The sequence below is a fragment of the Amborella trichopoda genome, chromosome 3 (assembly GCF_054954075.1).
Source record: "Amborella trichopoda isolate Santa Cruz 75 chromosome 3, AtrichopodaSantaCruz75HAP2 v2.0, whole genome shotgun sequence".
NCBI classification, from domain to species: Eukaryota; Viridiplantae; Streptophyta; class Magnoliopsida; order Amborellales; family Amborellaceae; genus Amborella; species Amborella trichopoda.
Window position 1 is genome coordinate 58,672,221 of NC_142338.1, and position 61,354 is coordinate 58,733,574.

At 34.3% G+C, this 61,354-nt stretch overlaps 4 protein-coding genes across 6 annotated transcripts; all 4 read left to right on the forward strand.

Moving 5' to 3' along the window:
- The first annotated feature begins 20,221 nt into the window (after positions 1–20,221).
- On the forward strand, positions 20,222–22,173 carry LOC18429641 (leucine-rich repeat extensin-like protein 7). Its single transcript, XM_006838924.4, has one exon. It carries the CDS (start codon positions 20,462–20,464, stop codon positions 21,953–21,955), a length of 1,494 nt encoding a protein of 497 aa, XP_006838987.3. The 5' UTR covers positions 20,222–20,461; the 3' UTR covers positions 21,956–22,173.
- A 4,934-nt stretch (positions 22,174–27,107) lies between these two features.
- Positions 27,108–40,238, forward strand: LOC18429642 (Pseudouridine synthase family protein). 3 transcript variants are annotated; one of them, XM_088861743.1, is made up of 21 exons: positions 27,108–27,301; positions 28,341–28,419; positions 28,545–28,775; positions 28,945–29,213; positions 29,709–29,781; positions 30,108–30,164; positions 30,321–30,400; positions 30,493–30,555; positions 30,681–30,768; positions 30,895–30,997; positions 31,134–31,237; positions 31,992–32,065; positions 33,735–33,799; positions 34,432–34,601; positions 34,773–34,840; positions 35,064–35,124; positions 38,354–38,391; positions 38,560–38,628; positions 38,717–39,225; positions 39,365–39,469; positions 39,891–40,238. In XM_088861743.1, coding segments are annotated over exons 1-19 (1,767 nt in total). In that variant the 5' UTR covers positions 27,108–27,227; the 3' UTR covers positions 38,718–39,225; positions 39,365–39,469; positions 39,891–40,238. The 3 variants fall into 3 exon arrangements, with proteins under 3 accessions (XP_088717869.1, XP_011621650.1, XP_020519874.1); XM_011623348.3 differs by having other exon boundaries at positions 38,910–39,225; XM_020664215.2 differs by lacking the exon at positions 27,108–27,301 and adding an exon at positions 27,327–28,125 and having other exon boundaries at positions 38,910–39,225.
- Positions 40,239–42,682: 2,444 nt separating this feature from the next.
- Positions 42,683–48,135, forward strand: LOC18429643 (Protein prenylyltransferase superfamily protein). The gene is made up of 9 exons (XM_006838926.4): positions 42,683–43,050; positions 44,627–44,691; positions 45,393–45,441; positions 45,683–45,777; positions 45,944–46,029; positions 46,138–46,197; positions 46,330–46,411; positions 47,146–47,259; positions 47,524–48,135. The coding sequence occupies exons 1-9, from the start codon at positions 42,864–42,866 to the stop codon at positions 47,692–47,694; spliced, it is 909 nt and encodes a 302-aa protein (XP_006838989.2). The 5' UTR covers positions 42,683–42,863; the 3' UTR covers positions 47,695–48,135.
- Positions 48,136–54,376: 6,241 nt separating this feature from the next.
- Positions 54,377–59,261, forward strand: LOC18429644 (Ribosomal protein S3Ae). Its single transcript, XM_088861751.1, has 7 exons — positions 54,377–54,451; positions 54,616–54,663; positions 54,763–54,868; positions 57,556–57,693; positions 57,861–58,046; positions 58,485–58,685; positions 58,847–59,261. Exons 1-7 carry the CDS (start codon positions 54,441–54,443, stop codon positions 58,937–58,939), a joined length of 783 nt encoding a protein of 260 aa, XP_088717877.1. The 5' UTR covers positions 54,377–54,440; the 3' UTR covers positions 58,940–59,261.
- Positions 59,262–61,354: the final 2,093 nt, after the last annotated feature.

Consider the following 61,354-nt stretch of genomic DNA (forward strand, 5'->3'; position numbering starts at 1 on the left):
GTAGCAAATATCACACCCACTTAAGTACATATAAAAAAAAAGACACAATTTTTTTTATCATCAAATGCTTTAACTATGATATAACAACTTTGGTTAATTATTAGGATTTATACTTTATATACATGCTTGCATTTGGGTTTGGGTCCTCTGTTTCTGCTTTCTAAAGAGAGAAGGCGTAGATGAGAGAATGAAAGAATGGGGGAACTGCTACAAAATTCGTGGAAGGAGTTGAATTTTTGTGAATGGAATGCCGTAATTCATCTTCTCATGTTGTGAGTCTCAGAGCAGATGCATATGCATTCAATATCGATGCGCAACCGTACTTTGTATTTTCAATATTATAGAAGGAACTGCTACAAAACTAGATTTACGAGCACTAACAGCATCAAGGTTTCAGAGAGAAACCACCACCTTAAGAACAAGATTTTGGCAAACAAGGTTCGTTCTACTCCGCATTAAGGTTCCTATTTGTTTTTGTTCGTTGTAATTTTTTAATGGAGTTTTTCTCTATAATTTGTAAGTTTCAAAGCTTGAGGTTCTAGCGAGAGAAACATGGCTCTTTTCATTTTTTTGGGTTATTCTCTATAAAATCAGCAAAAAAAAAACTGTGCTTCAATGGGGTTTTTCTCTGTGATCGGCAGGTTTCAAAGCTTGTGGTTGTAAAGAGAGAGAAACGGGGCTCTTTTTTTTTCTTGGGTTTTTCTCTGTAAAATCAACAAGAAAAGGAATGTTTTTATTGTCCCGGTTTATTCGTTTTTCTAAAAAACGCATTTTTTATGGTATTATGAAAAATACGTGTTTTTTTGACAATTTTTTCAAAAAAGCGTCGTTTTAAACTTTTTTAAAAAAGCTCCTTTTTAAAAAAACATCGGCGATTAATCAACGATTTGTTATGCCATGTAATCTTTATCAATGCCATACAATCTTATCCGTTCATAACCACTACGTGTAAGCCCCATCTATTGTACCATACAATTTCATCTATTGCAGGAGAACCCTAGGGTCCAAAGAAGGGAAGCTAAAACTTCCTCTATTATGGCATCACAACACTAAATAGAGTCACGTGGTTGTCTTTTTGCGATTCTCTTTCCATCAAAGACTTAATATTCTTGTTTATCTTGTTAAATTTTAGATTTTATAGCACTAAATATTAAATAGACTCATGCCGTTTTTTCTTCCAGATTCTCCATTCAACACAGCTAATATTTTTATATTTTAAGATTCTAGATTTTGGCTGGACGGTAAGTATGGTAATCAGGATTCTTTTAATCAAAAGAAATTATCAAAAATACCCATTAAAGATAATTATTTAAGGGAAAAGTTTTATAAAGTTGCAACCTTAAAATGTAGAATTGCAATGTAGAATTGCATATGCACCTCAAAAATCTATCGTAAATGTTGTTTTAATTTTGAAAAATTCCTCTAATTGATCATTTCGACATCGAGATGTATGAATATGAAAAAAAAAAAAAGTTTTTGAATCCAAAAAATAGTGTATCTTGCGACACATTATCTAGACCGTCCATTTTCAAGATTTTCATATATTTATAGATCTACTTGATTTTAACCACATTTGAAATTTAAAATATCTAATTAAATATGAAAAGATAATCCTAATAATATTTTACAATAAAATTATATGTTATGATAAAATTTGGAAGTGCACCTTAATTGGATTGTTTGAGGTTACAACCTTATAGAAACCGCACCCATTATTTAACATATTACCTCTTTCAGGTATTCAAACTCGGTAACATGTGTTCTTACATGGGGTATTCGAAATTAAATCAAAAGATATGGCAAAGTGCTAAATAGTTCGTCTCATATGCAATTTAGTAAATTTCTCCTAAATCAATAACTTATCCATGTTATTGGTGTTATTATTGCATACTGTTTTCATGAATTTGTTGGAATTTGATTTGGTGAAAGGGGGGCAAAAAATGGTATGATTTTGAAAATTAGATCTCAAACCTTTTTTGTTTTCAAGCATGCATAAGCTCTATCCAAAGGTGATATTTGCCCCCCTTCAATATAGTATTTGATGTGCATAAAAAAAGCAATTCATCATCAAGATACAAGAAACAAAGAGGTGTTTTACTACGTTCCTAAGCTCTATGCACTCGAAACCCACACAATAGTCACCAGAGTCTTGTTGTATTAGGGAGAGAAAGAGATAAAATCAAGTAGGGAGAGTTAGCCCACTGGTTTGCTTGCTAGAATTGCAGAGAATGATGTGTTGTCGAGAGGCTCACAAATTGTTCTAAGTATTTATCTCGTATGGGATAGAGACCCAAACTATAAAGCGGCTACTCATTAACTTTAATAGTGGTTATATGCACCACGAACAATTACAAGTTACATGCAACCACTCAACTCACTTGTAGTGATGGTTACATGCGCCATCAATGGCTACAAGTTACATGTACTTTAACTTTATTGATGGCTACTGTTATAGTCTCATTTAGCCTCCATCTCATCAATGGCTAGATGACCGTTGGATGTCCCACACGCAGTAATGGCTAGATGACCGTTGGATGTCCCACACGCAGTAACGGCTAGATGACTGTTGGATGTCTCATATGTATCAACGGCTAAATGACCATTGGATCCCCATCCGAGCTAGGCTCAAAATAAGATAACGGCTAAAAAAGAGATAACAAGCTGTGAGCCCGACCTGCAGCCTTTAAGAACCCTTGTGCCTCGCACACGTGCTCTACACATACATATTCTCTCTCCATTGTATTTAAAATAGGAAACATATCTTTACATTCCCCTTTTTTTTATTTCATTTCATAAGAGGCCTAAGGTTTCAAAACCTATCTTTAAGCATAAAAATCCTAATTCATATGTCTTCCGACTATTAAATTAATTTTACCCATTTTAAATTTACTCTATTAGCTTAAATAAATATGAGAAAGACATATCCTTTCTAAACCCGATGTACTCTCATATTCTCATATTATAAGTGATACTCTTAACTTCCCTCTCCCTTTTTACTCTCCCCAAACCCCTTCTCTATCTCTCTCTCCGTATTTTCCCATTTTCTTTCTCCATGTCTCCACGTAATCTAGATTTGAAACACTTGTCAGAAAACTCGTCGGAATCTGTACATTTTGGTCAAAGAACTTTTGTAAAAATAGGATAATGGCGGCATCTTTAGGAGCAGATAGAGGCCTCTCATGAGCTATTGCTAACCCTAGCTATCTCTTGCCTCTTCCAAGCTTCCTCTCTCATAACCCCCTGTTCCCCTCTCTTCTCTATAGTCTACAAAAACAATTGGTGTTTCTCTGTCTAACTTGCTTCATTTATCTCTCTCCACCACATTTTCTACTTAAAAAGTCGTCGTTTCTCTCTCTAAACAGCCCCCATAACTACCTTCTTTCTTTCCATATTCTGATTTCATCTCCCATGAAACAATGTCTATTGGTAAGGATTCAATCTGGTTACCATGTGCTATGCCTTACACAGCTAGCTCACCATTGCTCCAATGACAAACCCTAACCCTAAGTTTTCTCTCACTATCAATCCTTGCCTTCTCTCACTGGTTAACACCAGGTGGGTTTGCTTGGTCTCCGGTGAAAACTACCCAAACCCACATCAATGGACCGTTTGGGCTCTCGTTTCTGGGCCAATTCTCATGTTCTTGTGCCCATTAGCCCACAGCAAGCTCGCTTCCATGGTGAAATGTCTGAATTAAACTGGTTTAATGGCTTTCAGCTTGGGTTTTACAAGAGTCATCATATCGAGTAGCCCCCTTACTGCAAAAGAGATTTTGAATAGCCCATCGCCGGCCCAATGAAGAGAGTGCTTACGCTCTGTTGTTTCATAGAGAAATGGGTTTTGCTCCCTATGGTGATTACTGGAGAAATTTGAGAAGGATTTCTGCAACTTATTTGTTTAGTCCGAGAAGGATCGAAAGTTTTGGTTTTCACAGGAGGTTCTGTTGTGGTGTTATTTATATTGGTATTAGTATTAGGGTTAGGAATAAGATTGCTATTGTTATTGTTGAGAGCTTCTAATTGGGTAGAGAACATCTAAGTCTTGCCATTTTACCTTCTCTTCCTTCTTTGATTCTCTTGGAATTTCTTTGAACGTTTTAGAGCTGTTGTATCTTCAATTTGAACGTTTACTAATGTGGATTTGGACGTTTTAGAGCTGTTGTATCTTCAATTTGAATTGAATGTTTACTAATGTGGATGTGTGCAATAAAGAATATATTGGGAAAGGATGAGAACTTGGAAATTATTTGCCCATGCCAAGAGAGAGTTATATATCCTCAAAATAAAGCCAGTTGAACAAAAAGATTTTTGGGTTCCAATAGCCATGAAATTCAGACTGAAATTTAGAGAGGGATGAAATTCTGTCTGAAATTTAGAGTGAGAGAGGGGTTAGGAAACATGGGGAGAGAGAATAGGATAGGATTTAAACAGCATGTTTTTTTCATATTTGTTTGGGCTAAAATAGATTTAAAGTCGGTAAAGTTAGTCATGAGGCTAGAATATAGATTTTAAAACTTTGGATTTATTAAGAAATGAAATTTAAAAACAGAGAACATGAAGATAAATATATTATATGGGAATACATGCTCTTAAATACAACTCAACAAACTTTCTCCTCTTCAATATGGGACTCAAACCTACATCCTTCTCTCTACAAAAGCAAAGTAGGAAAGAACAATAAAACCAAAATTGTTATTTTGAAATACACAAACCAAAAATACTAACAGATATTTCAATAACATGCTATTTGCATGAACTTTGTGGGATAAAAATCACTGTTTAATATCGTTGTGTAATTGCATCCTCTACGTATCTCATTTTCAAAAGGGAGTAAAGAATAACATGTTATTTGCATGAACTTTATGGGATAGAAATCACTGTTTAATATCGTTGTGTAATTGCATCCACTACCTATCTCATTTTCAAAAGGGAGTAAATAATAACATACTGCAGGATCCAATTGGTACATATCTCCTCCCTAAAATATTGAAGGGAGTAAACAATAAAATATTGGAGTATCCAAATGGCATATATCTAATGTCCGAAAATTGGAGGAAAAAAGAGGAGAGAAAATAATATGTTATTGGAGGATACCCAAGAATTAGTTAGGTTATGTCATTTTTTTTTGGGATTTTTTGTTTTATTTTATTTTTTTGAGATTGTTTTCCCAATTTTTTTTCAGATTTTTTTAAATATTGTCTTTAATGTTTTTCGCTTAGTTAAATTTTGTATAGTTAGTTTGTCTCTAATGTTTTCTGCTTAGTTAATGATTATTCAGTTGTTTTGTGTAAATTTTGTGGAGTTAGTTGGGACTAGTTCTTTTTTTTTTTTTTTTTTTTTAAGATGAGAAGGAATAATTGTTTGGATGAAGAATGAATGAAAAATGAATAATAAAGAAGAACAAGTATAAATGAAGAAAAATAAGATAATAAATTTTGTTGATTAAACAATGAGATGAAAAATATGTTATGAACAATTTTTAGAATATGTCATGAACAAATTTTTTTTTTGTTTTTTACAATTTAAGATATTTATTAATTGTACGGAAAGAATTAAATGAAGTATAAGAGTTGTATTAAACAAAATTCTATCTAATTTTATAATATGATTGATTTGGTTTTATTAGCTCTTTCTAGATTTATTTATTTATTGTTTTTATTGAAATCTATCAATACTATCCAAGACCTATTACAAATGGTTTAATTTTGTTTTTACCCTCTTTCCCCTTTTTTTCCCTCAAAACCCCTTTCTTCCTCAAAACCCCTTTCTCATTTCACATGCTTTCACTTTGGAGATCCCTCTACTCTCTCTCTCGAAAACCCTCTCTCATTTCACATACTCTATTACTTTGGAGATATAGATGTATTAATTTAGTTCTAAAACAACATGAACTTCCTATTACAACAATAAAGCAACAAATACATACAGGGCCTTCCTCAAGGACCTTAGCCCTTCATTTATTGAAGTATCCAACTCTCTCTCTTGGGATCTCTTTACTTGTTACTGGTTTTCATATTTTGGATGGTGTTTGCTATGTGGCCTGGCTTTTCTATCACTTGGGTCTTACGCATTTTGGGTACTTTGTATTATTTCATCTACTATTTCAGTTATAATGAATGATTTATAACAATATTGGTCTGATTTGATTTTTTATAATAGTCAAGGTAATTCCTTTCTTTATATGTGTTATGTTTGTTCAGAGTAGGGATCTGTCATTTTGGTTGAGTTGGTCTTCTTCATTCACTTTACCAATGAAGAGATATATCTCATTGTGTAAATTTGTAGTTTTTTCTGTCTCTTTTCCTTCTTCAAGTAGATTCCTTATTTCTATCTCAAATATTAAATATTTTTACTTGTTTTTCTGAGGTTTGATTAATGGTGGTGCCTTACTCGTTCATTGGAAAATTATATTTTTATTGTGATCTCTTGCAACTAATTTTTATGTTGGTTTTAAGAAAACTTCATTCGTTCTATGTCGGAGGCTTACTTGGTACTGCAATACTCAAATCATCCTCCTCTGTCCTTTGTTAAGTATCGCTTTACACAAAAACATAAACAGAGTTTTTAAAATTGCAATATTCCTGCACCCGCTTTCTCGTAACTATGTGGTTCAATTAACAGTTTTGACAATGCATAAAAACAAAAATAAAATCTGAAATCTCTAAAACAGTAACCAATAGAGCCAATTCAGTTGCCATCCACATCAAGGAGATTAACCCTTAAAACTTAAATGAGTACTGGTCCTCTCCTAAGCTTGCTAACTACATTTACTGCAAGTGGGAAGTTTTACTTTCTTAGTGCTCTTCTGTTATCAGATTGATGTAAATCGTAGTCAGTCTGGATTTACAAAATCCAAAGACAATGCTTATTGGGGAGAGTATGGATCCGTTGCTTATGAATTTATTTCCATTTATATGTTGTTCCAATCCATTATACTTTTTTTCCTATCCCTATTTATTCCGAACTGATAAGCCAAATCTTCTTAATGGCCTACACATGAATGAATTATTCACTGTATGCAAGACAAACTGGCCATGAATAAGCAAAACTGTTTTGGGAACTAATTATTATCTTGGCATGGGGTTAAATTAAATGAAGTGGCCAAGCGCTGGTAGAAGCTAAATTTTTTTAAATACAGGACACAAGATCAAAATCTGAAGCCTCTTTAAGTCTTAACCGAATAAGCAAAACTGTTTTGGTCACGCTGATTTTTATCTTGGCATGGGATCAAATTAAATGAAGTGGCCAAGCATTGGTAGAAGCTAAATTTGTTTAAATACAGGACACAAGATCAAAATCTGAAGCCTCTTTAAGTCTTAACCATGGCGTAAGGAGAAAAAACATGAACATTGCACAATTTCGTATTCGGGATTTGCTATTTTAAGTGAATTTCTTTAGCTTACAGTGGGTACTTTATGTTTCAAATTTTCTTCAAAAGTTACCATCGCCTTACTTTATTGTTTTATTTTTCTTTAAAATTTCTACATTTTTGTCTTTGGACCATGAATGGCATGTTAATGTTGGTATTTTTTGTCTTTTGTTTTGCTCTGTATTGTGAGGTGCGATTCTCTTTTGCCTCATTTGAGGTATTGTTCATTTGCCTCTTTTGAGGTGCCATTTTTTTTTTAATATGTTTTTGAGGTGGAATTCAACCATGCTTTGGTGTGATCTGATTTTGATTCTTCATGATTTGATAGTAGTTGGCGACCTCGTTGATATGCTACTCATCTTTTTATTGTTCGACTGCTTTGCTATTTTTATAATTTTTCAAATCTTAGGACTCTCCATGAATATTTTATTCAGTTTATCCATGATTTATTCATCATTAGTGCTCTTTTTTTTTTACGCACTTTTTTGAAATTTCTACCATGGACAAATAGATCAGTCAATTATTTTGTTCCATAATCTTTCTAGTGAGTCATTGCTATTGTTATGTAGAATTGTTATTGTATCGAATTTTGTTCTCCTTTTGTTTGGTTTTCAAGGAATAATTATTGTGTTAATTTCATTATTTGGATTAGAGTATAATTTCATTATTTGGATTAGAGTCGGCGTTTCGCTTCTAGTTGTCGATATGTTTTGGGATCTAAATATTCAATGAGCATCGCACGATATAAGAACAAACTTCAATCTCAACCATTATATTTTATAAGATATGTATTTCTGAAAGGTTTAGCATAAAAGTATTAGAAGGATCCATAATTGATTTGAATGGATGTTTTCATGCAAGTATCATAAGCATATTGAAGATGTGAAATAACATGCTCAATGAAAGTTGCTTAAACCCCAAGAATCTCTCATTCCTTTCACATTCTTAAGCATCATATTAAAGCCCTTCACAATTAAAGTGAATAACAAAAGAGAAAGTACATCTCCCTTCCTAATACCCTTAAAAGCTTTAAAGAATCTTTTGAGGCAACTATTGATTAGGACCAAAAAGTGAGCGGAAGATAAACAACCCATATTCCAAGAGATCCATCTATGACCAAAGCCCATATATCTCATGTTTTCTTGAAAAACATGCCAATCAACCTTATCAAAAACTTTCTCCATATCCAATTTGATTACAACCTCCTTACTATCAAAGACTTTTTTCATAACCAATTTGATTTTTTTAGTGTAAATATCGGTTTGAAACTCGAAGTTCTAAATAGATAATTCACTAAAAGAGCTAAATAAATGTACGAGCTAGTTGAGAACTTGAAGTTATGAAGGGACTACAATGACTAGTTAACCTCAAATTCTAAGCGAGCTTGCTTACAAAAAAAGCGAATTTAGAACTTGAAAGCGGATCTCACAATAAGAAAAAAAATCTTAAAAGCATCTCATTGGTTTGCGTAAGATTGCAACCGTAAATAATCAAAGAAAGGCGCACCTCCAAATCTTATAATAAGATGTAGTTTTATATCGAAAGTTCATAGGATGGCCTAAGAATCCATTTTCTAATTATAAAATTTTAAACTCCAAAAGTGGTTTAAATCAAGTAGATTTATAAACACATGAAAATCTAAAAAATAGACAGTCCATATAATATGTTTCAAGATGCACTATATTTTAGAATTAAAATCTTTGTTTTTTTTTATATACATAGATCTCAATGTCGAGATGATCAATTAAAGTCTCTTCTAACATCAGAACAGGTCTTTCCGATGGATTTTTAGACGCACCACAATTCTACAATTTAAAGTTGCAAACCTATATAACTTTTTTTTATATATATAAATACCCTTAAAAGCATCTCATACACAATATCTTTTTGTTTTGAATGTTAACATAGATCTTAGTAAGCATGAAACTCTAGATCCAATGTTGTGGCACCTTACACCCTCCTCTCTTTCTTTTTATTTTTATTTTTATTTTTTTATTTTTATTTTTTTTTTTAATACTAAGCCTATGAAGACCATCTAATCTTGACTTGAAAAATGCCCTTTAAGCTGACTCCCAACGATCATATCTCAATTCATGGAATGCATTTATGCTTTGGAAACATCTCACAGGCGGAATATTGACTTAGGGCTCCATGAAAGGACAACTGAAGATGTCACATTCTATGAAATTGGAAGTTAAGATATCACATTGTCCTGCCATTTGACCACCTCTTTGCTTCCTCATTTTAAAAAAGCGGTCTTGGCATCTAGAAGTGTTCTATTTGCCCAACGAATTCGTGGAGAAGTACATACGGTGCTCTAATGGTGTATAGCAGTGTTTAAAAAAACGCCAGCTTGCCCGATTCGACTCAGAAATCGTCATGGACGGATCGAATCGGCGAAAAAAACGGGAATCGTCCGGTTCTATAGAGAACCGGACGATTTTGTACAGTGAATCGACGAATTCACTGTACGGATCGACGAGTCTGTACAGTGAATCGGCGAGTCGCGTAAGAAATTTTTTTTTTTTTTTTTTTTTTTTTTTTTTTTATTTATTTATTTATAATCCATGATAGATTTTCTTGTAATACTTGATCGATTTTTTTGTAATCCATGATCAAATTTTTTTTTTTTTTTTTTGTAATCCATGATCGAATTTTTTGTTTTTTTTTTTTTTTTGTAACCCATGATAGAATTTTTTGTAATCCATGATCGAATTTTTTGTAATCCATGATCGAAATGTTTGTTTTTTTTTCTTGCAATCCATGATCGAATTTTTTGTTTTTTTTTTTTTTTTTGTAACCCATGATAGAATTTTTTGTAATCCAAGATCGAATGTTTTGTAATACATGATAGAAATGTTTTTTTTTTTTTTGTAATCCATGATCGAAATGTTTGTTTTTTTTTTTGTAATCCATGATCGAATTTTTTGTTTTTTGCTTTTTTTGTAACCCATGATAGAGTTTTTTGTAATCTATGATTGAATTTTTTGTAATCCATGATCGAATTGTTTTTTTCTTTTTTTGGAATCCACGATTGAATTTTTTGTTTTTTTTTGTTTGTTTTTTTTTGTAATCCATGATCAAATTTTATGTAATCCATGATCGAATTTTTTGTAATCCATGGTTGAATTTTTTGAAATTTTTTTTTTTAATTCATGATCGAATTTTTTTTTGTAATCCATGATAGAATTTTTTGAAAATTTGTGATTTTTTTTTTTTAATCCATGATCGAATTTTTTTTTGTAATCCATGATAGAATTTTTTGAAAATTTGTGATTTTTTTTTTTAAATCCATGATCGATTTTTTTGAAAATTTGTTATTATTATTTTTTAATCCATATTATTCGAAGAGAAAATGAGAGAGATGATGATTCTAAGGCCACCCTATCCTAGCCATATTATTCACATATCGAGTCCCAACAGCAACAGTGTAGGGATGAGCACGACAGTGCAGGTGAGCATGAAGGATGGACAATCTTCGGGGATTTTAGATTGGGAACACAACAAAACACTAACACTCAGGGATTTGGGAATAGTCAGACGCCTGCTAATATCGATGATTCGTTTTTAGATCAATCAATGAATTATTAAACGAATTCAATCAATGGCACCAGCGTGACCAAGAAGAACAATAACGTCGTCTATCATTTTATTTTAGATCATATGTTACTAATTTTATGCTTTATTGTAGTCCATGTATGTTGATATACTTATTCCATGATAATTATATGCTCATCCTTTTGTGTGATGTATATTAAATGTTGAATGGCGGTTCATGCAGGGAAAGAACATATCAATATTCGCATATTCATTCAAAAACATGAAAATTCTTAATGGAGTACCCTCATTTCTTATTGAATTCCTAAAAAATAATATTTATAATGAATTTTAATAATTTTTTCGGATTTTTTTTAAGCTTTATTCTGACCGATTCACCCGATTCCCGATCCGGATCGTCGATTCGTCGATCCGGATCGGTTTTTTGAAAGCCCGATCTGAGTCACCGATCCGTTTTTTAAACCATTGGTGCATAGTGTACAATAATACCAAAGCAACACCCATGATAGACAGTGGAGGGTGACCATAATCAGACTCCTGGTCAGTTTGACTGTCCTCGAGTTGGGTTGTCAACTAGGCGATCTTGTTCAAAAAAATTATTAAAATTAAAAAAAAAAGTTTAGTTATAATATATTTTCTATCATTAGCCATGAATATTTAATTTTATATTTTTCCTTCTTTTTGAATTATTTTGAAAGTGCCTATTCATTTTTTTTTTTCATAATCTATTTTTCACTACTTTTTTAACAATGGGTTTTGTTTAATTTTCATTTTCTTTTTCTTTTTTAAATGCTTGTACTTTTATTTTAACACTTTTTAACTTAGTCAAGATCCTGCTTGATGGGCCGGGCTGAGTAACACAGACTCGACCTGCCCACATGGGCAAAGTCCCATCCCCAAGTCGTGGTTTTGAACAGTCACACACTCTAATGCATGAAATCTCCATTGTCATCATCTCGAAAAGTCACCCCCATGGTGGACCATAAGCATAGACCACCAGTGTATCAACCAATGGTTTAAAAAGCGGATCGGTGATCCGGATCGGGTACCTCAAAAACCGATCCGGATCTATGAATCGATGATCCGAATCAATAATACGCTGAATCAGTCAGATTAAAGCTTTAAAAAAATTCAAAAAAAATCAAAAAAATTATTAAAATTCATTAATGTTATTTTTTAGGAATCCAATAAGAAATTAGGGTACTACATTATTAAATTTCGTTTTTTTCATCAATTTGTGAATATTGAGATGCTCTTTCCCTGTATAAACTTAAATATTAAATTTACATCACATAAAAGAAAAATCATAGAATTATCATAGATAAAATATATAATTATACATGGACTATAATAAAGAGTAGACTAAATCAATGAAAGAATGGCCATTAAAATCTCGTTTTGACAAAAAACCCTAATCCGCTAAAAAAACCCAAATTATTACAGTCTAACTAACTATAATCCAAAATTATTACAACCTAACTAATTATAATATTATATACTGGAATTATAATTATTAGTTTATATTTTATAATTATTTTATTAGATAAATAATAATAAATTACAAACATTTTATAATATTATTTAATTTAAAATGTACTATTGACAACGGTAAGAAAAATAGTACATTACATGATTTATAATGTAAAAATTAATAAATAAAATAAAAGATTTGACTATCAATGTAAAAATTAATAAAATACGTACAAATTTTGGAAATAATACTTTAATTTATTATATGCCCAAGGGGGAAAAAAAATTAGCTCAATAAGGGATAAACTATTATATGGCCCAAGGGGGGGATTCGAACTAAAACAAATAACATTAGTGATAACCATCATGCCTCTTTAGCATATGTGTTTGGAATTGCCTATTAATAGGATATACTTACATTATGTTTTCGTTTAATGATGTTTGAGAATTATCCCACATCAAATAATGAGTATTCAAATATGTTATATAAATAACTATGTAATTGGAAGATAAACACAAGTGTGAAAACATTAAGGCATCCGTGCACATGCAGGCTTGTATGTGTGTGTTGCACGTGTAGCATGTGGGAGTGGTGTGTCGCACGTGTGGCTTGTGTGGTACCGCTCGTGTCACACGTACACACGCGTATTGCACGTGTAGGGAGTGTGTGTGGCACCTGCGGGAGTGGTGCTTGTCGCACGCGTTCACACGTGTAAAGGGCTTTTGAGGCTAGAACCGAAAAGGAACCGGACAGAATCGGGTGGGAACCAAAATCGGAAGGGAACCGGACAGAACCGGATGAAAACCAACGGTTCTGGTCTACAACCGAATGGTTCCCGATTTTATGTTTTCGATCCGGTTCTGCTCTAAAATCGGACAATTCCCAATTTTATGTTTTTGGACGAATCCGATTCGACTCGTCGATTTTTAAATCATTGATATCAACCATATGACGTGTCATTATGCGTCATATCATGTAAAAAACACTTGTGCATCAACCGCATATTGCATCATAAAGAATACACCACCGTTGCATACAAGAACCCTCTCTTTGTTGGATGTAACCGTCATTTTTGACTGGTTACCACTGTGGTACATTTTCGAGTTATCCCAACCAACTGCACAGGCAACCATTTGAGCAATTTCCTTTTCACGTCATTACTTTAATGTAATCTTACGTCACAACAATTTTTTTTTTGACATCTCCCTCTCCCTCGCCCGCCCCTCCCCTACGCCAACTACACAAGCAAAAACCACATGAGCAATCAATGTTCAAAAAATCGAGCCCGCCTAAAAAACCGACGCCAGTACCAAGTAATCGGTAAATTGGTTAATTCAACCGTTTTAATCGGACAAGCCCCGGCTGTCAAAAAAAGTGTTAAAAAAATATTTAAAAATTATAAAAAAATCTAAAAAAAATATGAAAAGTATATTTAAAGCATGACTATACAAAGCATTTCCAAATGAAGTTGAAAATTAGTGAAAAAAAAATAGATTTTAATCGATTTGTGCCCAAATGTATTTTTGAATTTTTTTTAAAAATAGAAAAATATGAAAATAAGTATTAATGACTGAAACACGTTCCAATATTTGCCAAAATGATTAAAAACATTAAAAAAAAGCATTACAAACAAATACCTTGTTTTTTGGGATTTTATATAATTTTTTAAAATTTTTTCAAATACCCAGCTAGATCACCAAAACCGGGTTCCGATCTAACCGGGCAGTTCCCGAGTTTACGAATACTGACAACAACTCACATGTTCTTCCATTAGTTTAACGATACTCAACAATAATATTATCGATCTATCCCTCTTTTGACTACACAGGCAAAAACCATAAGAGCAACTCACCTATTCTTCCATTAGTTTAATCGCACTCAACAATAATATTATTGATTTATCCCTCTTTTGTCTCTCTATCTCTCTCGAGCATCTCAAGTTGTGTTTGTTCATATTAGGTATAGGCCTTCTCAAGCATCTCTAGTTGTGTTTGTTTCATATTAGGTTATATTCACCAGCCACATGATCTTATCCTTGGAATATAACCAAGACTAACTCCTCGTTCACGCGCTTTGTATTCATTCTTCGGTGGACTTAATCAAATGTCCCCTCCAAACTCTCTCTCTCATCCTCGTTTTGGGCCTAAGTCTTAAAAGAGAACAAACACAATTGACAAAGATTTGGTGCCATTTATTTAGTGATGAAAGACTTTGTCAATGTGTAGAGGGTGAAGAACAAATCATTTTCCATTCATGTTGCTTCTCGTGGTTTTGCCTTCCTTATACCTTCTTCAAAAGAAATAGAAAACCCCAATGTTACCATCAACTCCAGTTTATATAATCAACAACCCATACAACACAAGAAAGCGATTTCTCAACAGCGTTGTCTCACATATCTCAACTATGTCGTACTTTCCCACAAGAATAGAAATATTGGAGACTAATTCCTGAAGACTGTTGAATTTTTCCCTAAAAACAATTCGAGGTAAGTTATGTAATTGACATTACTCAGTAGGGCAACTCTTTTTCCTCTTTGTTTATGAATCAGTCGTGGAACTCTCAATGTCCACACTCGAAATCGACGAGGTCAAGGAATTAATAAATCGATTTGAAGCACATCAAGTGCATATAAATGTCCTTTGATGAAACAGACGGTCGAGATCAAAGCTAAGAGCCGACATGTGGGGTTGGTCCTCTAGTAGCCATGTTCTTAAATTAAACTGATGTTGGGATCGAAAAATCATATTCCCATAGAAGATATCGTTACCTTTCATCCTACTTTTTCTTTTGATTTTTAGGAGCCTTATCCTATCAATCTATCATGCTTTAATGGTATATTGGGAAATCTAGGGTAGGTGCCAACTACCATCAACTACTAAGGTAACCCTAATTGTCAATAGATGGTACCGCAAATTGAAGGGATCTTTAACAAGGGACTGTAAGAGTTCTTGCTTGAAGAACCAACGGGCAAAATGATTCAATCGTTTGGCTCACCGATTAGGGCAAAAAGGCCAAAAATAAAAAATAAAAAAATAAAATAAAATTGCTAGGTCAACTTATTTGAGCTTTTTGAGTCCTTCACTTTTTCTTTTTCTTTTTCTTTTTTTTTTTTAACAAGTTAATGATGGGAATGGAGGGTGGGACGTCAAATTAGGGTTCTTACCCCACTAACAATGCCACTAAAGCAAAGCCTAAAGGTATAAGGGCCTCATAGCGGTTCTAAATCTCACTTAACCATGTTCTTGAACTCCATTCAACCAAGAAAAAGAGTTCGAGCTTAATTAGTTAGCGCTTGATGATTTATAACGTTGATTTATAACGCTATGTCGTAGGCTCAATTTCTACCAAAAGTAGGGGCCCTCTCCCCACTGATTCCCCCCCAAAAAAATCCGACCGCTAAGGGTATATGGGCGTCATAGTTATGCTTGAATTTCACTTAATTGCTCGGACAAAAGAAAAAGAAAACAAGTCCATAAGATTCGAGAGCAACCAGATAGACATTTAACCAAGGGGTGCGGTTTGTATAGAGCCGAGGTTCTAAACAATTAAATTAGAGCTCACCTTCAAATAGTATCGAGAAATGTGGTTTCACTATTGAAAATATTTGTTATAGCTTTAAAATATATTTTCATCTTTTATTATAAAATTTAAAGTTTCGAAAATAGTATTGATCGAGCATATCTATGAAAATCTTGAAAATTGACTGTACAAATATGTATTACAAGATGTACTATTTCTAAAACTTGAAATCCAATTTTTTCTCATACCCACGCATCTTGATGTCGAGATGGTCAATTAGAAAATATTTAAACATCAAAACAACCTTAGTGAAAGTTTTGAAGTAAGCTCTAATTTGATCGTTTAGAACCTACGACCTATATAAACTTTTTCCTTTAACTACACGTCACACATTTCTGTGTGGGACAAAGAGAAACGATCAAAAGCGTATGATACAATTAAAGTTTTTTCTCACTTGGCTATGAGCCTTCATTCAAAGTACGGTGATGCATCTAATGATGCAAGGATAATACCCGCAAGAAAATGACAAAGATTACTCATTGTTTCAATGTGTATTAAGGGAAGGTAGAGCTGGCAATGGGCCAGTCGGCCTGGCACGGTCGGCGTAGCCCTAAAAAATTAGGGTTTGGACTACAAAACATGCCCCAGGCCGTGCAAGGCCTAGAGCTTACAATAATGCCTGGCCAGCCCAGTTTTTTCTTTAGTTTTTTTCCTAGATTTTCTTTGAGTGTATTAGGATTAGGCCCAAACAAATTAGTTTAAGCAACCAAAAAACTTGCAAAATGGTCCCCTCGAAGGGTTTAAGCCCTAAAAGTGCTCCATTTTGCAACATAGTTTAGCCCAGCAAGTTCAATTCTTCACTGATCCAACAAATCTGATTTTCAAATTACAGAATTATATTTTTTGTTTTAAAATGCGGCTTTATCGGATATTATAAATGCAGGCACCTTAAGAAAACTGCATCCATTAAAAAAACCAAGTCCAGAAAAAGGCTGGGGTTGTGGCGGTAGCATCCCCATACTTTAATCATTATCTTGTAGCTTTTATTCTCGTATCACCCCACTAATAGATTCAAAAATTAACTCCTAAACTATTTGAAAAGATTGAAACTAGTAGGGGTATGTTTTTTCCATTGAATTACCCCAAAAAAAAAATAAATAGTGGTTTTCACCCGTTAAGAAAAAAGTAGTTTTCACATGTTAAAGAAAACCAAGTACTGCGTTTTCAAACCCCCATTTTAATAGACCACACTACACTTCATTTGATATATTTATTATTTTGCATGGGCCTCATTTTGACAAATTCTCTGAATGTTAATTATTTTGACAAGTTGTTCACATTATAAAGATAGAGTACACAAAAAAAAGAGAAAATATAACATATTTTAAGAAGTAAGTAAAGGTGGGTCAGCCGCATCCCATGACTAAACAAGAAGGCAATTTCATAATTTAGTGAGAAATTATGCATATTTTAAGACTACTTGAAATTGTCAATGAGAAGATTTTTTTCTTATATATTCAAAAAGTCAATGCACTTGCTTAGTTTTAAACTTTAGCAATTTTCTACAATAATTCTATATGGTTTTTAAATTTTTTTATAATTCTTTTGTGCTGGTAAAAAAGTAAAATCTGGTATATAAAAATTTCACGTGCCAAATGTGAGATTGAGAAAGCACAGCCAACCTCCATGTTTAATGTGAAGAAAGGTTCCGCCAGCTTGCAGGCGGGACCCATACTAACGCGATCCTTATCACCGACGCATCCCCATTCCCGGATCTGCAATGAGCCGCGTTGACCGGCCCGGCCAAGATGGCCAAGCCCTAAAAAACTTGGGCGTGGGCCAGTCAACAATGGCCTTAGGATAGGTCTTGGGCCATGGCCGCCCAAACCCGCCCTTATCTTCTTTTGTTTTTCCTTTTTATATATTTGTTGTTGTATTTGGTTAGGCCCAAGCTGTTAGGGATGGGCCGAGGCTCGTATCTCTTTGGCCCAATCGGCCCGGTCAAGGCTAAGGATGGGCCTTGGGCCCAGGCCTCTTTAGACCTGACTTGCCTCAAGCCCGGCCCATTGCCTCCCCAGCATCCAAACTCGTTTGGATTGGCCAAGTGGGTGGAGCCTTGTTTACTTTAGATCACAAATGAGGGAAAAACGAGTTCTTTTTCTTGTAAATTTAATGTTAGTTTAACATTTTTTTATAAAAAAATATATATATGATGAGACCATTTATCTTTTGGTACAAGATAGTCATAATAAATATTGACTACTGAATGTGAAATTGGATGGCTACATTTATTTCATTAACCAAGCTCAAAGTTCAAATGAATTTTTTCGAATTTTGTAACACACTCAAACTATTAAATTTCACTTTTGATGGTTACAAATAATTGTAACCTCCTTATTCCAAAGGTAAATGATCTCTATTATCAAGGATAAATATAAATGGTCCTTATTCCCAAGGTAAAATATAAATCAATATGAATCAATGGAAGAGAACAAACTCGGAGTAGAAGCTTCTATGACTGGCGTATTAACGTACCATACAACTATTTATTATTGGCACAAAGAAGGATCCAAATGTCATTAGCTATTAGATCTAAAATCGGGTGGTTGCAAATGTTGTCATTGATCGAATTTAAAGTCTAAAAAACTCGTTCTTGAATCTTTTTATGCAACATTGGTTGCCCGATTCAACATTTGACGAAGAGCGATTGGGATATTCTTAGAGTAAAAAAAAATTGTATTAGAGATTATATACAATGAGACCATTTGCATTTGATACAAGGAGGTCACAATTATTTATAACCATTTGATGTGAAATGTGGTAGCTTGAATATGTCATAAAGTTCGAGAAAATTTATTTTGAAATTTGAACGTGATCAATGAAATAAATACAGTCATCTAATTTCACATCAAATGGTCAAGATTAATTGTGTCCACTATATTATAATATTATATAATAATAAATAATATTATAATATTATATTATAATAAGAGTAATGATCCTATGAGACTCTCCTACACCCATATATGTAGAGCCCCAAATGATCACCATCAAATTTAACATAGATCTCTAAAAAAGTTATCACATAGATGTGGGACTTGACTTTTTTAGCGATTTGTGCCAAATTTAATGGTAACCTTTAAAACCCTACACACATGGGTGTGGGAGGAACTTACAAAATCATTTTTCTTATAATAATAATAATTAATATTATAATAATAATAATTAATATTATAATAATATTATTAATATTATAATATTATAATAATCTCATCGTATACTTTTCCATTGTATTATAATATAGGATCGAGTATATTAAATAATGAGTACTGATTCGTCCAAACTCTTCAAGACCTAATGAAACAAAGTCTCATCCAAGAGGAAAAAAAAGAAAACTCTCTCTCTCTCTCTCTCTCTCTCTCTCTCTCTCTCTCTGTGGTGCCTCTCTACATGATTGGTATCCTATACCATGATTGTTTATTGTTAAAATATCAAGATGCTACATGCATATCCATGTTTGGATGGGCTTGTCGATTCATTGTTGAGGTCTATGTGACATCAATTTCGCAGATGTTGTGTTAGGGTTGCTTCTATTCCAATACATACTATGTTAAGAAACGTATTATTTTTAATAGAAAAAGTTTCTATAAGGCAGTAATTTTATATTATAGAAGTAAGGTGCACATCAAAATCGACTAAAAAAGAGTGTTCCAAACTTGAAAAACTTTTCAATTGATCATTTTGATATCGAGATGTATAAAGACAAAGAGAAAATAAAATTTAAAATCCTAAAATAGCGCATATCTGGACTGTCAATTTTAAGTTTTTAAGTGTTTATAGATCTGTTCAATCTGTATTGTTTTTAGAATTTTAAATTCCATATTAGGGTCGAACATGGATCTTCAAACCATTGTAAGAATTCCGACACTAGAATTATATCTTCTAACAAAATTTAGAGGTGTATCTTACTTGTATAGTATAAGATGAGGAAACCTGACCCATTTTCTCTTATTTTATTAGAAACTAAACAATGTTTTGATGAATAAATTATGTAGTAATACCTATTATTATTGCATAGTTTTCCATCAGATAAAGAAATGAAAGCTTAATCATGCTTCATACTTGCGCAACATGGACAATTAAGAACTAAGACGCATTCATTACCTACCCAAAAAAAAAAAAAAAGTGCATATAAACAATGGGCAATTTAGAATTTTGAAAAGGCAGCTGCAAAAATTGTCATTAAGCTTAAAGATAGGGGCCTTATTTTTATTTCACTAAATATAAAGATACATGCTCTAGAGACAGCCGAATTGCCTCAGGTCTCAACCTCCTCCCTCTTTCTCGTTCTACATGCATAGAATCTAAAGGAAACCCTCTCTTCCTTTCTTCTTCTCTCTCTCTAGACCTTCTTCTCTTCTCTCTCTAGACTATAGAATCAGTGCTGCTAATTCTTGTATCCTCTTTCTCTCTCTATCCCCTGATCATTCTTGTAACCTCATATTTCCTGTGATTCGCTCTCTCTGATACCAATGTCTGTATGAAATGAAAAATCCCACTCCAATGAAAGGCTCAAAAGACAAAACTCTCTTTCTCTCTCTACTATTCACTACCTCTCTCTTACTAGCTCTTCTCAAAACCACCTCCGCAGATGAGCAACCCTCTCTCTTATTTCCAAACCCTAGACTCCAAAATGCTTACATTGCTCTACAGGCATGGAAACATGCCATTGTTTCAGACCCAAAAAACATAACCAGAAATTGGGTAGGCCCAAATGTTTGCAATTACACAGGGGTCTATTGTGCAAGAGCTTTAGATGACCCCCATATCACAGTAGTTGCAGGCATTGATGTAAACCATGATGATATTGCTGGCTATTTGCCTGAGGACCTAGGCCTTCTCACTGATCTTGCCCTGTTTCATATAAATTCCAACAGATTTTGTGGAACCATTCCCATGAGCTTCAAAGACCTTAAGCTTCTTTTTGAGCTCGATGTGAGCAATAACAGATTTGCAGGTGCTTTTCCTTATGTTGTTCTCTCTTTAAAATCCCTCAAATATTTGGACCTCCGGTTCAACGAATTTGAAGGGAAGGTACCCAAAGAGCTATTCGACATGGATTTGGATGCTATATTTGTGAACCATAATCGGTTTCGGTTCCAAATCCCAGAAAATTTTGGGAATTCACCTGTTTCTGTGGTTGTTTTCGCAAATAATGGTCTGAGAGGGTGCCTTCCTAAGAGTATAAGCAAAATGGCTCCAACATTAAATGAGATTATACTTTCAAGCAATGGGCTTAGCTCATGTTTGCCTCAGGAGATTGGTGAGCTCAAAAATTTGACTGTTTTTGATGTGAGCTTCAACAATTTCACAGGAGAATTGCCTGAAAGCATTGGAGAAATGGTTTCATTAGAGCAACTCAATATAGAGCACAACAAGTTTTATGGGGAGATACCAGAGAGCATTTGCTTACTACCCAATTTGGAAAACTTCACTTTCTCTGATAACTTCTTTGTTGGGGAGCCCAAGGAGTGCAAGGCTGGTAGAAATACAAATTCCAGTGCGAGAATTACAGTCAGTGATAGAAAGAACTGTATTCCTTATGCCAAGTCACAGAGGTCAGAGAAAGAGTGTGAGAGTTTTTACAAAAAGCCACCTCAGTGCGACCCAAGGTGCTCACCGCCACCACCGCCGCCGCCTCCCCCACCGCCACCTCCTCCTCCTCCTCCACCACCTCCGCCACCGCCTCCCCCTCCCCCTCCCCCTCCCCCTCCCCCTCCACCACCACCACCACCACCACCACCACCACCACCACCACCACCTCCAAAATATTATTATTATTCTCCACCGCCTCCACCCCCTGTTTATCACTATGGTTCACCTCCGCCTCCGCCCCCTGCTTATCACTATGGTTCACCTCCGCCTCCGCCCCCTGTTTATCACTATGGTTCACCTCCGCCTCCGCCACCAAAAAGTTACTACAAGGTGCCTCCGCCGTCCGAGAATCACTACAACCCGCCACCTCCACCTTACTACTGAAGGAGTTGGTGTGCTGTTCTTTTTGTTGAAAAGACTATGATACCCAGGGACATATACAGCGGCCGCTACATCAAAAATTGGAGGGTATTTTAGTATTTTGGTTGAGTGTAGGTATCTTGTGATTTATTGAGTACATTTTCCATGCGTTGTTGTAAATAATTTGCCACCTTAAGATTTGAACAGATATCAAATTGGGATCTAATTGAAATTTGGTAAAAGAATACCCAACACATCCACCATTTATGTATGTTACATCCACCATTTATGTATGTTACATACCATACACATGCAGAGAATCCGCTGCCCATTTTCAAGATGGACGATGGAAGTGATTAAAACGGATGAAAATCTGTTTGTGTTATCTATAGTTCATCTCCGCCCTATGATATTGAGAATAATTGATAGATACCTGCCAATAAGTAGAATATCTCGTCCATAGGATAATAGAATATGAAAAAATATGGGGAAAATTACAAAATCCCCCCTCAAGAATACTATATATGCAACTTACCCCCAGCTAACCTTTCTTTTCACTTTTTTCCCCATAAGCACCTTTCCTCTCAAAAACCCCCTAAAGGTAAAAAGTCGTTATTTTTTAAACAGAAATGCCCTTCCCTACAAAAATAAAATAAAAAATCAATTGACAGTCACACGTAACGTATTATCGGAGCGACCAATTCAACCGCCGGAGCGATGTTGCTCCATAAGGTGTATTGTCAGAGCGCTGGTCATTATTGCCGAAGTGACCTATTTAACCGCCAAAGCGATGTGGCACCAAAAGGTGTACTGTCGAAGCGCGTTTTTGTACTGCCGGAGCGTGTGTCCTCATTGTTGGAGCGACCTATTCAACTACCAAAGCGCTATGCCTCCAGAAGGTGTACTACCGCAGTGAGTCTTTGCAATGCCGGAACGCGTATCTTCATTGCCGGAGCATTTAAATGGACTATCGGAACGCGTCTTTGTATTGTCGGAGGGTGTGTCTTCATTGTCGGAGCGACCTATTCAACTGCCAAAGTGCTATGCCTCCACTAGGTGTACTGCCGGAGCGAGTCTTTGCATTGCCAGAGGGCGTGTCTTCATTGCCGGAGCATTTAAATGGACTGTCGGAGCACGTGTCTTCATTGCAGGAGCATTTAATGAACTGCCGGAGCGCATGAGGAGAGAGTCGTGGGTAAAAGCCACGAGGAGAGAGAGAGGGAGTTTAGTCATTTTTATCTTTGTTTTGGATTGGGGGGTTTTTGTGAGGAAAGATGGTTGTGGGAAAAAAAAGTAAGAGAAAAATTTAGCTGGGGGTAAGTTGTATAGATAGTATACTTGAAGGAGGTTTTTGTAATTTTCTTAAAAAACTAAAAGAATGGTGAGGTATACATTATAAGGTGCATACATGGTAAGGTGCACTTCTAAATTTTGCAAAAAGATTTAGTCTTGGTGTCAAAAACTTTACGATGGCTTAAAAATATAAGTGCAACTCTAATTAAAAATTTTGAAATTCCAAAACATGATGCAGAGCAAATCTAAAATCTTGAAAATAAACGTTGTAAAAAACTTGTTACACGATGCTCTTTTTTTTTTTTTTGTATACATGCACCTTGAGGTTAAGAATTAATTTGAAGGTTTTCTCACTTCGAAATATACTATTTTTTACTGGATTTTCTATGTTTGCTTTTATAGTATAAGGTTCTAATCTTATAAGCATTATTCTTAAAATAATTAAAATAAATCTCTAACATTAAAAAAAACAAATAAATAAATAATTATAATAAGGACATAGATTTTATGCGACCAGCCCGCATATTGTAGAAATGCAGGCTTGGTAATAAATATATTTTTTAAATATAATTTGATCTTATTTTTTAGAGAATATATATTCTATAATATGGATATTATAAATATGAAAAAAAAAAAAAAAAAACTGAAAACTAAAAATAATAATTATATTAAAAAACATTTCGATCGTTAGTTATACTTGTTTTTAGATGGATCACCTATTTGCATCCATCTTTAAGATGGATGGTTCATACCTCTGGACCGCATATGGTAGAAATGCCATCCTGGCCGCATGAAACAATTTTCCTTATAATAAATCTTTAATTTTTACAGTAAAATTTCAAAAAATAAATATGCAATTTCTGGTTATACAAAGAGATGTGGGGATTTGTTTAAACCCCAATGTGGGGTTGTTTGATCTTCTCCAACCACTTAATCAGTGCTTTGCTTAAATACATATAACGGTCTGGTAGGACGGACCAATTAATTCAAGTAAGCCTGGCTGTCCCATGTTTCATTTGGAGTATATAGTCCTATGCCATATTTTAGATTAAGGACTTTCTCTCTCATTATGATTCGTCTTATTTTAAAGAGCCAAAAGATTTCATACACCCGTGGGACTATATGTTTTCCATCTACTCCCTTGAGCAAAGTTCTTGTTAGGAATATTTTGTAGGTCCCAAAATTTAGAAATGTAATATCTAAAATCCAGAAACCAACCTCAAAGAAAAAAAAAATAACTCTCACTCTCTATTTGCCTAGAAACATAGTTCCAACCAAGAAGCGATCGAGGGTAAAATGTTGTCACTTGTAGTCCATGGTACGATGGACTTTTAAAGAGAACATATATAAAAAAACTACTTACTTAAGTACAAGATGGTCACAATTATCGCCAAATATTAGATGGAAATTTGGGTAGTGAAGGTGGACTATTGACCTAAATATGTGATGACTGGGGAAAATTGTGACCTCTACGTACTAATCACTAGAGGTAGATAAACAGCCTTATGAAATACAACCTATTAAAATAATAAAAGTCATTAATGAGTCAGAAGGTGATTGACTCATTAACATCCAACTCTAATATAAACATTGTAAAAAACTCACAGAGCTAAATATGAAATTTTCTCCCACGAGTTTAACACATAAAAAGAGAGGTTCTTTACATTTTTATCCCCTATGTTTTTCCGAACCTTAACAATATTTCTCATTAACAAAAATCTTGCAGGGGCTTTTCTTCCCCACTGAATTACCTAAAAAAATAAATAAATAAATAAATAAACGTCCATCTTGTTTGTACCATATGGTCTCTCAGCAACCCTTGATAGCCTACTCCCTCTCACGATTCTCTCAAAAATAAGTTTGACCCATTCCTCAGTCTTTGATTCCCAAATGCTAAACATCTTTCTGCGGCTAAGATTGGTAAGCGCTCCCATATTTTTGAAAAAGCATTCCCATTCCCTCGCAATGCTAAGAAATCTTCTTCATAGACACAATGTTTTTGACTTGTGTATCGGCTACTCCATCTCGGATCTTTCCTTCAATGTCACATAAGTGCTACCATTGCCATCTTCCATAATTGAAATTTTGACTCCATGAAAGGAGGGGAACACCACCATGAAAGGAATTGTGGTCTAGAAATATTAGTTCTGGATCATTTTGATTCCTTAGAATAAGCATTCCGAAACTAATAGGCTTTGGACGGTTTTGATTTCTTACAATGAGCCACTCAGAACTAAAAGTTTTTAACTGGGATTTATTTGGAAAGAAAAAAAAGAGATATGAGCATAAATTGCCACTACATAGGGTATTTTTTAAAGGACGAGATGTGTATAAGGTGCTAACTTTAAACAATTAAATAGATGTCTCTCCAAATCTTGTGGAAAGATGCAATTTCAGTGTCAGCAATCCTTGTGATGATCTAAAATATATTTTCACCAATAGTCATAAACTTTAAAGCTCAAGAAATGGTAGGAGCATATCTAAAAATATTTCAAAATACTAAAAATAAATGGTCCAAATAATATTTTACAAGACAACATTTTTAGGACTTAAAATATTTTTCTCATCCGTACCACTCAAGGAATTTTCTAGAACCCAACAACAATTTTTAATAAGTTTTTAAGATACGCATTGTTTTCACATTATCTTATGGGAAAAGTTTCTATACTTCCCCTACAACATAGAAGATCTATACTTCTCCTACTATCAAGCCGTCCACTCATTGTTTTATATTAGATCTGACACATCATAGTATTTCATTTTTTATATAAATTATATGAATATGAAATTTGGTACGTTCCATATTCTCGTTGGGGTGCACGTACAAACAACATTAAAAATAAAATTTTGATAAAATATAATGATAAAAAAACCCCTTAAAACTTTAAGGGGTGTTTTGGTTATTTTATTTTATTGAGAATATTTTGTTTATATTTTTTATAATTGAAATTTTAATAGAAGATTGGACACCCAATTTTTGGTGTTAATATATTTTATATTAATTTTTTTAAAAATAAAATAGTGTATAGACGTGATATTGCGATTGGGGCAATTTTAGCCCTTTTAACCTTTCATTTAGAATGGAAGGTTGGATAAGGGAAGGTATATAACTTTTATATTGTAGTGGAAGTATAGAAAACTTGCATTTATCTTATACAAGGTTTTTGAAAGGAGAAAGATAGGGTTCTCAATTACACCATTTATTGAGGGGATGTAGTTTCTTTAAAGCCTAGGCCCTAGGAAAATATCGTAAAGCCTCACCTCAAAAATTCGTGAAAAAGCACTTTGGGTATAATAAATCTCTATAATGATTTTAAAATCAACTTCTAAGGCAGACTATGAATTTTGAAGCCAAAAAAATGGAATAGATATTATATATTTTTGAACAATTATTTTTAGGGCAAAAAATACAGTTTGATAATGTGTTACAAATTCTAATTTTTTTTTCTCAAGTACGGTGGTAAAGGTTGAGGTCATGATTGTCATCGTTTTAGCTTTTTTCTAATTAATTGAGGTCGACTAAATGAGTTTTTTATTATACTCTATTAAAAGCTATTCCGTAGTGATAAATTTCTATATCTTTTTGTATTACTTCTAATCAAATATTTTTTCGGTCATTCTATTTGAACTAATTCGTACCTCCGAACAAATGTTGTATTTGATCGACATATGATTAATATACTTAATTCTATGTCTTTTTTAATACCACATTTAAATTATTAAAAATAGATTCATTTGAAATTCTATCTCCCCTTTTGTGTTGCCGCTCAACACAACTATCTCTACATCGGCATCAGCATATTGATGATGATGGCTTGAGATGATTGATTTAAAGTTAATTAGTTTTGGGGACTATTTAAGCGGGAATTTTAGTAAGTAATTTATTGGAAGAAACCGAGAGAGAAAAAGGGTTTTGAATAAACAAAACCCTACGGAACTGCGCGTTCCCTTCCTACTGTACTTACAAAAAGCTCACTGAAATAGTGATAGAGCCGTGAAAGCAATGGAAGAAACCGACGTTGGAATCGTCTGCTACGCCTCTTCTTTACCTGGCTTTCGTGGCGTGCTAAAACAGAGGTTTGGAGCTCAAATTTCTCTCATGAAAAATAAACCTATTATTTTTCAAATGACAAATGAATAGAACCCATTGTGTTGATTTTTTTTTTATTTCATTAAAATAAACAATTTAAGGTCTTATGTGACCACGGTACTTGAAATACTGATGAGAATGGTTTATTTTGTGCTGAAATGTATATGCAGCAATGAATTTAATCCTTCCATTGGGCCGATATTTAAATTTTATCCCAATGTTTTGAGGGGTTTCTCTCGATTATAGTTTTTCTGTCATGCATTTGTTGTAGTAATGGCTCTATGGACTTGCGCTGCATTACTTTTGGAATAATCTGGATCATTTTGGTTTTACCTCAAATTTTAGCTGATTTTGATCTTACTTTATTTATTTATTGATGGTTCATTTAATACTTGCGTGAATATTTGTTGTTACAGGTTTCAATATTTTTAGCTGGAAGAAAAATTTTAAATCCGTTGTAATATTTGATTCAAGGGTTAGGATCTCCCGTTGTTTTTTTGGGGGGGGGGTAGGCTGCATCAACCCAACAAATTCATATGTATGATTTCAAAAATTTTAGAGAGAGAGAGAAAGAGAGAGAGAGAGAGAGAGAGGATTCAAGGGCGAGAGAGAGAGAAAGAGAGGATTCAAGGGTTATGATTTTATCACATAGTATGGTAGTTATCAATTTTGGTTAGCATTCAAAAAAAATGGAAGCTATCAATTAAGGTTATCAACTCTTTTTGTTTCATTGTTTCTTTGCGAGATTATGGAGATATACTGGCTGATTGAATCTTCAATTCAGAAATTCAATCCTCTGTAGGATTACAATGTAGGATTACAATTTGGTTCTCTTTATCGCACTTTGTGATTGTTACCTTTTTTATTTCTTATACTAACATTACGGTGGGATTTAAATATTCCGCGAGTAACCCATATGGCATTTCAGAATAAATTTAAAATGGCATCTTTATTCTATTGTTTCGGTCGGTTAATTGACCTTTGATTCTTTAGATTTGTGCAACTTAATATAATTTTATGATGCAGGTATTCAGATTTCATTGTAAATGAAGTAGACCCTGATGGTGCAGTTGTTCATTTGACGTGCATAGATGCACCAGTGGATGTAATGTTCTCTTTTTCCTCTATTATAAACTATAATGGTCCTAATTTTCTGTAGTTCATATCGGAGTCAATAATGTTTCAATTAATGAAGTTTGTATTTAAAGCAATTCCTATGCACTTGATCAGCAAATGGATTTGAGCAATGGGAGCTCAAGCTCCCAAATACACGATGAGGGAAGCACAACCCTTGATTTAGCAAATGATACATACACTGTTCAAATCGAAGCTTTTAGATCCCTGGTTGGCGATGCAAATGCCGAATTGTTAAAGTGCTTGATTGATCAGATATCCACTGACTCGAATGGAAATTTGGATCCTATTTTACTGTCTCCAGATTCTGACAAATCCCACCGAACAGTAAGTATGTTTCTCCAGTTTTGATTTTTCTAGATACAAATACTACAATAGTGTTTTATTTCTCAAAAAAAAAATTTAAAATAAAAAAATACTATGATGGTGTTTCTGGCAATAAACAAATCCTTCAACAAATGTTTTCCTTCTTTTGACATGTTGGTAATGTTCGTAGGCAGTTCACAATTTTTTCAAGGCAAACTTCAAATTCCTTGTGACAGACACTGTTGACGGACCAGATACCAATTTCAAATGTGTTCGTGTGAGGTTCTCTTCAGCTAAACAAAATGAGGGGGGTGGCTCTAGAAAGCGGAAAAATAAGGAAAGAAAGGACGGAAGCCAAAAGCATGCAAAGACTAATGGCAGTGCTCAGGATGGGTGGCAGAAACCTTTCGACAGCAGGGGTTCAAAGGATTGGCCCAAGGATATTGGCAAGTTTCTCAGGCAAGTTTGCGATATAAAATAAAATTTTCTTTCACTTATTAATATTTGAAATATATCGGCATATACATGCCTATATTTGTTAGTGATGCCCTTAGGGTTGCATGACATATTTACTTGTACATACTTATTGAACTCTTTCTTTTTCCTTCATATGATTAGGATGCATTTCTTCACGTACTTTAATATCTGTATGCCTGTTATCATCAGAGATATTAAAAATTTACCTTTAAGGGATCATGAATACAAGTAAATTGAGTTCTATGTTCTTTTGCTTAATATTTTGCATTAGTACTTTTTATGTTTTAAATGAGAAGTGATATTATTTGAGAAGTATTGTCGCCTGTTAGTGAGAAGTGATAGTATCTGAAAAGTATTGTAGCCTGTTTATGTTTTCATTTGCTGTATGCACAGTTACTGTGCTACTTTAATAACCCAGGAGCCTGATATGGTTTGACGGCGTTCTTTTATTTCTTAGAACTACTCTTTGTTCCGCAGATTTCATCTCTACAAAGAGAATAAGGACACCCAGGAGGCTTTGGCTATTATAGGGAAAATGCTTGGCATCCAGGTACAGAATGTATCATGTTTGTATTCAAGTCGCCATTGAATCCAATAGAATTTGAAATTTGATTCCATAGTAGTGGATCTATAGTTTTAGTTCTTTGTTAGCATGGTTCGTTGATAATGCATAGTCATTTTTGTTTTCCTCCAACATAAAAGTCATCAATGCCTCATCAATGCCGATGTTCTAGTTTCTATTTCATTAATAAAAGAATGCTGCTCTGTCTATGTTGTCAACTTGGGGATTCTTATGTTAGAACACCATTTTGCTTCTTTTGTATGGAATATTGGTTAGCTTCTCTCATTTATTTCATCATACATCACTTCTGGCAGCAACGATCTTTTGGATTCGCAGGAACAAAGGACAAACGAGCTGTTACAACTCAAAGGGTATAGTTATAATCACCCTTCATTTTTCTTGGGGCGGTCTTTTTCTTGTTGGAGCAGCGTGATGTATTGCATAATGAAGTATAGAGTTAAAAGACCATCCATGTAATCGGGTTGTTCTTCCTCGGGTTTGAAGGAACCAGTTTCCTTATTTTTCAGGTAACTGTTTTCAGGCAGCATGCAAATAGATTGGCTGCTCTCAATGACAGATTAATGGGAATAAAAATAGGAGACTTTTGGTGAGTTATATGCTCTTTCTTTTCATGTTTTGGCATGATAAAGTCATTTTGATGTTCTCCTTATAGATTCCTTCCTATGTTTGCTTGTCCAGCTATGTGAGAGAAGGGCTTGTTCTTGGGCAACTTTCTGGAAATCGCTTCACTATCATTTTGAGGCAGGTCTCCACTGGCACTGACGATAATTGGTGGTTTGATTTAACTTTCTGCTTTTTCATGCTAGCTATTTACTATTTTCTCTGATAACTTATGTGAGAGTATTAGCTTATCTTTATCTCTTTAGAGGGGTCGCGTCAGATTCTGAGGATATTATTAAATCAGCTGCCAATGGCTTAGGAAGGCATGGGTTCATCAACTACTATGGTTTACAGGTTCTTAATTCTAGCCATCTTATTTACATGGAAGTGTGTTAAAAGATGTTAAGTGACATCATTTATAAGAAATCTGCCACTACATTAATTAGTAGTCAGTGTAACTTTTCTAAAACTTAATTTCAGCGTTTTGGAAGTGGTTCAGTTCCAACCTTTGCCATTGGAGCAGCATTACTTCGAGGAGAGTGGGAAGCTGCTGTTGACTTGATTCTTGATCCTAGAGAAGGGGATATCCTTATTGTCTTGCATTGTGTATAAATCTAGGTTTTATTTATTTGGAAACAAAGGTTTATTTTCAATCCCTGCCATCTAGTCTCTCTCTTTCTCTCCACTTTGTCCATGTGGTAACTTAATTCATAACAAACAACGGATTGCCATTAAGGAAGCCCGTGAATATTACCAAGAAAGTGAGGATATTGATGGAAGTTTAAGGCGTCTACCTCGCCATCTTGTTGCTGAGAGATCAATTGTAAGTTTCTCTAATGGCGGTATGCTGTTTCCATTAGTTTCTGTGCTATGGATCACCACTGGAACTTTAGGTTTCAAATGCTTATAATTCTTTGCTTTGGCTATTTTCAACTCTTTGTAGGTTCTTCATTGTCTTTTATCCTAGTCCTAGACTCCTAATTAACAATAAGAAGCATGTTGGATATGTCTGATAGATGTCAATTAGATGTGAACTTCTTATTTATTAATATGTAAGCCTCCTCTTTTTTTTTTGGGAAAAGTTTATATAGAGCCGAGGCTCTAAACAATCAAATTTGAGCTTACCTCAAAAATTTCACTAGAAGAGGTTGTTTTGATACTCAAATATCTTCAAATTGATCATCTCGACATCAAGATATATGGACATGAGAAAAAAAAGGACTGCAAGTTTTGGAAATAGTGTCTTTTGTAACGCATTTTTGGAATGTCAATTTTTAAGTTTTTCAAGTTTTTGTAGATATATCGATCTACACTATTTTTTAAGCTTTAAACTTTATAAATAAATATGAAAATATATTTTAAGGGTGTCACAAAGATTTTCAATATTGAAATCACATTTCTCGCCACTATTTGAAGTTAGGCTCTAATTTGATTGTTTAGAGCCTAGGCTCTATACAAACCACACCCTTTTTTTTTTTTGGGGTGTTGTTGTTATAGTGTATGACCCCCCTTGGATTTGGCTTTTTGGAACACTTGATACTATTTTTGAGTTGATATTTGATCTTCTTTTGAGCCAGCTGCAATGCTTGAAGAGAAGTCCAGGAAATTACTTGCAGGCCCTAAAGAGCATACCCAGAACCCTGCGTTTGATGTATGCTTTCCTTTCTCCCACTCACCACCTGCATTAATCTCATGAATATAAGCATATGTAAATATCACTTATTGGAAAGAAGTATGAACAATCAATTTTTTGCTCTAGGTCCTATTTTCTTTGTTTCAATCATCTTTTATTCATTTTCCTTTTCTTGTGGTAGATATGATCATCTGCATGTAGGAATTTGACAAGTTTTACTCTATTCACTGGGTTTGAAATTAAAGAACTGATAAATGTTTTCTTATCTGCAGCGCACGCCGTAAAGCTAACCTACTTTTTAGACCCTATATGCTACAGGTCCAAGCCATAGTTGTTGGAAGTGCCAGAAATTCCAATTTGTTTTAGGAATAGGAATCGCAGAATTGTGGTTGGCTGGAAGGTTCCTATTTTCATAATCGACGCCCGTGTATAGGAATTGCGGGAAACAAGATTCCTACTTTATATGAATCGAGATTTGACCTAAATGGAATTGAGATTTCTACATAAATAGAATCAAGATTCCATCCTCTTTAGAATCGAGTTTCTGGCCTATTTGGAATTGACCGATATGGAATCGAGATTCATTCATATATAGAATTAAGATTCCGATGTCTTCGGAATCGAGTTTCTGATCTGATGCTTCTCATAGGTTCTAAATTGTTTATTTTGTAGTTCATGGCCTTATGTTTGTGTTTCTAAATCGAGATTCCTGACTTCGTGGCAATGGATTCCATGTAGAGTCCTTGTCAGAATCGAGATTCCGAATTGGAAGTGCGACCTTGGGTGAGAGATTCCAATAACTGTTGTCCAAGCTGGCAAAATATATATGAAACAAAGAATAGCAAAATATAAATGAAAAATGGGTGCATGCATGCAAAAACATCCATTCTACTACAAAACTGTGGTTCTTATTATGATCTCAAAATGCGTAAAAGCATGAAGTCAACCATCACTCTTTATGACTATACCCTAGTTTCAGTTTATTGTGTCTAACCATTTTGTATTAGTTAAATTTTGTTATTTGATAAATGAATCAGTAGAATTAATTTGTAGCTGAGGTGCTAGAGAATGTAGACTATCTACTGTTGAATCCCAACAAGTGGAGATGGGGCATCCAATTAAACTTTCAATGTACCTAAATCCACCGTTGCAAGCTAGAAACCTGTGAAATCCATTTGAAAATCCCCTAATTTTCCCTTCGCATGTCCCAATATTATCATCATCATCCAAGCCTTATCCCAATGATTTGGGATAAGGCTTGGATTTTCGCAGTCCCAATATACCAACCAAAATCTGCCCCCGCAACTAGCTTCTGATTTGGGTTTGATGTGGAATAATGTAATTTCTCTCATGGGTACTATGGGCAAAATTATTGATAACAGGATATTCAACTGGTTTACATGCTATGCTGGTTTTTTTGCACACCTCATCTCTCCTCTTCGCTCTCTGAGGGATGGCAACTAGGGTAGAATTAATTCTACCTGATGATTTCTCTTGTTATTTATTTAAAGCATGAATTGGGCACTTTTAAGAATTAAAAATGTTTTGTTCCTTAATTACATGTGCTTCTTTACTTGTTTTATTTTCTAAGTTTAGTTTCCAGAAGTTATCACTGCAAGCTTTGAATTTGATTAGATCGTGACAAAGTATCTACTTTAAATGTAACACTTTATTGTTAATCTTTTAGGTATGTGCATAGTTACCAAAGCTACTTGTGGAATCATGCAGCAAGCTCAAGAGTACAAAAGCATGGTAATTGTTTTTTGAGTTTGTAGCAAATGTGTTTGTAGCAAATTTTTTTTGTCATTTGAGTAGGCATTTTATCTGACCATAAGTATTTCTTTCTGATGTCAGTATCATCATGAGGTGGTGATAAATCTTTATTTTTACTCTGAATAATTTGTGTAGTCTTATGTAATATATCCATATCAGATGATCTTTGTGCAAGGATACATGAAAGTTTCCAGGTTGAGGCTCTGATTTCCATTTGCACTTTTCATTGTAACGGATGTATCTCTCAAAAAACGAGGAAAAGGAAAATATCTCTCAATGTTTGTCTTCTCCCTTTCCTCAAGAAGTGCTATGTTTTTGTTTGGGGAAAGTGTACATAATAGTATAACCTAGTGGACTATGGGAAACAACAGTTATTAGGTTCATCTCTTTTTTATAAAATGGACTGGGATGGAGCGAGAGTGGGACGAACAAGAATTGCACATTGACCCTATTGGTGGGTCCAACTCTCCTCCATTCCTCATTTTATTGGATGATATGACTGTGTTGTGGCTTTCCAAAGTGATTTACGTGTAGTGGAAAGCGATTTACGTGTAGTATATTTTCCCTTCTGTTTGCTTGTCTGGATTCATTTGAACAGTTTCCTATAACAGGTATTGATAAAGTTGTAGTGGGAGACCTTGTGTATTTTAAGGGCATTGGTCCAGTAACAAATACAGGAGATTTACAAACAGAATGTGAATCCAATACTTGTGATGAGGAGTTTGAGCTTTCTGGTCTACCTGATACAGAACGTAACGGGGAAAATATTCAGTCTGTAAAGGTAAGCAAACCTGAGAGAATTCAATGTGCCATTGGGGAAATTTTTACCGATCTTTATGGTATAAATTGCCTTATCAAATTATGCCCTTTAAGTGAAATATATCTATATTTTATTTTACGCTACCACTAAAAAATCTCTAGTAATTGTGAAAGGGCTGCTGTCTTTGGGCAGATTGTAGATGCTGAAGACATAAATTCCGGAAACTATACAATTGACGATGTGATACTTCCCTTACCTGGGTATGGATTTTATTATCAGGTGTTTGAAAGAACAACTTATAAAATGTGAAGAGTCTCAGGACATATTTATCATTGTTTATTTACATGTCTATCTGACATAGTTGTACTTCACTAAAAATAATTACTAATACATATATCTTAGGCTCTCAACTGAATGTGATCTGAATTTCCTGAAAATTTTCACAATTATATAAGGCTGCAAGTGTTTGTTTTTTTATTGCAGGTCCAGATCATTATATCCCAAAAATGATGTTGCCGGTGTTTATCACGATTTGGCAAAGAAGGTGGGTTTGACTCCCCATATATTTTCAATTATAAATATCTGTATTGTTACTGGATTAGATAGTGTAATAGCTGCTTGAGATGGTTGTTTAATGAATTGTTATTTAATAATTCTGACTTCATTTCTGTAAGTTGGGAGATCTAGTAGTTGATCAAATTGGTTTTTGGCTTATGATGAATATTATATGTTGGTGAAATTTGCCCACTGATACTGGGCTTCTTTCAGAAAACTGAAGGACTTTGAACCATTAGATTTTTATTAAAGCATAGTTTCTAATTTTCAAATGGTTTGGCATGAATGCAAAGGAAATATCCTGGTGATCTAGGGTTCAATGCGTTAGGAATGAGCTGGAGATGAGGTTTTCTGTTTTAAGTACTTGAAAGTATTATGTATTTTTTGCGCAATAGATGTTTCTGTTCATCTATTTGGTTTCCATTCCTTATATGAATAACAGATTTTACCGTTAACATTCTAAAAAAAAAAAATGAATAAAAGGATTTTCTTCATATTTAAGTATAGTTCTTATTTTGCTATTGTTGTGCCTATGCAAGGTTTAAAATTTCTTCGATCTGATCCGGATTCACCCAATCAGGATTGGGTTTCGGTGGAGCCACCCCGGATATGTAAAGAAAACGGGATCTGGTCGATTCTTTACCTTGAATCACCCTGTTGACGTCACGGATTGTCTGGTGAAGTCACGGATCGCCGGGTCTGGCCAGTCCCTGCCTTTTTCTATTAAAAAATTCAAGTGGTTGCCCACCTGATGGTCCTTGACGTCATCCATTTTTGCCTTACGTAAGCTTTGCGTCACTTTCACGTGGGGCTATAGTTGGAGCACATGGCCCTGCATCCCATCATGCGATGTACATTAGTGTTGGTTCAATTTCTTTTTTATACGCAATTTTCCTCCCACCTCTTCGATGTGGGACAATTCTCATAGTCCATTGTCTTGCCCAAAAATTGATGGCGTTGCATGGTAATACAACGGTTGCATTGAATGAACTTCATCTAATAGACTAATACTATTATGCTATTAGCTCATGGCATTATTTCATCCTATGATTAATCTTAGGCTATTAGCTAATTGGGATTAAAAAAAAATAGTACTAGCTCATAGGATATTAAAAAAAGCAAAAATAATACTAGTACTAGTTTATTGAACATTAAAAAAAAATGCTAGTTTATAGAATATTTTAAGAGAGAAAAATAACATTAGTTCGTACCAATTTAGAATTTATTTTCAAGTTGCTTTATCAATTATCCCACATTGCAAGTATGAATTTATTTATTTATTTTATTAAAATATGATTGCAAATTTATGTTTCTAAATTTTATATTTTTGTCCACACTAATTATTGCACAAGATTTATTTATTTGTGAGTCATACTTTTGTTTTTTTAATGTTCAAATGGAAGGACTGAAAAAGGACAAGGGGTGGGCCCAAAAGGACGTGGTTGGAAGTAGTCTGAAAAGATATGGGTACTTATGACCTCATTGAGGATATGACCTTTAATAGAGCAGAATGGAGAACTAGGATTCATGTAGCCGACCCCAATAAATTGGGAAAAGGCTAAAATGATGATGATGACCCTTGTTTTTTGAATCATGTTTATTATAATATTATAAGTAATAATTCTAGTAGTTTCAATGATAACCAAATCTTGTATATTATTTTATAATTTATAAAAATTATAAATTCAGCATAAAAAACAATTTATTTATATTATAAATTATACAATGTATAATTTTTTGTTATAGTTGTAAATTAGATTTTTAAATTAGATGATATTGTAAGACAAATTTCACATTTATTCTTCTTTGTATAGTAAAATAATTATAAAATCTAAACAAACAATTCTAATTTCATAATATTAAAGAAAGGTATCTATGCTTCCCCTACAGCATAGAAGTTCTATCCTCCCCTACCATCCAGCCGTCCAATTTTGATCAAGAGAGCCACTCACCGTTTGATCTTAGATCGGACGTCTCAAAGTATTTTATTTTTAGTTTTTTTATACAAATTTTATGAATATGAAATTTGGTACGTTCCATATTCTCATTGGGGCGCACCTATAAAAAATATAAAAAATACATTTTCGATAAAATATAATGATCAAAATACCGCTTGAAACTTTCAGGGGTATTTTAGTCATTTTATTTTATCGAAAATATTTTTTTTTTATATTTTTTGCTAGTGCGAGTTTAATAGAGGAATGGACGTCCAAAATTTGGTGTCAAAATAGTTTATAGAAAAAAATTTAAAATAAAATAGTGTAGAGACATTACATTGTGATTGGGCAATCTTAGCCCTCCATTCAGAATGGACGGTTGGATAAGGGGGAGGATAGAACTTCTATACTCTAGGGGAAGCATAGAAAGCTTGCCCATAATATTATAGTTAGTTTGGTTGTGATAATTTTGGACGAGTAAAGAAAATTACTAAATGTTTGATGTGATACTAATTTCACTTTATATGGAAAATTATTTTCTTTAATCTTATAATATAGAAGTTTTTTTCTAATATTTTTAAATTATTTTGGTGCAATATTATAATACTATATCATAATTAATAATTATACAAACATCCAGGCAGGAAAACAACATCTCGTTATTCGCCTATTTTTACAAGATAATGAAGTACATAATGCACCACTCCTAATTTCTTTTATAAACTAAAGGAACACTGTTTTTAGAGATTTATAGTGATTTTTTTAAAAACTTTGGGATAAAACTTGCCGATTCTCCGATCCGACATGCCGATCCACCTATCCAACACGAGTATGGGTGAGGACAATCCGGGTCACCAATCTGTTTTTTTAAACCTTGGGCCTATGTATTGCATATGTTAATTACATGATAATGGCATGTGATTAAATCCAGAGAGTTTCAAATTCAGAAATTTTTGTCTGATTCCTTTGACTTGTTGAGAGCTGAGTTCTTACTTCCCCTTGGCTTTTGCAACTATTCTCATTTTTAGCAGCATCTGTTATTACTTACTAGTGCAGCTGAAATTGTCCCAGTGTTAGTGAAAATAGTTTTTAGGAAGAATTATCTTTTCAAAGAGAAAGGATTTTCCGGAAGTATCACGAACTTCATGACAAGGATGCCTGGAATATATAATTTAGTTTCATAGGCATTGGTTGTGATTGATTGCCCTATCTTTGATTGTACCTATTTTGCTAGTCTTCTAGTGGAGGAACTAACCAATATTATAACTATCAATTAATTAGGATGGAATCACCTTGATGGAAAGCTCACATAATGTCAAGTAAGTGCCGTAATTTTATTGGTACTTTTTAAATTTCATCAGTTATTGATCTACTGGTGATCAGTGCAGTTTCTCAAATGATTGAAGCAGTTAGCACCAGACCAGAGTGATGTATTATTTTGTACGTGTTGAGATTAATTGGAAGTTAAATTTGTTCTCAAATTTCAGGGAATTTTCAATAACGAAGATGACTGGTGGTTATAGGCGAATTTTGCAGCGACCACTTGATTTTGAGTGGTTAGTTTCCATAGCAGTTATTATTGTCATTATTAGCATCATTGACATTGCCCTCATTATTCAAATATGGGATTTATTTTCTATGCAGATTATGAAGGTTGATTGGGGAAAATGCCCTTAAAAGTCAATACCATTAAAAATGTGGAAAGATGGGAAAAATTTACCTTTATTCTGAGTTGCCTGCATGCCTAACTGAATGAAGAAATAATTACTAAAAAAAAAAGATTTCTTGGTCATGTTTTATGCAAACTATTCAATCATTAGGATCTGCATAAATGCAGGGAATTACTCGAGTACACCGATGTGAATATACCCTTGACTGAGACAGATTTGGATGTACTTGCTAAATCAAAACCCAATGATAAGAAAAGAAAAGCAGGCATTGCTGAAGAAGACAGAACAGAGACCGCAACCAAATGCTTGAATCCATCTGAGGAACTCAATATTAAGAGTTCAAGTTTAGAGAGTCACCAAGATGAAGAAGATGGAGTCCCTGGTTCTTCAGCACAACAGACAGCTCTTAAGTTGTGTTTTACCTTGCCCACTTCTTGCTACGCAACAATGGCCATAAGGGAGCTGCTCAAGACTTCAACTTCGGTACTCTCTCTCTCTCATGAATGTATGGGCTTTTAAGTTTTTGGGATTTGATTAGAAAAAAACTTAGCATAAGTTTTGTTTGTGCTTGCTATTATCTGAGCATGAACAACACGAAGCATAATTTGTTTGCATAATCCAGGTTGCCTTCCATAAGACTCTAAACGAATAAGTGCTTGAATTCAGCCTGGACACTTATGGATGGTTTCAATTGTTCTTCTAACACTTGGGATAGCACATCTTTCTTGTAAGTTCTTTGCTTATTGACCATTGGTCTTTCTCGCATATTCTTCTTGTGAGTTTGTTCCATATATATATATATATATATATATATATATATATATATATATATATATATATATATATATATAGAGAGAGAGAGAGAGAGAGAGAGAGAGAGAGAGAGAGAGAGAGAGAGAGATCTGACATCTTGACCTCGTAATCGGAATAAAGCTGCTGCTTCTTGAAATTTTGAGGAATTACAAACTTTGGGGGTGACATGAAACAGCAGAACATGGGTTAGGGAGGCTAGGCCTTCGGTGACTTCTAGTGGAATTTGAAATCTGGTTTCGTGGGGAATGCTCGAAGAGTGGCTTCTAAATTAATTTAAGGAAAATGCATTGCTTAAACTTTTGTGTTAATCCATATCTTTGGTTATCGATTTGTAGGTTGCCTTTGCTGAGCAACATGCTGGAATCTTGACAAGATGTGAAAAATCTGAGAAATGGAATCGAAGGCAGATGGATTTTCCAGGGATAATACTGAATTTGTATCTTCTTTATAGAATAGGCTTTCTATTTTTACAGCTTAACTGTTTTAACTTATTCTAATTACTGTCCTAACATAGTGCATTTTGCTGATTATCTTATCAAAGTGCATTTTGTTGAAGCATAGTGTGGGGATGAATGTGCATGTGGCCTCATCGGGCTGCCGATGATCTCTGTTGACCATTTTACGTAACATACTGTAACATTTAATGGTCTCTAATATTAGCTACTAAAAGGCCTCTTGCAACCGATCTAGACTGCTATGACACACTGTATTTAGTGGGTTTGTAGTTGCTAAAGTTCAAAATATTATCTCGTGTGTTTTGAACCTGGATTAATAGCATGGCTCATCCTCTTGATTTGGCATTTTATAATGGTTAGAAGTGATTGTGACATCATTGTATCAAATGTAAAAGTGGTATTATTGTGTAAATTTCCTTGGTTTTAGGCATGTCTAGGACCACACCAGCTGTGGTGTGTCCACCGAGATCCAACTAGGAGAAGGATTTGGGATCTGAAATTTTGCATGAAATTTCAAATGACCTTCATCATGAAACTGAGGGCTAAAAAAACAATTTTGAACCTTAAAAATGGTCCATTATTTCAGACTTTCTGGGCCGCTCATTTCAATCATATGATCTGCATTAGCTATGGTCTATGGAGCTCCTAGGTCATGGACCTGAGGCCACTATAGGTAGCTTTGGATCTCCAAATTCATGGACATGAGGTGATTATAGGTTCACAATGATTTTGTTGGTTGAATGCTAAAAAATGGCTAGAATATCTTTCATTTTAGAGTGAGGTATCATGCCTCTCTGCGAGGAACTGAACAAGACTTTCCAGTTTAAGACACTGCCCCTTTGCTACTAGGGTAATATCGTCAATTTCCAACACCATAAGTATCTCCGTCTTCAACAATCCAAATGGGGGATAAAAAAGTCCAAGAAAACGATTTAGAAGTAGTAGGACAAGGTTTCTCGAGTCCCGAACGGAATATGCCCCTTCTTGAACTCCATTTTTTACATGGATTTTCGCCTTAATTTTTAAGGAATATATAATCTCTACTATGGATATTATTAATATGTAAAAAAATAAAATTTGATATTTTTTTTTGGAGACCACCGTTTGTTTTCATTTTTGAGATGGTTGTTTAACGTGGGACACAAATAGAAGAATATGTCCCCTGGCGCATAGAACAATTTTCGTTATAAGTGTGGTATGAGGATATAAGTTTGATTTAATTTAACAAGAAACTCCAAAATTTTATGAAAATTTATTGCCATATGAAAACCACATAGAACGTATTTTGGTACTCCAAAGAGACATTCACGGTCTATCTCAATAGAATTTGGCCTCCATGCCATCTCCAGACTTGGTATCCATGAGAATCACAATGTCCTACATGAATGGGAAGCTCATGGCCACCCGTACGTTACAGTATACTGCAGTGTCATAGGTTCTGGACATTGTTTACTATAAAATTGTTTATATTGGGTACAAGAAAAGTCAAAATAAATTTCACCCGGTGAAATTTGATAGTGTCACAAAGTTTGAATTTTGTTTTTTTGTAATTGAGCATAATCATTGGCGTATCTTTAGCCGCTAGATTTTACATCTAACAATCAAAGATGATTGTAAATTTGTAAACCACTGGTGCCGAAAGTAAATGGCCTTATTTTGAATTTTCTTATGTTATATTTAGTTTTTTTTTTTTTTTATTCAAAATGGAAACAATTGCACGGTTGAGTAGAAGTGATAAGAAATGTGGAAGTGTTTTTAGGGTGACCGATCCGACTCGGTTCTTGCCTTCTTGGGGTGGCCGATCTGGTTCACCGATTTGTTTTTTTAAACCTTGGTTTTATATGTTTTCTTCGCACCGTCTTGGTCTTCTTGCTAACATATGGTTTGATAAGTGGGTAAGGTTGCAACTCTTTCTTGCTAACATATGGTTTGATAAATGGGTAAGGTTGCAACTCTTTTTTTTTAACAAGAGCACATAACTTTATTTATCAAACAAAAGTAGAGTTACAGAGATGAAGGAGAAATAACATAACAAATAGCCTGAATTGCTTTTGCTAACGAATCAGCCCTATCATTTGCCTTCCTGTAAACATGGTTGAAGGCTACTACCAACCCTAAGCGATCAAATTCAGATGAAAGTTCAAATTTTGTCATGCGATAGAGTTTTGGTGTAAAAAATTCTTCAAAATATGAAAATCTATTTTTTATCTCAACTTAGAAAATTTTAAACTCTAAAAATGATTTAGATCAATTGGATCTATAAGCGCATGAAGCTCTTGAAAACAGACGGTCGAGATAATATGCAGCAAGATGTATTATTTTTGGAACTTGAAATTTCTTTTTTTTCTCCATATGTATATATCTCAATGTCGAGATGATCAATTAAATATTTTCTCAACATCAAAATAATATTTTTCAAAAGATTTTAGAGGTACACCTTATTTTAATGTGTACTTTAAATAAACTTTTTTCGTGATAAATTATTAAGTTTCCATCCTTTATTCATGGATACAATTTGGCTCGTGGAGTACCTCCGTTCGTGTGGCACATGGGAAAATAGAAACGACTTGTTTCTCTTACGCAGACCATAGTCGTCGAGTCAGAGAAACGGGATCTCTCTCTCTCTCTCTCACGTGCCGCTGCTGCCTAGTTTGAACCCTAATTCATCTCTCTCTAATGCTACTACCTCTTACTTTTCTTCGAAACCCTAATTCCTTGTCCCTGTTTCTCTTCACTGATTTCTGAGAATTCTCTGGAAAATCTCAGCCTTTTCTCTCTCCAGAACTCCTCCATTGATTTCTGAGAATTCTCTGGAAAATCTCAGCCTTTTCTCTCTCCAGAACTCCTCCTACAATGGTAGGGTTTGCTGAGGAAGGGGAGCTTAATCGTCTTGAATCTCAGGTGGATAATGGAGGAGGAGGAGCATGGGAGTACCTCTCACTGGTCAGGAAGCTTAAAGTTAGGCGCTCAGAGAAGGTATTGAAGCATGGGCTCTCAATTCTGAATGATCCTAATAGTAGATCGAAACTTGGCCCAGATGGTCAGTATTCTCACGCTCTTTATTATTGTGTTCCTTTCTCTTTCTAAATTAAAACGTTATGTCTTCGTAATACGTATTTATGGATCTGTTCACAAACTCAAGGCTTAAATTTAAGGGATTTGGTTTGTGTTTTGGATATTAATCGATGTGGTGTGCAGATGAATTTCATATGTCTTTGATTGGAGAATTGAGTTTTTTAAAAAAAATTTATTTATTTGTTCCTTCAATTGACCAGCGCTAAAACTTTATGGCTTTAAAATTTTTTATATTTTCTCAGTAGTTAGATGGTAATTAATGTATTGGGCGGTTGAATTTCTTCCGTTTTCCTGGCAGGGGATTGTAATCAGTCAGCCGATTACTTGATTTGAGAGTGCCGTGTTTTGATTTATTTAATTTTGCAGTAATATAGTGTTAATTGTCCAGTTCTAGTTTACTTCTTTAATTATGCTACACAGAAGTTACTTACTTCCTAATTAATCTAGGGAATAGAAATGGAAATTTAACCCCATAGTATTCCAATTTTTGTAATTATTTTTGCATTAAAGGCATTGTTATAGCATTAAAATGCAATACCGAGGGGCCTGTCAATTATGATCAATGAAAGAAAGAAAACTGGGGGGCTTGTCAGAACTTGTCACCTGCGTAATTCATCCTTTTCTCGCAAATTTGAAAGAGTAAACTTAGCTGGACTACTGCCAATGGCACCAGCCTCGCTATGTAAATTATTGAACTCTTAAACCCTAAAACTCCAACATAAATACTTAATCTCAGATTACATACTTCTCTTTGAGAATTAGATTGCATTGAGAGTAATATGAGACAGAAATTACTATTGCCCTGTGGGTACGTCAATTAGGGAATTAGAAATAAACTAAGACACCTTAGTGATAAACCATGTAGAAAATAGAACCTATACACAGGCTAGTCTTGCCTCATTCAATGCAACAGGTAAGGATCAAATGGGCTCTTTTTACTCATGGAACCTGGTATTGCAATTTTGTTCATGAAACCTAATTTCATTCTGTAGTCAAGGCTTTAGGGAACAAGTTTGCAGCTGATGTGCTATAGATGCATTGGGAATAGATATAACCACTGACTGTATATTTCTTCTCTACTCTTTTAATATCTCTGATCTGTAATGAAAGGTTCTCCAATCTGTAATGACAGATTGGTTTTGAAGAAAATAACTGAAAGTAAATGCACTTCATTGGTTGCTGCCAAATTCTTTATATTGATTTAGGAAATTTGGAATCACACTTTGCCATTCTCTTTGTCAAGAACTGGCCAAAACACAAAGCATAGTTGCATGCATGTAGATATGTTGTTTATTGACTTTCAGAAGGATTTTCATTGCAATAAGGATTGTATAAATTGTTTGTCAAAACTATAAGCACTTTTTGCAGATTTCTGTATTCAAATGGTCACTGATGCTAAATATTATATGCAAGAGAGTTTGAGATTTTTTTTTTCCACGGAATAAACAGGAAATTATCTTCTTCTACCTTTATGATAGTTCAAATTCGAATTGATGTTGGTGGTCACACAAGTCTTATTTTTATATGTCCTTTGTTTGTAGAATGGACACTTTACGAGCAGGTGGCTATTGCAGCCATGGATTGCCATAAGCTTGACATTGCAAAGGTACGTTCCTGTTCTCGGTTTTCTCCTGAAGCAATAGTTATATGCTTGTCTTCTATGACTTCTCATTTGAACTATAGTGTGTGCCTTTATTGAAAGAAAAATTCTTTTTTTTTCTTTTGAATATGTTTATTGAAAGATAATTCCATTGCTCTTTATGTGAAGATTCTATTCCATTTTGCATTTTCTGGCTATTTGGTTTCCGGTCGAACAAAAAAGATGAATTCCCCAAAATCCATTTCAAGTAAGAGGAAAAACAAAGGAAGAAAACGGCCATTTCTTTTGTTTTTTAGTGAAGTACTTGAAATTTATCCTCATCATTTGTAAATGACATATTGGCCAAAATGCTTCACTTCGTCAGTGGTTGCTCCTTATCATATAGTATGGAGTGACATTTATAAAGTCGAATCAGGATATTTGGACTTAAACTTTGTCAATCAGAAATTGAATAGCATGGAATGCATCAGACAAACTGCATTCAATAACTTCAGATAAGTTATAAAGCAAATTTTATATATGTTGTTTACTGGCCATGCCATATAAACAATTTATTGGGGAATATAGATGGTTGCAATGGGGTTGTATTCTGTAACACTCTTTTTTTTTCTTTTTTTTTTCATCTTTTCTAGATTGAAGGTGCTATACTTATCCAAAGAACAAATTGAAGGTGGTAAAATTTACTAAGCAGGTGCTTTTTTCTCCAGGACTGTGTTCAGACGCTTTCAAAGAGATTCCCAGGCAGTACGAGGATCGGTAGGTTTATTGACAAGCGGGTTTCCCATTTGTATTTGTACTTCTAGAAAGAAAGAGGTGAATGTCTTGAAATGATGTATGCATGCATGAATGCATGCTCGTATTGGCTTGCATGCACTGTATGGGTACTAACCTCTATACCTGCATGCCTACATCATAGATGGGTAGACTTTCTATTGGAGTTGCAGGGTATGCAGTATTTCGCAGTTCATTGATTTCTATTTTGTGCATTATACAATAGGAAAATTAGAGGGGATGTGGCTTGAAGCCAAGGGGTCGTGGGCAGAGGCAGAAAAAGCTTATTCTCGCCTTCTTGAGGATAATCCCTTAGATCCAGTAAGCAGGCCTGTCCTCTTGAATGGGAAGCCATGTTATATAAATGTAACATTTAGGATTTTGCTATGAAATAAATTTTATTTTGTCTCTGAATTTCAATTTTAGTCATGTTCTTCTGTTCAAGGACAAATTTTTTTGAGTCGTAATCCAGTGCCATGTCTTCCAGATAATTCACAAAAGAAGAGTTGCTGTTGCTAAGGCACAGGGCAATGTATCAGGTGCCATTGAATTGCTTAACAAGTATCTTGAAGTGTAAGTAAGCTAGATGGATTACACTTTAAGAGAAAAGTTAAATTCGATGGTTTTTAGTTTTGTTATTGTTTCTACAGAAACTTTTCTAATATGGTGGAAATTTTTTAGATTTATGGCTGATCATGATGCTTGGAGAGAGCTTGCTGAGATATATGTATCCTTGCAAATGTGAGTTAGTTATGGTTACTTCCTTTTTTCGTTTATGCCTCTAATTTGATAGCTTTTCTTATTTCTTGAAGTTCTTAACAGGAAGTCCTCATGGGATTTTAACGTTGTTTTTTTTCTTTCTTCCTTCTGCAGGTACAAGCAATCGGCGTTCTGTTATGAGGAGCTAATTTTAGGTCAACCATCAGTTCCCCTGTATCATATAGCATATGCCGAGGCAAGTGATACTGCTGGTTATTAGTTGCAGCATTTGTCTTGATCGTAACCTTAATTTTCTAGTTGTATTGTAAGATAGGCTTTACCCTGATATAGTGGTTGGGTTGGGGACCTCTCGGCTCCATAGCACTAGGAAATGGACCTCGGTTTTTATGCCATTTAAGTTGGGGTTGTACCCTGTTTTGGTAATTATGTATAATTTAACACACAAAAAAAGTGTATATGTAGTTTAATGACATGCTACATGTATGTCTAATTTCAATATTGCAAATATGGCTCTTAGTCAGTTTCAGTTAAGAGCTGTGCAATACATGCACGTGTACATGCGTATTTGTGCACTACTGGACATTATATAGTTGCTTTTCTGGGTGTTTGGGGGGGGGGGTGGGTGCGGGGTGGTTAAGTTTGTAATTTTCTGCTCTAAATCCCCTTTGGATTTGAAGTAGTTTCATTCAAGATTTCATGGAAGTGCAAACTCCATTATCTCTTCCAGACAAAAATTGGTTGAAGGCTACAATTGTTTCTTCTGCCTTTCAGGCCTCCTGTTATATTATCATAGATGAAATAGTGTCAACAATACCATTGTGGCAAAACTGAACCAAAACTTTCGACAAAATTCAAAACCAGTGATCTCTTTTCTTTAGACATTGGAAGGAGCTTATATATTTGCTGTTGATGTTGAACTATGAAACGCAATTCGTATTTTGCTCAGCATGCTCTCTTGAATATGGTCAGGTTCTATACACTCTTGGTGGTTTGGAAAATCTCAACACAGCTAAGAAGTACTATGCATCGACCATAGAACTCAGTGGAGGGAAAAACACCAGAGCTCTTTTCGGGATATGTTTGGTGAGATATTATTTTTGAAATTGTGGTTGTTGTAACTTGAGTTTTGGGTGGCTTCTTTTCTCTTATGTGCCAGGGTGCTACTGCATCTAAATGGTTTTTTGTTTATTTTCAATCAATTTAAGTTGTTAAATGCGAGACAAGAATAACGAATAGCTTCTAGCTACGCTAGATTCTCCATAAAAGGAAAAATAAGAAAAGGGGAGGGGGGGGAGAGACGCTGGCCTCTGTTCTATTTCTAACTGATTGAGAATTATTTTTCTACAGTGTAGCACTGCCATAAGTCAGTTAACCAAAGGCAGGAACAGGGAAGAGAGAGAGAGCACAGACCTACAATCTCTTGCTGCAACAGCCTTACTAAAAGAATACAAGCAGAAGGCTCCAGCTAAGCTGCCTTCTCTCTCCTCTGTCTTGAAGAGCATTAAACTCCCTTTTTGAGCTATGTTCCAGCTTATCTATCGTATTTTCTTCTCTCTTAAATTCTCTCTGATTTAATTTAAGGGCTTTTCTCTGTAGAATGTGCAGAGGATTTTGGATTGTAAATTGATATGCCAAAGCGCAAGGATAAACTTAGGCATCTTCTCTAGGGGGAAATTCTTATACCTGACACACAGCATTGTTATGGTAAGGATGGTCGGAAAAAATTCTGAAAATTTTTAGTGGTGTACCCTGATGTGTTAAGCAGTTGAAGTCCACTGCTGGTTATTTCTGTTGGCAGTTCAACTAATATTTTTTTCTTTTGACATTTGGGTACTGGTTTTTCCTTTCATTGATTGAAATTTCCATGGTTTGTTACTGTTTGGCGGCCATTGAAGCTCGACTCTTATTGTTCCTTCAAGTTTAGAAATCTTAATTCTATCTCATCTTATTTGTGTTTTATTTTGGTTGGGCTTATTCTCTTCTTGCGTGAAATATGGATTTTCTCAAGGTCTCCCATTGAATCTTATGAAAGCTTCTCTCAGCTTCTCAGTTCCTTGTACCATTATTCCGAAAAATGTTTTTTTTTTTTCTTTCTGTTCTTTTTGCGTTTTTCTTCATGGACAACCTGAGTCTGGTCTTTCCAAAGTTCTAAAGATGTTTTGTGTTTACTCTTACAAGAGTTTTAAAACACAAACTCAGGCTCACACTAGCCAAGGTCCTGAGCATGGTCAGCTTTGACTTGCCCAAATTTCTGGGAAAATAACAAAACGAACCTTCTTTTTTGGAGAGACCACGATTTTTGGGCTTCTTCCTCCGGATTGCCAAGGTCATGGCGACTGGAGTGACACCTCAGTGAAGTGCTATTTACGAACTCCACTTCCCCTTTCTTAGTTGCACTGCCCCGATCCCTCTCTTTAGTCCCCCCTCCCTCTCTCTCTCTCTCTCTCTCTCTCTCTCTCTCTCTCTCTGAAATCCAAACTCTCTCTCTTTGCATGTGTGTGGAATGCACACACGCCTTATGGAAAACTTTGTGACGTGACGTCCCTAGAGAGCTCCTAGAAGAGCACCAGAGAACAATCTTCTCAAGGAAGTTCTGATTTGAAGCTCCAAAAATGTTCGAACATTGTTGATCCCTGGGTCAAATAGACCTAACTCAATAACCATTTAACATTTTACTATTTAAAATTAAATCGGGAATCAAATAAATAATATGTAAAATGTTGAATGGCTCGTCCTTTTAGAGCCTTTGATGAATTTTTCTTTAATTAAATAGACTGTAGATTGAAGATATTTGGTGGAGCGTGATCTAGATTTATTGGAGCTCCCTTGGGTCTGGGGACCGCATCAAATGCAGCTTCTGCCGGAATTGCTGAACTGAAAGATAGCATAGCATAAAATGGCAAATAACTGCATATGGATAGTTGGTCAGGGTGGTAGAATGCGACGTTTTGAATTCTGTTCTCGCTATAGGTAGGGGATCGGTATACTTGGGGCACAAGTATCTTAAACCAAAGAAAGAAAAAATAGGAAGAAGAACTAAAAGCAATTAAGTTAATGGGAAACATTATTCTAATATGAATAATGGTGTGACGGTATTTGTTCTTACTAAGAAAACAAGGATTTGTGAACATTAAGAAGAAAAAAAAAAGGAATATTTTTCTTTTCTAAATTAAAAAACAATAATTTTTTGCATTTAAGGATTTAAACACCCTCAAGTTTGGTGCCCATTGCATTCGCCAACAACACAAATTTCTAAATGGATAAAAATCTTGTGACCCACTACGCACACAGAGCAATATAGGTTGGATAACTCAGATTGAAACAAAATTCACGATTTGGATGGTTAGCGTTGATCATATATGGCTGGCGCATTTGGCAATTTGTAGATATTGCATTTTGGCAAATTTTTTTGTATATATTGTTTTGAATTTTTTGAGTACTTAGGTCAGGAATATATGTCCCAATATTAGGATTATCAACGCTAAAAAGATCAAAAACATATATTAATAAGCAACCCAACCGTAACTGTCTAGTCCAACTAGATATAATCTAAGTTATCTATGGTATGATGTTTTATTGCAATCTCTACTGGATGGCCTATATTTTCATTTTCCAAATAACCTAATAATTGCATACCCCATTTAATGCTCAACCTACTGGATTCGCATGAGAAATTGGGGCTAGTCATTTGGTGAGGCCTAAGATATCTAAGGTATTCTTTATCAGATTAGCGGTGCGTTATATTGATTCTTATGTGGGCATAGTAATGCATAGCAAGTTCTTGATTAAAACATAATTTTAAAAGATTATCCAATATTTTGCAATGTATCAATAACTTTCAGCATTTCAATTGAGCTTCAAGAAATTGGTTTTTTCTTTTTCTTTTTTTGCAAACGTCTGTTTCATAATTTTTCAAATATGTTATTAGGAAACAAATTTCTTCCCTATTGCCATGCCCTTTAAAATTTAAATTTTAAAAATTGAACTTTAAAATCTTCGAATTTTGGTTTTGAGACGACCTTTAGTGGGATTAAATCAACAATCATGGTTTAAATCAAGAGTATCATTGTAGATAGGAGAGGAGAGTCACTCAATCACACTTTAATATTTTAAGTGCTTGGGAATAATATTCGAATGGTTGGGTTAGCTTGGATAGATTGGCAGCTACAAGGAAGACCTCTATATATATGTTTGATTAAATTTTACCGTTCTGGGGTTTCGATTATTTCATTAGTGTACACAACACACCGATTTGGATGGACCGTTGTTATGTAGATTTTGATTTTTGGGGTTTTGATCAACTACAATTCTATAAAAAGACCCAATTCCTTTTCTTACTTTGCTACGGCACTCTTGTACCTCATGTTGTTGGTCTTGTTATTTGTTGATGTAATTGTTGTGTTTAGTATTGTTTCATTTTACGCTTTTAATAAATCATTGGGTAGTTTGCATAATGGCGACATCGGAAGCATACCTGCTATTATGTTTAAACAAAAAAAGAAAGAAAGAAATTTAAGTTGGACAGAAAGAAATTTAAGTTGGACCCTAATGCTACCCATTCATGTCGTAAAGTTATTGTTAGGTGACTTTAGGGCATGCTTGGATGGCAATTAATTTTATCTATATTGCATTATATTGTTTGTTTATACCCTGGATATTGATATTCGCTAGTTGTTTGGTGCATATCTTGTACTATATGCAATATTATTTAAATATTTCAAGTTTAAGCTATTTTTTGCTCTTTTGGACAAAAACAAAAGTAATTTTCATTAAATTACTGAATAAAGTAAAAATATATTTTCAAAAAGCATAACATTCTATGTAAAACTACAAATAAGTTCATTACAAATAACATTATAATGGACACTATCAAAGGATAGATAGTTTGCTATCAATATTAACTTTATTGAAACAAGGAATTACAAATGATAATGAGCATACCCAAACATGCCCTCATGTATCCTAGTGATAAAATCATTGTATGCACCCTCTTCAAATTGTAACTTTGTTTTATTTCATTTATACGTGTACATTTGTTTACACTAATTTTTTAGCAGAATTAAAAAATTCATATCTTTTTTAAAGGAAAATGATTGATAGGGCCGTTGCTCTATTAATAAGTAAACCATCACCTCAAAATTCATTGAGATTTGCAATCAAGCATAGGAAAACCTTTACATCGATTATCTTGGCTTGAATATTATGGTTGTGGAAACAATTTAGGATTTCAACCTCTAAAAATAATGTATATTGTCACAAATTATCTAGACCAACCATTTAGCCCTAAAAATAAGTGTTCATATATATGCAAGATATTTACCATTTTTTGAGTTTCATATTTTGTTGTTGGTATTAAAAATCGATTTTAGAGTCACCATTAAGATTTTCATTACCAAAAGTACTTTTTGGACGAGGTTTTGGGGTGAGCATTTATTTTGTTTTCATAAAGCCTAGGGCTTATAGAAACCTCAAATTGATATTTTTTAGCAAACTACCTCAAGTTGTTTTGCAAATTGAAAAGCCTTGTGATAATAGAAAATCTTTTTTTTACCTTCAATTATGAAATTTAAAATAGCAAAAATAATGCAGATCGAGCATATTTATAAACACTTAAAAATATTAAAATAGATGATCCAAATACATGCTATAAGAAGATATGTAATTTTTTTATTTATGTTTTTTATTTTTATACATCTCGAGATTGAGATGGTTTTTAATATATTTTTTAGGAATTTATTACGTCTACAATTTAAGGTTGATATTTTATATAATGAGATGGCTATGGACTTGAGTAGTGAGCCGTTGACATCAAGCAATGCTACACCTCCGGTTCAAATTCTGCCAAAAAAATAATTGCCTTGGTTGGCACCATATATGATTTTTCTCTTTTATCAAAACTTAGCTTATCAACTATTTAATTACTTACTCATCCTAATGATTCTAAGTCATGACTATGTGCGGTCTTTTTGAAACTAAATGAAAATAAATAGGTAAAGTAATAATAAACAATTCACATTCATAAACTTCCTGAAGATAAATTCAGCGGTCTTAAGATTAAGATTAACTCCAATTAAAAAAACTTCTCCTTTCCAATATTTTCAATCAAATAACGCACCCTTCATTAAGATATCATATTTTTTCGGTAATGTACAAGGTTATAATGGTCATATTGAAATGCCGAGGCCCTTCATTAAGAAAAAATAAATTTACTAAACTACCTACGAGAGATACACTATTTAACATCTCATGTGATTGCTAGTAGTGTTTAAATTAAGTGATTTTTATTCAGATCAGCGGTCCAGATGGGAATTAATCTGGATGAAAATCAGTCATGACCAAATCAGTTTAGGACAATGGTTTAAAAAACGGATCGGTGACCCGGATCGGGCTCCCAAAAAGATAAACATATAATTATCATGGAATAAGTATATCAACATACATGGACTACAATAAAGCATGAAATTAGTAACATATGATCTAAAAATAAAATGATAGACGACGTTATTGTTCTTCTTGGTCATGCTGGTGCCATTGATTGAATTCGTTTAACAATTCATTGATTCGATCTAAAAACGAATCATCGATATTAGCAGGTGTCTGACTATTCCCAAATCCTTGAGTGTTAGTGTTTTGTTGTGTTCCCAATCTAAAATCCCCGAAGATTGTCCATTCTTCATGCTCACCTGCACTGTCGTGCTCATCCCTACATTGTTGCTGTTGGGACTCGATATGTGAATAATATGGCTGGGATAGGGTGGCATCAGAATCATCATCTCTCTCATTTTCTCTTTGAATAATATGGATTAAAAAAAAAAAAAAACAAATTTTCAAACAATTCGATCATGGATTAAAAAAAAAAATCACAAATTTTCAAAAAATTCTATCATGGATAACAAAAAAAAATTCGATCATGGATTAAAAAAAAAAAATCACAAATTTTCAAAAAAATTCAATCATGGATTACAAAAAATTCGATCATGGATTACATAAAATTCGATCATGGATTACATAAAATTCGATCATGGATTACAAAAAAAACAAACAAAAAAAAACAAAAAATTCAATCGTGGATTATAAAAAAAGAAAAAAACAATTTGATCATGGATTACAAAAAATTCAATCATGGATTACAAAAAACTCTATCATGGGTTACAAAAAAAACAAAAAACAAAAAATTCGATCATGGATTACAAAAAAAAAAAACAAACATTTCGATCATGGATTACAAAAAAAAAACAAACATTTCGATCATGGATTACAAAACATTCGATCATGGATTACAAAAAATTCTATCATGGGTTACAAAAACAAAAAAAAAAAAAAAAAAATTCGATCATGGATTACAAGAAAAAAAAACAAACATTTCGATCATGGATTACAAAAAATTCGATCATGGATTACAAAAAATTCTATCATGGGTTAAAAAAAAAAAAAAAAAACAAAAAATTCGATCATGGATTACAACAAAAAAAAAAAAAAATTCGATCATGGATTACAAAAAAATCGATCAAGTATTACAAAAAAATCTATCATGGATTAAAAAAAAAAAAAAAAAAAAAAAGTCCATATGGGACTCGCCGATTCACTGTACGGACTCGCCGATTCCGTATAGTGAATAGGCGAGTCACTGTGCATAATCGTCTGGTTCTCTTTAGAACCGGACGATTCCCGTTTTTTTCGCCGATTAGATCCGTCCATAGTGATTCTCGAGTCGAACCGGGCGCGTCGAATCGGGCGACTCGGCGTTTTTTTAAACACTGGTTTAGGATGTATAGGTCTCACCCCGTTCCTCCCTAAAACCCATGTATATTTTTGATGTTTTTTTAAATCCTTTTTAAATCTCCACAAACTACTATTTTAATAATATTATATTTATTTTTTAGATTATCGATTTGGACAGATCTAAATCAAATCTCGATCACCGATCCAACGATGCCATATGCGAAGGGTTTTGAAACATCAATTGCAACCATTCCAACTCTAATTCGCGTATGTGAACGATATTTTGAAAGTAAATCAAACCGTGTAGATAAAATATTACATAGTTATTCTCTCGTGAACGTTTCGGAGAATTTACTCTAAATAAAGCGCAACGTCGTCCTTCTCAGAGAAGATGAAGGGTGTTTTCGTCTATGACCTGAATTAGTCTCACGAGCACCTAGGGTTTTTAAGGACCGGACAGAGAACGTTTCTTCTCTCTAGGGTTACCACTGAGCTGCGCCGTTCTCTGCTTCTCTGTCCCAAGGGTTTCGGCGTTCTCTACAATGGCCGTCGGGTACCCTCCCTTTCTCTCTCTCCCTCTATATCTATCCATCTACTCATTTAATTTGTGTTCGTTTATGCAAACGATTTCTAAAAGCTTCACCATAGTTTAAAGGTTCTTGGATTCTCTATTGCTCTTTATATCGTTGTGAACTTCTACTTGTCACTTTTTTGCAGGAAGAATAAGAGGATCTCCAAGGGAAAGAAGGGAGGGAAGAAGAAGGCGTAAGTGAAAATTATTTTTATTTGTGTTTTCTCATCTCTTCTAGGTTTTTTTTTATCCATTTTCGAAGGGATTTATCGTCATTTTGTTATTTGTTGCAGAGTTGATCCCTTTGCCAAGAAGGATTGGTATGACATCAAGGCACCATCCATCTTCAATGTCAGGACTGTTGGAAAAACCCTAGTTACTCGTACTCAGGGCACAAAGGTGTGTTCTAAATCTCTCTCTTTCTCTCTCTCCCCTTATCTGTCTCTCTCCTTCTCCAGTGTCTATCATAATTTCGCTGGAGTCTTCTGGCAAAAGCACTAACACACAGGTTCTGGAATCTTGCGTATGATGAATGGGAAATAATGCTTGTGTAATGGATCGGATCAGCTGTTTGATTTGGGTATGAGTCATAAAAATTCTCAATTTGGTTTGTTCAGAAGTGATTGTTTTCGAATATCACTATCTCACTTATTTTGTTTGGGGCTTCTCATCAGAAGTAATTGTTTTTGTTAGTGATTTTAATGAATAATGGCAAGTAGTTATTTGTCTTATGATAATTGGTGCTTTCATCCTTTAGTGATGTTTTGAAAATATTTGGAGGAATTTTATGTATTATAAGGTGTCATTTTTTAGGGTAAAAGTATTGAACTTTGTGTAGTATTTGATTGAATTGGTTATTGAAAGTATTGCAAGAAGGACATTACCTTAATTTTTTTGAGAAATGTTAACTTCGTATAAAAAGGTGAACTTCCAAAACGTATCCAAAAAATGGCAGCCAACTAGTTGGGTGCTCCGTATAAATCAAAAAAAGGCACTGACCAGCCCACAGGTCGGGCGCTCTGTATACTACCAAAAAAGAAACATGTGGGAGAAGAGGTAGATAATGTACATTATCTTAATTATTTTCTTAAATTTAATGACAAGTGAAATTGGGTATGTGATTAAGGTGTTCATTGGGTTCCTTATATGTTTGTCTAATGTTCATCTGTCTAATGTTCTTGATGAGTTGGAAGCTTCTTGGATCAATAGAGTTTGAGTATATTTAAACATTGTATTATCTATTGTCTCTTTGCAAGTGTTCCTTTGAATATGCATTTAAACATTACATTATCTATCTCTTTGCAAGTGTTCCTTCTTCATTGTTCTATCACAACGGAAAAGTTGACATTGATGTTGTGCATTTGCTGGAAAACATATGCAATTAATGGGATTACTTGATGCAGAACTGAGTGGACCCTCTTAACCTTAAATCTTTCTTTGCAATCTTCGGAGTGGAGATCTATTCCCAAGATCTCCTTGGAGCATTTCATTTTATATTGCTTCCATCTTGATTAGTTTATGGGGAGTTAATGCCTGTTGTTGATATGGGCTTCTGTGTTTTGGATACCTCTTCAATGGTATTCGTGGTGTTTCAGCATGATTGCATGGCACCACCATGCTGGGTGGCCAAGCGGTTTGTACGAGTGCCTTATTTGTGAAAATTCAGCATCCTTCCATCATTTTGAATCAGAGAGGAATCCTGGGTGTGATTCAATCGTCTGTATTACCTCAGTTGGGACATTTGATCATTTTGAGAATTTCTCTTATCAACTTTTTTGTGAGGCTTTTAATCATAAAAAGCATGCGCATTAGGACATAATCCCCTGGTATTATTGGTCTTCCTGGTCATTATTCAAAGCAGTTGTGGCATGCTTGTTTGGTTTTATTTAGAATGTCTGACGGAATTCCTTTGCAAAACATTGTTAATACCTATCATAGAATAGGTGGAATGCATCCCTGATACCCATGTTATTCTTGGAAACCCCGTGTAATCCTTGGTGGCCTTTCCCTATGCATATGTTGGTTGACATATCCTAAGGCTAGTGATATTGACATTTCTATGCAAGAACATAAAACATGTCATAGTCTATTTTAAAGGGAAAACATCAGTTACACTCCCAAGGGGCAACCATCTGACGTAATTGTTCACATTAAGATAGCACTCTTCAACCTCTAAATGGAATCCTGGGAACATCTTTGGTACCTCATGATGTCGGGATGTCCAGCAAGCCTCTGTAATCTGTTTTTTTTTTTTAAGTATGGTTTGTCATTCCATGCAAGTCATATTCAAATCTTATTATGTTTCCGACTGATGTCCAATTTTTATATTATTGCCTCATGTGCAGTTGTACTCTGTTGTGTTGTTAGATGGCTTGTACTCTGGTTTTCATTTGTGGGATCAGTTGAGCATATTAAGAAAGCAAAAATGCATACATTCTTAAGTGCCTGAAAACACTCACGCAGCCATCATTTGTTGTGTTTCTGTTCTTTTGGAGGTGGGGGGAGGGGGGGTGTTGGGTGGGTAGTCAACAAACTATTTAGTATTTATCGTCTCCTTCTAACCATGGGGATACACAATTCCAGTGAAAGTTCACAAAATTTGACCCATGTGTGTACGAAGCTGTTTAGCTATTATTAACTGAAATCAGGTATTCTGAATCTTATTTTTTGGACCCTTAAGCTTGTCATGAGATTATTATAACATGTAACCAAAACTATGATCACCTCCATGTGCTTATAGTTGAAGATTATGGTCCATGTCTCGTAACATTTGCGGAGTAGAACACATGGCTGTATCTAAAATTTTCTGTATACGGGGCTACCTGCAGTTGTGAGACTACTGGATATTTCCCTGAGCTGTAATTTTTTCATGTCAGTATTGTATTAAGTATCACTCTTGCTCTGTACAAGTTTGACGAGCTTCTTAGATGAATCTAATAATAGTATATTCAATGGCAATTGAAATTGGGGTTCTGAGATCAATATCTAATTCTTAACTCTTGTGCAACATTTGTTCTCACCATACTACAAGATGTGCTTTGTTTGGAAAGCTATGAAAATCTAAAATAGATGTATCTCTTTTGCAGATTGCTTCAGAAGGTCTTAAACACAGGGTGTTCGAGTGCAATTTAGCTGACCTTCAAGCTGATGAGGATCAATCATACAGAAAGATCAGGCTTCGTGCTGAGGACATCCAAGGAAGGAATGTGCTCACCAACTTCTGGGTAAGCAAGCATGCGTTTCTTGTAGTTATATCTTTATCGTTTATTGATAGTACTGCATTAGATGGTGTTTTTCCTGTTCTATTGTTTCTTGGGTGAAACTGAATTTTAATTTTTTCATTCAAGGGATATCTTACTCATTTCTCTCTCTTGGTCTTGCTAATTTTCAGGGGATGGATTTCACAACAGATAAGTTGAGATCGTTGGTCCGCAAATGGCAAACCTTGATTGAAGCTCATGTGGATGTGAAGACCACTGACAATTACACACTACGACTGTTTTGTATTGGGTTCACAAAGAGGCGTCCTAACCAGGTCAAACGTACTTGCTATGCTCAGACCAGTCAGATTAGACAGGTTTGATCTCTCTCTGACACACACACACACTCTCTCTTTCTCTCTCACCCATCCACACACAAACACTTCCATTCAATATAACCTGGTGTTATTTCTCACCCTCTAGCATCTTAATTCATTATCTCTCTTTCTTCCCTCACACAAACACCTTGCATGCTCTCTCTCTTGCTCGCTCATTTGCTTGCTCTCTCCTGCGTGTCATATTATTCATTGGATAAGTGATTGGATCAGTTTTTTGGTGTCACTATTTCATGTCGGATTGGCATTGGTATCTTGATATTGTTATGGGCATGCATGATTAATTTTTGGTGACAATTCTTGGATCAGTCTTTGATGTCGTTATTTCATTTCGGGTTGGCATTGGTATCGTAATAGTTGATATTGCATATGGCCATGCATGATTAACTTTTGGTGACAATTCTGTGGATTTGGTGGCAGATTCGTAGGAAAATGAGGGAAATTATGGTGAACCAAGCGACATCTTGTGATCTCAAAGAGTTGGTTCAGAAGTTCATTCCTGAGGTGATCGGGAAGGAGATTGAGAAAGCAACTTCGAGCATATATCCTCTGCAGAATGTATTCATTCGTAAAGTGAAGATTTTGAAGGCTCCCAAGTTTGATCTTGGCAAACTAATGGAGGCATGCTCTTTCTCTCTCTCACACGCACGCAATGCTTTATTACAATACCCCCTTTCTTCTTTTTAATCAGGCTATCTCTCTGTCTCCTTCACAACAATCTATTATTAGCTACCTCTGTGTGCGTGTGCTTGCTTTCGAATAATGGAATGGATGATTTGCAGGTTCATGGCGACTACTCCGATGATGTGGGTGTGAAGGTGGAGAGGCCGGCCGAGGATGTAGCCATGGACGGTGAAACTGAAGTTGCAGCGTAAGGTGCAAGGCTCCCTTGCTTCTCTTTATTAAATTTTTCTTGTCAACGATTTTGCTAAGTGATTTGTCAACGATTTTGCTAAGTGAGGTTGTTCACAACTTGCGACGAATGACACTGAGGAACTTCTCATTAGTTGGATGTACTTGAGATTTAATTTGTTTTCTTTTCTGAACTTTCTACTATATGATGGCTAAGATTTCGGATGAGTTTGAGTTTTGTGGAACCCTAGCATGGCTCCATAGAGAGGAGGCAATATTTTACCAGTATTTCAAATTAGGGTTAAACTGAACATTGAGTTTTATATAGTTTGGTTATTGCGTTTATCATATTCCTGAAACAAATTCACACTCGAAGAATGCCTGGAATTATATTGTGATGCTGTGAGTGTGTTATATTGTGATGCTGTGAGTGTGAGTGTGAGTGTGAGTGTGAGTGTGAGTGTGAGTGTGAGTGTGAGTGTGAGTGTGAGTGTGAGTGTGAGTGTGAGTGTGAGTGTGAGCGTGAGTGTGAGCGTGAGCGTGAGCGTGAGCGTGAGATTCATCCACAAATTCCTCTATTTAAATCTTCTCAGGAATTTTTTAAGGAAATTTCTTCATTGAAATTTGTTTCCATGGCTTTTAATCACATTGTTTGAGGCCTTTCATATGGTGCTGATCCACATTTGCTTTGGTGAAAAGCCTTTAGTCTGAATTGTATCCCCAAAAGACTCAAGCGACATTGGTATTTTTCTTTATTTGTATTTTGAAAAGTGTAATTGTTGGGAAATTAACTGAAAAATATCTCAGTTTTTAGACTAAAAAATAGTCTCATTTTTTTAAAATAAAGATTTCTTGCTCCTGAGTAACCGAACTGTTCAAAACTTGATATTGGAGTATTTTCAGACTCCTAATTCTGGTATGCTATATAATAAATGAATTTCTAAATTGCATTCTTCCCGGTTCCTGAGTTACATAATGCCTCGAGATTGAATAGAAATCGTCTAATTTTTCGAGGGTGAGGTGCAAGTGCTAGAAATTTTCAAATTCAATTTTTCTCTTCTTTTGAATATAATCATCTAGTGAATTTTAGAGTATCATTAAATTTTTTGGATATGTATTATTGAACAAGTTCATAGGCTCTGATTAAACTTTTTTGAAATTTTGTGACCTCTTAAGCTGTCAAATTTCAAATGTCACCATTTGATAACTAGAAGTAATTGTGAATTTTTTTATATTCAAAGTAAATTTTAGAATAGTAAGCCATGATGCCATCCCATATTAGTATTTGTAAGAGTTTGGTATTAATCAATTCATTAATGATGGTTCTTCTGTGGATGTGGAGTATGTATTTAAACAAGGAAAGATGGATTATTTCATCGACTTTGCTTTTTTTTTGTTCTTATTTTCTCCTTTTAAGAATTTGTTTTCGATCTATTGGACACAAGAGGAAAAGACCATACTTATTTTAGTAGAACAGAAGATTATTGGATGCAAGACAAGGCGAAGATTAAACTTGATTACTATGGAAAACTCAGTTTCAAATAGGAGACTGGATATTTGAGCTAGGACTTCGAAATTATTAGGCTTTGTTTATTTCCAGGCTATGAGAACTTAAAACTTGCTAATTTTATCAGGGATGTATGTCAAATCTATGTTTGATAGCATTTTGTTCAAAAAGAAACAAGATAGTTCCTTTTAAATAGAAAATATATTATGTACACGATTTTGTTTTCCATATTCTAGATTAAGAATATTATCTAGTTTTTCAGATCCGCATTAATCTGACATAAACAATGAAATATAGGAACTAAAGGGAACTCGAGTAGGGAAAATAAAATTTCACCTTCATAAGTTTTTTGGACTTTTATGATGATTTTTTTATTTTCCAATATTATAAACTTTTATGTTTCATAAACCAATATCTTACTGTTTTCAGATTTTAATTATGACCTTATATTGCTTCAAATATAATTTATCCAAATTTAAAATAAATACTAAAATAAGGGAATTAACGAAAGATCCCTCATTTTTTAGGTGTATTTAAAGGATGGGAAATGACCTTGTGAGACCTTTTTAAATCCATTCGTGTAGGACCGAATTTCAAAAGATCACTATTAAATTTGGCACAAATATGTAGAAAAGTCAAGTTTCACACTTATGTGATAACTTTTCTAGATATCTGTGTCAAATTTAATGGTGATCATTTGAAGTCTTACATATATAGGTGTGGGAGGTGTGGGAAGGTCTCATAGGATCATTACCAGTAAAAGATATCCTAAAAGTTTAAAATTTTACAAATTTACCTTTTTTGTTTTTTCAACTTATTACTATTATTTCCAAAATGCCCTTAAGTTTGGTACTCGGGAGTGCAAAAATAATGTTCAATATTGCGTGTACTTAAACATTATCTTTATCTTGGCTTAATATCTTGTTTGGTG

What these genes read in the sequence shown, in the direction of transcription:
- LOC18429641 (XM_006838924.4), top strand. Translation starts at nt 20,462, where the DNA reads ATGAAAAATCCCACTCCAATGAAAGGCTCAAAAGACAAAACTCTCTTT.
- LOC18429643 (XM_006838926.4), top strand. Translation starts at nt 42,864, where the DNA reads ATGGTAGGGTTTGCTGAGGAAGGGGAGCTTAATCGTCTTGAATCTCAG. An exon ending in ATCATATAGCATATGCCGAG is followed by an intron (nt 46,412 to 47,145) that starts GCAAGTGATACT and finishes GAATATGGTCAG; the next exon opens with GTTCTATACACTCTTGGTGG. An exon ending in CTCTTTTCGGGATATGTTTG is followed by an intron (nt 47,260 to 47,523) that starts GTGAGATATTAT and finishes ATTTTTCTACAG; the next exon opens with TGTAGCACTGCCATAAGTCA.
- LOC18429642 (XM_011623348.3), top strand. Translation starts at nt 27,228, where the DNA reads ATGGAAGAAACCGACGTTGGAATCGTCTGCTACGCCTCTTCTTTACCT. An exon ending in TCAACTACTATGGTTTACAG is followed by an intron (nt 30,769 to 30,894) that starts GTTCTTAATTCT and finishes ACTTAATTTCAG; the next exon opens with CGTTTTGGAAGTGGTTCAGT. An exon ending in TCTTGATCCTAGAGAAGGGG is followed by an intron (nt 30,998 to 31,133) that starts ATATCCTTATTG and finishes TTCATAACAAAC; the next exon opens with AACGGATTGCCATTAAGGAA.
- LOC18429644 (XM_088861751.1), top strand. An exon ending in CTCGTACTCAGGGCACAAAG is followed by an intron (nt 54,869 to 57,555) that starts GTGTGTTCTAAA and finishes TCTCTTTTGCAG; the next exon opens with ATTGCTTCAGAAGGTCTTAA. An exon ending in ATGTGCTCACCAACTTCTGG is followed by an intron (nt 57,694 to 57,860) that starts GTAAGCAAGCAT and finishes GCTAATTTTCAG; the next exon opens with GGGATGGATTTCACAACAGA.